Source organism: Astatotilapia calliptera, chromosome 18, assembly GCF_900246225.1.
Source record: "Astatotilapia calliptera chromosome 18, fAstCal1.2, whole genome shotgun sequence".
In the NCBI taxonomy this organism is placed as follows: Eukaryota; Metazoa; Chordata; class Actinopteri; order Cichliformes; family Cichlidae; genus Astatotilapia; species Astatotilapia calliptera.
Window position 1 is genome coordinate 23,699,247 of NC_039319.1, and position 70,740 is coordinate 23,769,986.

At 42.8% G+C, this 70,740-nt stretch overlaps 4 protein-coding genes across 7 annotated transcripts in view; all 4 read right to left on the reverse strand.

The window, feature by feature from the left end:
- The window catches only part of LOC113010418 (uncharacterized), an 8,284-nt gene extending 6,046 nt beyond the window's left edge, over positions 1-2,238 (reverse strand). Inside the window, exons 1-2 of one of the 2 annotated variants that reach the window (XM_026149438.1) lie at positions 912-2,238; positions 1-660 (exon numbers count right to left, since the gene is read on the reverse strand). The exon at positions 1-660 is cut by the window's left edge and continues 6,046 nt beyond it. In XM_026149438.1, the coding sequence (XP_026005223.1) occupies positions 1-167 (167 nt within the window). In that variant the 5' untranslated portion in view covers positions 168-660; positions 912-2,238. Of the gene's footprint in view, positions 704-911 lie in introns of those variants that run through there. The other variant, XR_003270346.1, reaches the window with a different exon arrangement.
- The window catches only part of wls (Wnt ligand secretion mediator), a 29,587-nt gene extending 12,057 nt beyond the window's left edge, over positions 1-17,530 (reverse strand). The window contains exons 1-7 of one of the 2 annotated variants that reach the window (XM_026149439.1): positions 17,137-17,530; positions 13,066-13,338; positions 9,785-9,909; positions 7,517-7,678; positions 6,792-6,928; positions 3,993-4,161; positions 3,116-3,235 (exon numbers count right to left, since the gene is read on the reverse strand). In XM_026149439.1, coding sequence (XP_026005224.1) covers positions 3,116-3,235; positions 3,993-4,161; positions 6,792-6,928; positions 7,517-7,678; positions 9,785-9,909; positions 13,066-13,338; positions 17,137-17,242 — 1,092 coding nt within the window. In that variant the 5' untranslated portion in view covers positions 17,243-17,530. The remainder of the gene's footprint in view (positions 1-3,115; positions 3,236-3,992; positions 4,162-6,791; positions 6,929-7,516; positions 7,679-9,784; positions 9,910-13,065; positions 13,339-17,136) is intronic. The other variant, XM_026149440.1, reaches the window with a different exon arrangement.
- A 19,104-nt stretch (positions 17,531-36,634) lies between these two features.
- scinlb (scinderin like b) lies at positions 36,635-49,507 on the reverse strand. The gene is made up of 17 exons (XM_026149636.1): positions 49,413-49,507; positions 47,183-47,369; positions 46,015-46,169; positions 43,691-43,852; positions 43,404-43,553; positions 42,916-43,005; positions 42,663-42,795; positions 42,243-42,331; positions 41,926-42,141; positions 41,702-41,835; positions 41,432-41,522; positions 40,238-40,408; positions 39,948-40,122; positions 39,371-39,486; positions 37,937-38,014; positions 37,778-37,838; positions 36,635-37,534 (listed from the first exon to the last, which is right to left on the reverse strand). The coding sequence occupies exons 2-17, from the start codon at positions 47,361-47,363 to the stop codon at positions 37,374-37,376; spliced, it is 2,163 nt and encodes a 720-aa protein (XP_026005421.1). The 5' UTR covers positions 47,364-47,369; positions 49,413-49,507; the 3' UTR covers positions 36,635-37,373.
- A 9,895-nt stretch (positions 49,508-59,402) lies between these two features.
- The window catches only part of ccdc18 (coiled-coil domain containing 18), a 13,848-nt gene continuing 2,510 nt past the window's right edge, over positions 59,403-70,740 (reverse strand). The window contains exons 4-24 of one of the 2 annotated variants that reach the window (XM_026150282.1): positions 70,314-70,442; positions 70,020-70,116; positions 69,802-69,923; positions 69,367-69,646; positions 69,114-69,201; positions 68,439-68,656; positions 68,056-68,166; positions 67,835-67,966; positions 67,545-67,679; positions 67,316-67,393; positions 67,086-67,202; positions 66,824-66,991; positions 66,296-66,438; positions 65,740-65,903; positions 65,418-65,631; positions 65,191-65,290; positions 64,941-65,078; positions 62,801-62,929; positions 62,128-62,265; positions 60,860-61,303; positions 59,403-60,765 (exon numbers count right to left, since the gene is read on the reverse strand). In XM_026150282.1, coding sequence (XP_026006067.1) covers positions 60,013-60,765; positions 60,860-61,303; positions 62,128-62,265; positions 62,801-62,929; positions 64,941-65,078; positions 65,191-65,290; positions 65,418-65,631; positions 65,740-65,903; positions 66,296-66,438; positions 66,824-66,991; positions 67,086-67,202; positions 67,316-67,393; positions 67,545-67,679; positions 67,835-67,966; positions 68,056-68,166; positions 68,439-68,656; positions 69,114-69,201; positions 69,367-69,646; positions 69,802-69,923; positions 70,020-70,116; positions 70,314-70,442 — 3,898 coding nt within the window. In that variant the 3' untranslated portion in view covers positions 59,403-60,012. The remainder of the gene's footprint in view (positions 60,766-60,859; positions 61,304-62,127; positions 62,266-62,800; positions 62,930-64,940; positions 65,079-65,190; positions 65,291-65,417; positions 65,632-65,739; positions 65,904-66,295; positions 66,439-66,823; positions 66,992-67,085; positions 67,203-67,315; positions 67,394-67,544; positions 67,680-67,834; positions 67,967-68,055; positions 68,167-68,438; positions 68,657-69,113; positions 69,202-69,366; positions 69,647-69,801; positions 69,924-70,019; positions 70,117-70,313; positions 70,443-70,740) is intronic. The other variant, XM_026150283.1, reaches the window with a different exon arrangement.

Consider the following 70,740-nt stretch of genomic DNA (forward strand, 5'->3'; position numbering starts at 1 on the left):
TGAACAGTTGACTCTCTATGCTCTTCCTCTGGTTTAGCACTCTCGGTTGGCTGTAGATGCTGCTCCACATACTGCCGTGTCCTTTCAGCAGTCTCTTCAAAGGCTGGTTTCCTTTCAGTTTTGACAGACTCCTCTGCTGCAACCTCAAGGATGCTGGCTTCAGCCATAGCTGCTGCTACCTCCTTTTCATACTGTAAAGTGTTCAATTTGGCTTCTATGCGAGCCTTTTAAATCATCATTTCTGACTCTATTTTGGCATAATCAGCTCGTGCGCGAGCTGCCTCCAGTTTAGCACGAGCTGCAGCAGCGGCTCGACTGGCTGATGATCCACTCGATGGTATAGAGGCCACTGACCTGGTCTCTAGAGCCGACAGCTGCGTTATTTCTTTTGTGACTTGTGTGTCCTCCATCCCACAATGCTGCTGTGTGGCAAGCGTAAGCAGTAGTAGAGATGAGACGTGCTGGCAGACGAAGTTGCTGTCTTTGATTATCTCTGCCTGCTGAGAAGCTGCTTTTTTACTGTTCTGTCCTTATTGTGCGTCCCTTTGCCCAACTTGACAGACAGCTAACGGTTCCAATGAACATTGGAGGCGGAAGTAAGTTTAAGGCTTTTTACTTCGTCAGTAGTTCAATGATTGACATCCTTTTCTTCCCGTAAAACTAAAAACAAACACAAAGTAAATGTCACAAGATGTCTTTTCCTCTTTACACACACACACTTCTAAGATATGAACTATACTGTTATATAGTATGTGTAATCAACAGCGACTCAGTATTGATCACAATACAACTTAGCGAGTTTAGCTTCCTCAAAGATAAACATAGCACATGAAATAACTGGTTTCTAAACAAATCTATGTAATAGAAATGCACCAAATAAACTTGTAAACATGTTGTACATTAATACTCACAAGCAATAACTCTCCAAGGCAGAAACGTTTTAAAGAGCAACAACATATTCTGCAGGCTAACAAGCGACCAGCTTCCTGTTTCCTCTACCCACAGGAACACAGAAAAACCCCACCAAAATAAAAGCTGGTGAGTATTTCCACTATGACCAGCAGAGGGTGCTGAAGAGAAAGAACCTATGCATGCCATAACAGTAAAACAATTTTAGACGTAACTACTGAAATAGCACTGTGATAAATTACTCAGATTAAAGATTAATTCTAGAGGATATTTGGACCTGTGCAGTTATCCAGCATAGTTTTGTGACTTGGCGACACAACTTGTGCCTCAGCACTCCATAACCTCACACTGTAACCACTCTAGCACCTTTATGGTTCCTAAACACTTAAAGTGCAATAATACCACTGACAGTTGATCACTGAATGTCAAGGAGGGAAAAATTAAAAACAGATTGGGCTACAACACTGGCATCCTATTACATAACCACACCCAAATTCAGTGAGCACTTTAGAATGACCCATTTTTGACAAATGTTTGTAAAGGCAGACTGACTGGCTAGGTGCTTAATTTTATACAACTGTGGCAACTGAGCTGAAAACACCTGAATTCAAAGATTAAGAGGTGTTCCTCAATACTTCTGTCCAGACACTGTACCCAGGATTAAGACGAAGATGAAAATATCAACAGGCACCATCATAATATTGAGACTTCTCTGCAGAAGGACCCAAAAGGCTCATCATGCTGCTTTACATGAAGAGATCCTGCTGTATCATGCCACAAGAAGAGCTTTAAGGAGACGACGTGAATGTCTTCAAGTAGTTACGGTAGTAAGCTACTTGAATCCAGAAAGAAAGCATTGGGAAAGGACTGAAGTTTAATATTCAGCACAAGTTGACCAAGCTGAAAGAGTTCAGAGTTAATACACACCAGAGGTTATAAATGATGCCAAAAGGTGTGTCTATTAGATGTTGACAGGGAGAGATCTAATAAACTTTTGTGCAGCAGATACTTGGATGAGTAATAGCACGAAAAGGACAAGTGTAATTAATAAAGTCTGTGATATCTGCAGAGACCAACACCAAGGATTTGGAAGTTGTTTGGCAACATAATAAGCACACCTGTCTAATGTATGGAATTTTTTAAGACAGCAGAGTCATCAATTATTTAGTAGTCACCTGACCATCTTTTTCTGTTTTGATTAGTCAAAATGCCTGGTGTGAAAAGTCTTCATGTACACAGTCTGAATCTGTCGTTCAAATTTGTAACAACATGATCAAACACTTTAGCATTGTATAGTGATTTGCTGGCGTCTCTACGTGTTACAGTGCAATTAACACACACACACACACACACACACACACACACACACACACACACACACACACACACACACACACACACACACACACACACACACACACACACACACACACACACTTTGTTTATGCAAAGTGGGCGGGTACTGGGATAAAACTTCTCTAGTAGTCTCACCAAAGTCCTGTCAATGGGAGGAACAATACTGTTGTATGACAAGGTGGGAAGTACATGAGCCCTACACAAACACAGCCTCAAATGTATGAAGTGCCATAAATGTCAGCTTTTGATCTCACAAGAGCAACTGAACATCTGCATCACACATGTAAAATGTACCAGTCTCTGATCCAACAGGGGACTTTTAAAATATGATGTTCCCTTCTATTAACATCTGATAAAACCCATTTGAAAAATACAGTGATTGTGCATACATTGTTAATCATATCAGCTCAAGCACAGATCACGGCTGTCATGCAAAACTGTCTTGAACTTTTACACATTAACATAAAGCAAAATTAGATAATGAACAGAATAAACAGGTTGTACAGAGCAAAACCTTGAGAACAAGCAACCAGGTTTAAGAACAGGCCATGGAACCACACCACGTACAAGCTCAGGTGTGTCAGGTAGAGATGTGACATTGCTGCAGAGGCTTTAGCATGCCAACGAAAACAAGTGGAGCAGAGCCAGCCAGCCAACAGGAGAAAAGCCTGCTGTGCTACAGTCCAGAGAGTTGAGGCGGGACAAAGAGACGATGAACCTGTCTGAGGCAGACATGGAGCTCATCAAGACAATGGTCACTGTGTTCAGGTGACCAAAAAAAAGCTGATGTCTGATCATCTCCGTGACTGCCTCAATCCAGGCCAGATTACAGACGTCAGATAAAAATGACCTGCGATTCTTTTGTGGGATGACAGCAAAATTCAGGGAAGATTTTGATGGCTGGTACACAGAGATCACACATCTTCAGTTCTTCTCTGCCCAGAACCAATGTTTCAAAGAACTGTGTTTCCTGGACAAAAATGACAACAAGATAAAATGGGCAAAACCACTTTTCCAAACTTTATAGTGTGACGTGTAGGTTTTTAACATGAACCCATGACAAGACTCAAGTTTTATTGTCCTTATTCAAAGAACAAAGCTTTAAGTCATGAGAACCATGTGGGTTTTTTTGACATTACTGAAAACAAACCCAAACAAATATGCATATAATGAAACACTGAATTGAACTCTTCACATCTGTCATATTTGCTTGTTCTCTAGCTTTCAGTTAACAGTTCTCTGTTTAGCTGTTAAGGGTCTTCTTTAAGATGAACACTCACTCAAAAAAATATATTATTATTTAATTAAACTGAGAAATAAGGAAATTATATAAATTAAGAGTCAAGTCTTGCAAGTGATGAATATGGAGATGCAAGATGTACTTCAAAATAAATACACCTTTACACTGAGAAAGCATAGAGTAGGATCAAGAAACAATAATCTGCACAAGTCCTCTGTGATTACACATGCAAGTGCATGGTGCTCTGCATTTTCCTATATCAATATGGGGGCTGGAGTGAGAAAGAGAAGACAGTGTGCAGTAGCTGAGGCATTCTCCTGAGCATGCATGCAGTCCTTGCTTTTATCCGAGCCTGATCATCCTTTCATTCAAACACCATAATTCAGGATACTTAAATAAAAGTGAGATTAAGAAACTGTAAGTAAGATCAATAGCGAGTCAGAAAAACCATGCACAAGACCAAAGTAAATGGAGCTTTGTACAGTACCATGAGGTGCTCCCCGCAGAAGATGATCCAGAAGGAGAGCAGCATCGAGTAGAAGATGCCCTGCCTGATGTCTCCAAAAAGCAGCATCCATGTCCAGTTGAAGCCAACAGAAAACCACTCCACTGGGATGTTGATGAATGTCATGGAGATTCCTAGAGCCAAGATTACCCTAGGAAAGCAAAAAAAACAACAACCATAAATTCAACATTACCTACTTTGATGACTTATGTAATAATATGTGACTCAGCGTAGGAAAAGCCACCAAAAGATGTAAACCGGTTATTTCAGCTAAGAACTGGACTTTCCGATATTTCCAGTGTTTATTATCTAAACTCCGCGGTCTATAGATTTCTCTCAAAACTATGTGTGTGTGTGTGTGTGTGTGTGTGTGGGGGGGGGGGGGGGGGGGGGGGGGGGCTGACCTTCCCAGTCAGCAATCAACCGCTGCACCTCCCACACCTCCCACCCCTCTCCACCGCAGTCATGCTGGAGTCGTTTCCATCTTTAGCCTGTTGTGTTGATTTTTTTGAATGGACACAGTTTGACATCTTCATGTTAAAATTAATATAATAGAAGATTGAATTAATCTATTTTTTGCATGTTTATTGAAAAATTTTGAATTTTTTAGGAAAGAAGGGGAAAAAAACAGTTTGAACTAGCCTGGTTTTCATTTGACGCATCGAATATGGTGGCATATAAATGAAGTTTCATTGAACATTTCATTGAATTTGAATTAAAGACTGGGGAAGTAGGACTCCCAGTGGGATTTACTGCCTTCTGAGGTTGGCTGTTCCAAGTGATCTGGATCATCTTTATCATAGTGAGACATTCTCATCCTGAAGTGTGTTTTTATTTTTATAAAGTTACATCCCAACAAGTATTATTTGTTACTTTTAAAAAAAAAACTTTAAAAAAAGAAAAAGTATAAACTTCTGTATCTGGACTAAAACTGTTACACACACATACATTTTTTGTTTTAGGCTGAGCATTTACTTAACCAGGCTTACTAGACTTCAGGACATTGATTAACTTACCCATTCAGCTACAACCACAGCATGTTCCCACAGAAGCTTGACTTATGCGTTTCTAAATCATGTATTTTACCTAAACAGCCTCATTACTGCTAGACCTTGAATATCTGTTTCATGAAATCTAGAGTCCAGTGAACTGAGAACAATCGCCACAGAGAAAAATTAGGCTCATCTTTTTAGCAAATTGCAACAGGTCCCTGCATGTGACCAGCTGATAAAACAAATACTGTAACTAGACAGATAAGAGGGCAAAACAGAGCTACAGAAGATAGATGGGTACAAACACTTTATGATAACACTGTGGGCAAGAGAAGTAATCTGATACACATTCTAAGCAATTTGACGCCAGAAAGTTCTGCAAAGTGAACAAAGTGAAACCACATTAGACCGGTATGTATGGAATGTGTCCAGGGCACCATCGACACAGGCAGGAGAACTGGGACCTGCATACGCCCGCATGTGTGAAAAAAGTCAAAGGGTTAGGGTCAAGTTTGTAAAACTGAAGTGGCAGACTTTTTTTCCCCTACTTAACATGGGACAGCATGAAAAGTACAGGTGTAACTAATAATATGAATTATTTCTTAAGTGCATTTGAGTATGTCAGGCAATAGATGTGAGCAACCATCAACATTATCATTTGTTTTCTGCCGTAGCAACTCAAAATGTCTGCTGCGTTCCTGAGGAGTTGACATTTTCAGCACGTTTCCAATGACAAAATAAAGATGTTTCATATTATCCTGTGTTCCCCCTCACATCCATCCTCCTCACAACTTTAGAGAAAGCCTGAGGTTTACCATTCTGACACCTATGTGGGCTAGTATGGCAGGAGACTCTAGTAAAGCTTTTAAAGCATGAAAAAATCATCCACTGTCCACAAATAGGGTACAATTCGCACTTCCTGAGAGCCTGCTGGTCATCTGGGAATAAGAGCCTTGAGCTGGAAAACACAGAGGGAAGGAGAGATACACTGTGTGTGTGTCCCGGTAGCGGGTGTGTTCCCATTCCTAAATGCGTGTGTGCAGCATGTGTCAGCTGAGTGCTAGCTTGCAGATTTTGTAACGTGTTTCACGCTTCGCCTGGTTTTTCCTGTGGCGCAGAACGCTGCCTCTTACTGATCTGTCTTCTCTCCATGGCAGGGGGTTAGACAAACACTGGGCTCGGAGCATGACTTCAACTTGTTCACAGGGCAGCACAACTGCCTCCATGTGTTGCTTGAACCTTCATCGACTTGGCTTGGTTATAGAATTAATACAAATATTTGAGGAGGTTTTTGGAATATACAAAAACAGCCATGAAGATTTCTCATGTTTCCCACATTGTTTTGCTTACACCACCTCATTGAATTTTCAGTAGTTAAAAAGCCAAGTGCGAAATGCCAACATTCCTAGATACCATTCCTCCTCAGACGCTTGATGAATAACACCCTCTGATCTCAGTGACCTATACTGTACACAGCTAGTATGACCTACTTGTTCTTTTCATCCATAGTTAATATGTACTTTCATCTAGTACATGCGCTGAAGCTGAGCTACTGTGTTATCATCTAACAATTACATGCAGGTCCTCAACATATCATTTATCTGTAATCACTGAGCCACAGTTAATTCAATTATTTGAATCTTCATCACTGGTCACCTGAGGGTAGATGGATGAAGTGAAGAGAAAGGTGGATGGCAGCAGCAAAATTTTGTGTTATTTGGAAACGTAAAAAGAAAAGTTGCACTTTTTACAGATCATCACTATGATACTGATAATGAGGGGGCCTTACTTCTCTAGCAGGACAGGAGGTCTGCTCATGAGGGTGATGCGTCTCCAGTACCAGATCATGATGATGAGGATGCTGGGTGTGAGGAAGGTCTTCATGGCAAACCAAACTTTGGTGAAGCCACCGTTCTGATGAATTCCCTGATGAGCAATAAGAAACGCTATCAGTGTCAGTGCACGGTAACACTAATAGAAGTTTTCCACTAAAACCTACTTGGCTCAATGTGATTCGACCTCACTCCATTTCAGTTTTTTTCCCATTACAATTAAGTACAACATAATGTGTGGGGGTCAAAACGTACAGCATAATAATGAAGGATGTCAAGGCGTTGGTATACCTGCTGCTCAATGTATTGTTTTTTTGTGCAGTCATTTCCTTTGTTGTTGGGTTTCAAAAATTGCATTTTTGATTTTGTGTAGGCGACGCTCTCATGACTCATCAAGTGATGCTGCTGATTAACCAGTCGTGGCATGCAGTCTGTTGACGTACATTTTTGGATAGCCTCAGCCCCTGCTGTGCAGGTGCTTAAAAAAGGCCTGATAATAGGTACTACTATCTAATGGAAAACCCTAAAAACTTAGGCGTGTTGAGCAGAGCAGAGTAGGTACTAGTGGAAAAGGGCTATAACAGTACATCCCTTAACCCTTTAAAGCCCAGCATACTGTATTTGATGCATGTGTTTTTGTGAGAGTTTAATGGGGTAATGACATGTCATTGTGAAATCTTACAACAAGTCGGATGTCTCTGATCTCTCCAATTCCCACATTGATCTTCTTCCTCTCGTTGACAGGCAGGCGAATGTTGAGGAGGTAGTACTTATGGGCCACGCTCCCCACTTCCATGAAAGGTAGCAAGTCGCACTCGTAGTAACGGCCCTCATTCTCGTGAGTCTGGAGTAAACAAGCATTTGAAAACACGTTTACCTAAAGAGACAAGCTACTTGAATTTATTTTAGGTAAGCATCAGCATCAACAGTTCTGAAACTGACTATATCCACAAGATTAGCTGAATGTAGCTTTGAGGCAGCAGTGTAAGTAAATACAGAGCATTTTCCATTCTTCTTTCCCACAAAAATGTAAGCACAAAAATAGCCTAGGCAGTGTTTTCATTGAAAATTTTGAGTATAAAATATCTCCTTAATACTTCAGTTTAACTAATTTACCCATGTAACTTGTCAGAAGCCTTTACAATATAAAATATATTAAAATAATATAAAATAATATAAACATTTCTACCTGGGATGCTGTACCTTGGGCCAATTTTTTTTTTTTTACCAAGGGTTCAATTGCCTGCTTTGTCACTAGATCATAAATTTGGGTATTCTCACTAAGGCTAATGATACAGACCTTTTTCATAATATGAAGAGACTTTGGAGTCAGAAACCATGCGATTCATAATATAAACTAATATATATATATATAATAACTTAACTTTACAGATCATTCTTGTATACGCTGATAAAAAGGTTACATTATTAGTACAGCAATTTATCCATCTAGTTTTGCAATTAATACCTAAACCGAGTATCTTTTCCATAAAAGCTTTGTACCATATTGTTTCATATTTCTATTTAACAGCAGTTGTGGAAAAATACTATAATACCTCTCCTTTTTCAAGAGTTATGCTCTCACCTTTTAACAAACCCCATTACCCCTTATTGCTAGACAATAACCGACTAAATATGATTCAGAGAGGAGAACCGAGTTCTTGGGTAAATTAAGGGTGTTGCATCTAGTTCAGACATGTCTGTAAAAACAGCAGGGCAGACAGAGCTGTACTTTAAACCTCTAAAATACTTTATACTTATACTTAGGGCTGGGCGATATGACCCAAAATTCATATCTCGATATTTTTTAGCTGGATGCCGATATAAGATATATATATCTCGATTTTTTTTTTTTTTAAGCCATAAGTTAAGAACAAAAAGAGAGTTCTAGTCACACTGTGTCCCAGATGTGGGCGCTTTTATTTACATACAGCGTAGATGTACATGAAGAAATTACTCAAAAATAAATTATCAGCATTTATTAAATAATCATGGTCCATAAATAAAAGAAAACAATGTTGTTTTTGTGCATAACAAAAAGCTCACAATTGTGCAGTCAAAATGTAAACTAATAGACGCTGAGCATAATAACAAAGAGACAGATTTCACAGCTGCACCACGTCTCTGAACAGGTGCCATTTGTGGTCCTTATACACACACAGTACGGTAATATTACGTTGAAGCACAGTACTATCACTCCGCGAGGCTCCTCCCCGGTAGCCGTAATCCTCCAAGACAATCCATCAAGCGGTGCAGCTCCGTAGCTTAGCAAAGTCATATTAAAACATTTTTTGACAGATTGCCGAGCGCTGTGTACCACATAAAATCGGTTCGCGGTCAGTAAGCACAACCAGAATTCATACATAAGGCGCACTGTCGAGTTTTGAGAAAATGAAAGGATTTTAGGCCGTGCAGCCCCTCCGGGCTGCATGTCGTTAGCGCGGTTAGCTCGTTAGCGCGGTTAGCTCGCTAACACGTTGACGCCGTCCAGCCCCACGCACGGTAACTCGCTAACGGAGATTTTCCGCTTTCATCTTGTCATTGCCTGCAGGTGAAGCTATGGGGGAGGCGGAGTTGTGTTCAGTGAAGGAGAGGCGAGGCCGAGTAACGTTGCGTAGAGACAAAAGTGGACGAAAGAGAGGCAAACCTGCGGCTCCACGAGTATAATTATAACGTAACATAGACTATATCGATATAAACGATATTGTCACATCTTATATCTCGTATGAAAATATATCGATATTTTTAAAAAACTCGATATATCGCCCAGCCCTACTTATACTACTAATTTTTTTTTTTTAAGTACAGCAAAGAAATTAAGTTTGCACTGAGTTATTGAAGCTACAGGACAGAGGCAAGCCCAGACATGACACAACTTTGGCTCTGTGTGCCAAGTCAATAAAATGAGCAAGCTTTTGTAATTTAAAAGTCGAGCTACAGTCTTAACTACCTTGGTAGCGGTGAAGTTGCAGCTGAGTTTCCTCTGCTCGAAGGAGTGAGCCATCTCTGTCCATTCACTGTCCATATCATCTCTGTAGGCCAGGCCAACGTCAATGTACACCAATGATCCATCCTCTGGGGAATAATAATAATCATCATCATCATCATCATCATCATCATCATCATCATCACCACCACAACAACAAGAAGTTGCTTTTGCATTAATATAACACTTGATATACATATTCTAAGGACAATCCTGACAATAATAAAGAAGACAGAGAGAAACATTTTTCCCGATGGAAAGAACAAAGAAGGCTCTGAATAATACATATACACACATGTCTGCATTTTGACGTGTGTTGTGCCTCGTCACTGCACAAACCTGCTGCCTCTTATCATCCTCGCAATGAGATCAAATTAAAATGTGGTGACAGACAGCCACAGCCTTTTCAGTATACACCCACCAAATGCTCTTAGCAGTGGACGCCTAGCTTTTTTCCTTGTATGTGTCAAAATCTGTAGAACGTTTAAGAAGCAATCAGTGAGTTTAATCACTGGCAATCGGCATTTGCATCAAAAACTCAAGGGTACAGTTCAAACTGGCATACATTCATGTAAAGTGCAGATCACTGGCGTGTTAAACAGTGGTCCTGCAAATCTGGAAAAGTTCTGAAACACTCGTATTAATAAGATTATTTCTCAATATCCACGTGTTCGATATGGTTCCTTCCAAAGTAACCATAGCAAGGTTACTTCCCAATACACCCAAACTTCAACAAGACCTTAAAAAACCCAGCCCAGTGAATCCAACAAAAAGATCCAAAGCCAAGCTATTAAAGCTCCATCTTTAGATCACATTACAAAGCCAAGTGTTTTCTCCTCCAGCCCTCCAGAGAGCCTCTTGTGCCGTTATGAAACAAGCTGGAATGAAGAGAAAGAAACCCGGTGGCCTCTGCTGTAAGACAGGGGGGAAAAAAGGAAAAGAAAAAAAAAAGGGGAGAGAGAAGAAGAGGGAGCCAGATGAAAACTGGCAGCCGACTGTCTCTGTAATGCCCTCCCCTCTGCCATTGGTTGAGCCGGCCGCCCTCAAATGTCAGCTCGCTTCATGCAAACATTCCAGTCCACTCCAGCAGCCATTGCCACGGAAACTAAGCCTCCTCAACAGCTGTGTTATTGCTGGACCTGGGCCAGAAAGGGGGTGCTTGGTGCTGGGTGGAGTGGGGCAGGTGGGTGGAGTGGTTAATAAGGGTGACGCTCTTCTCTGGGATGAACATTGTTACACAGATAAGGTAGTCAAGGAAGAGATGGCCTTGTGTTACTTCGTCATACACCAGCAGAACAGAATCCACCCACCTTTGTGAGCTTGCTCTACTCGGGATTTAACCCTCATGGTATTTTGTTACCGGCAGATTCACAAAGTGGCTCCAGCGTTTCAATTGGGAGCTCACTGGCATTTTATGAAATCAGAATCAATGAATTGTTTTATGCAGTAAGGTTTATTGAATAAAAATGTAGACATGGCCTAATATTAGAAGTTGCGTCAGACAACATAAAACGGTGATTTGACTACCTGATTGTTCCTCTTTTATAAGATTAAAGAGCTTTCTGTAATGTGAGACACAAAAATGCCTCACATTACGCAATGCTTATGCCAATTTAGGCAGTCTGTTCGTTACCCGCCTCTTATTTTTTTTCAGTTTCAAGCTTACCTCCTCAGGATAAAAACGGAACAGGCAATAATGTTGTACACTAGAAAAGGGATGTAAATTATAGGGTTTAAAATTGTCAACTATTTTACATTTCAAGGTGAGATTCCTGCTTTTTCCAGCACTACCCGATTTCTACTAAATGTGGCACTCTGCTTCTTCTGCATCCATTTGTTCTCACAGCACCTCGCATAGCTTAGAAAGATCAAAATGAGTCGATGACATCTGGCAAAAAGGCTTGTCTGTGGTCCAGGCTGAATCACTGACTCATCTGTCAGACAGCCAGGCAGTAAACAACCCACAGCCCCCTGACACAACCGAGGCCAAGAATGTGAGCAAGTAAGGGATGCTAATGAGTAGGACGCCACTGTACCATGACTGTTTAGACAAGCCAGACCAGAAAGGCAAAGATTCTGAGGTATTTTGCCCTCTTTGTTGCTACAAATACTTCTCATCACCTTTGAGTGTGCTGGCCTACAATGGATTGTATTAAGGCTGACAAGCATGTGTCAGTCTAGATAAGCCTCTTTACATCAAACGTTCCCATCGTACTCAACCTGACATTCAAATACTTTGCTATGCATTGCAATCCATTTGAAGAAAATTTTTCATTGAGATTCAAATCGACTTCCCCAGACTCTGCTGGTGATCCAGACTCTCATTAGACTTTCTCATCATCCTCTCTAATCCCTTCTTTGAGGATTCTAAGCACCCTGCCATGACACCAAACCCTGTCTTCTCTGAGGTGCTAGTTATTTCCCTTCTCCCCCTCCTCTGAAGTACTTCGACGCATTATTAGAATGCTGCAGATCGAGCTGTGAACTAGTACACTTCACAACAATGTTGTTTTAAATTAGGAGAAGATGCAAAAAATGTTTCCAGTGGGAGACTGAAGACATCAAAAGGCAGCCTGGATCAGCTGCATAAACAAAACCAATGACAAATTTCAACCATTTTTTCCTCCCTAACCCATTACAATTACATCTCAAACAGCTTACACATGGGCAATATCCCTATCAATCTAAGCTTATGTTTAAAAAAGAGAGTTTGAATTGGGATAATGAAATATCCAAGATGTATGGAAAACAAGGAAATGTAATTGGCCTAAAGCAACCAACACCAATACCTGCCTCAACAGTGACTGACAAAGACCCTGAGATCTGCGAGGCTTTTGAGACGAAACAGCAAGACATTCATCTTTGTTTGCTGCCTGTTTGCTGCCTTTCTGTGCCATACATTTAAGGTAGACGTTCTGAGGAATTCTGAGTGTTCAGGGAAGGTGAAAGAGGGAGGAAAACAAGAAGAATTGTACTGAAAAAGATTAGCTGTAGCTGACTTTTACAACGCTGGTGACTTGAGATTACAATAGTTGTGAATATTTCAGAGGTTAGCTTTGTCCAGAGCCTCTGTAAATAGTTTCTCTTCAGATTGTGAAAGCAAGAAATACCACAGAGACAAAATATTGACAAAGTTTGTGGCATGCAAAAAAAAAAAAAAAGCCATGTCCTTGAGACAAAACATGGGCTATGTTGCCCCATCCCTTATTTTCCTTTAAAACCCATAAGACACCTTTAGTTCTCACCTATCTGGTTGTACATCTTGAAAGCGATGTCAAACTGCAGAATGACCAGCATGAACTGGAACCACGGGCTCATCTCCTTGTTGGGAAGAGGAATGTGGACAGCAAACACAATGTTGTTAGCCTCGATCCTCTTGGCCATGGCTTCATCAAACGACCGGATCTTATCACACTCCTTTCGGCCCCAAGGCATGAACCATTTTGTTTGCTGCGGTTTGTTCGGTTTATCCACGCATTTTGTGGCCAAGTAGTGGACTGCTGTGGTGGGGCTGGGAGCTGGAAAGACAAAGTGGTAGAGGTTAGACTAAGTGTCAAACTGAAATACTGCAGGAGTTTTGTTTTTGCTTTTGTTTTTAAATGGTCCTACCATGCCAGATTTGCCCTCAAACTAACAAATCGCATGAAATTATTTTAGCCCAAATATAATACATCAGTCTTCAGTGCTGCAGATTAAACTGTTCAAGGACAATGTTAAGATCTTAGGAACAGTTGCCAGTTTGACTTTCAGCCAAATCAGTACAAACACTTTGGTAATTACTTTTTTACACTGTTTAGGAAATGCCTACAAGCAAGGCTCTGTCTGTGAAGTGAGAGGGAGGGAAAATTCCCGAAAGCTCTCAGGCACCAATTACAGTGTTTACGCATTGAGATTCATGAGCTCGACAAGACTGCTGTTTGCAGTCTCTACTCACAGGAACTATTGTAAGAGAACAAAAACGGCCATTATCATGACAGCAAAGAAACTCTGGCACCCTGTTGTAGAACCTAGAGGCCTGATGTGAACGACACCTGAAAGGTCTGAGTGAAGGTGTAGACACACAAAACAAAAAGCCCCCAAAAACCCCAACATTAATTCAGGAAATGATGCGGGACAATCAGCAAATAAGTGAATCTGTTAGATTTATAGTGGTTTAGCATTTACCTGCAAGCCCTTATACATTACCGGCTCAGACAAAGGTCACTTTTGTATTTATACTCCTCATAGCGCAGACATACACACAGAAGTAGCACAAAGAGCCAATGTAAATACACAGTACTTGCCACAGCAGTAGTGACATGTGAGGTCAAACTTTTCTGATGATTATAATTTGGCAGCATTTTAATAAATCATTCTATACAGTCTTTAGTAAATTGATTTAAAAAATGCATCCAAACAGCTGTAAATGACCACTTTGTAGGAAATCATTCACCTGCAGCGTATAAACCAACAGAAGAGTACTGAAAGTCGTTTGCTGTTGGAATCTAATCAGCCTATCTGTGAAGTCAAGTAGTTACAGAAGTTACCACTCTTGCGTTAAATGTTTACAAGTGTTAACTCTCTCCCTTTATATGGTGACGCTAATAGATGCATCTTGATGCTTGGTCACGGAGCACGCATTTCACATACTAGAATCAACTGAATGCATCAAACTACACAACTTCCTGTTAACGATTTGTTAGAAGCAGTCCCATTAAGACCAGCAGTCTCACAATAGGGTCACATACACACTTAATCTAGTGATATTAGTTTCTGGACAGAAATGCTCCAGTTTTGTTCATGCTCCCCCAACCTTGTTGTTGTTGTGTGTGTTTTGTTTTGTTTTTTTTAAACAATTTGGTCTCATGTGTACTGACTTAGGTTGATATGAAAAAGGGTATTAAAAGTAACGTGAATTAGTAAAAACTCAACATACATGACCTTTGTCTTTGGGGAATTCTCTAAAACTGTCTTTTTTCTGAGCAACTCACAGAGATGCATCAGAAAAGCGGACATAAAACAAGTATAAACACCCTTGTGCTGTTGTTTACTGTGATAAGTAAATGTTATGCGGTCTGACCCAGTAAGATTACCAGTATGCCTTTCACAAACCATATTAAGATGCCATCAGAACAGAAAGTAGTTCTGAAAGTGGATGTTGTTCTTCATTAATACAATATGGCCTCAACTTTTCAAATAATTTCATTCATACAATAAAAACTCTGAAAACCTAAGCCAGGAGGTCTGCACTACACTGCAGTGATGCAAACTTAAAATCAGAGCCATAAGTCAGACACTAAACTTGAACTGAAACAAGCAGTGAAGTAAGCAGATTTAATTTTTTTTTTTTTTTTATTCTTTATACACTTCCCACCGACAGACTGAATAAAAGAACAAATGGGTACCTGGGAGTTATGAAAGTCAAAACTAGGACAAAGGACATAAAAACACATTTATGCCTCAAAAATGTTTTGATTTGAATACTGGCTTATAACAAGCAGGATGTGGACTCAAATCATGCAGATAAAACTTTGAAATGGCTTCAATCAAAAGGTACGCAAACAAAATCTCACACTCTAAGATAAATATGCAAAATGCTGAGCAAATCTGAAAGAACTACTGGGAAGTTATTAAGCTCTTAGTAAAATTCCTAGTATCGTGACATAAGCTGTAATCACCGTCTAGGGTACTTGTAGGAAGTACTGACTCGTGAGGATGAGCATTCAGAGCTTTGAGTTTTCACATCCAGGTTGTAAAAGAGATTAGTGGTGTTTCAAAGACGATGCAAAGCTCTCTTCTCCATCTCTACTGTTAGAAAGCACCAACTCATAAGTGGTAACGCTGTTAGACCGATGTATTTTTCAACCTTTTATCGTGTCCAAAGGTGCAGTAGCCACAGAGGGAAGAAAACCGTGTGCACCTGTCCAGAAAGATCCTGTTACTTATCTGAACATCTAAACATATCTGCTCACTCCAAATCAAAAGCTAAAGGGCGGATGCCACGGTTTACACACCTATAGGCTCTCGCACAGTCATAAAACTCCACCACGAGGATCTTTATCTGTGCTAAAGGCTGTTTGAAATTAAACATTAAAATGCACACAGAGCAACAAGGACGACCCACTGGAGTGAATTAAACCCAGTTATCTGGATCCCCTCGGAGTTCAATTATCAAGTGACCCCGTGAGTCCAGAGGCACACCAGCTCCTCCAGTCTCTATCCCAGTGTGTCCAGAATAATGGCCATCCCCTCAGCCCGCTGACCCCATGCCGTGTTCCCGGGTTTGTCGGGAAACAAGGGGAGAAAACCCCCTTTCTACTCAATTACCCTCGCCGCACCCGGCCACCGAGCAAACACAAAGGAATCTGGCTTCATTAAAACCATCTCAGCCAGGAATGAACCAAACAGGCTAATTTATCAGCCATGTAGAGAGAGGGAGAGGGGGACTGGCTGGTGGGTGGTTTCCAGACTCTAAAAGCAACACAGGCATCTTTCACATGGACCCAACTTCTATCGACCGTGCTGTTGCACTGCTGGTGGGGCTTGTGCGCGCGTATTTGAGTGGGTGGATTTGAAGAAACTTGACAGCAACTCCAATACAGACCTGAAGGCAAAAAAATGCAACGTTGACAGCTGCGCGTGTATGTGTGTTTCTGTGCAGGTCTGTGCATGTCTGCCTCGATGCAAATGAAACTCGTGGAAGACGGGAGAAACATTAATGCTCTGCCTGCGAGGCCGTGGGGATTTGGGGAGGAAAAAAGGGGGAGACAAACGCAGGGCGAAGGAAGGAATGAAAGGAAGGTAGAGATGCTGCCTGGGGGCCCCCACACAGCGGATATTATATACGGGGAGGAGGGGGGAGAAGAGGGAGAGGAGAACATTCGAGTTGGGATCAAAGTAGTCGAGGGAAGGAAAAGGAAAAAAAAAGGTATCCCAGAGCTTTTATGTGTTGAAACAGCCCATTAAAAGTGTGATGTTCTGCGTTATTTTTAAGCACAGAAACGAAGCCAACTGGTTGTGGGCACGCAGGCAGCGAACACCTTGAAACAAAAGCAGTGATTTAGAGCGGAGGTGCCATTTCGTCTCGAAAGGTAAAAAATACGGCTAAAAGTTAGCGCCCTTCGTCTTTTGTTTCACCGGGAGCGTTTATTACCGCTCCTATCAAGGTAAATAGCGACGAACTCAACTTAAAAGTTTTCCGTTTTAGCCTTTTATACACGTTAACCTTTAAATACCCGCGAGCACGCGCGTACAAACACAGACGTTAGCTTGAAAAAGCACGTAATAAAAGTACAGATAAAATTGAGGCAAGGAAAACGGGAAAAAAAACAACTTACCAATTAAACCGCCGACCATGAAGGCAAACGCCTGGAACAAAAGCAGAATAACTCCCACTATCACCAACTTTTTGGTGCTCATATTCTCAATAATAGCCCCCGCCATGGCGAAGGAAATGTTGGATTGAAAATATCACCACCGAGCGAGAAACAGTAATGTTGGAAGGACAAGAGGGGGAGAAGAAAGCGATGCATCCACTGCAAGTAGGAAGGCAAGCTGGGCCCCCACCGCTCTGCTCCTGCCTTTCAACTTAGGAGGAGGAGGGAAAAAACAGGAATCACATGACCGAATAGCGCTCAGCTTTATCCCTCAACAGCCAGCTAAGATCAGGGGGAAGATCTGTGGAGCGCCACCGCATTGCATTAGAGGCTGGTAATGCAGGTTACTGTGTCATTGAATGCCTGTAATAGCGTCCCTGTTGTGTGGGACAGGGCTATTTAAAGGAAGGTTTGTGAGGTCCCATCTCATGTTTGGAGCCGTCGACACATTGTCCCCCTAACCTATTCTTAGTCCAAGGTAGGAAGAGATATAAATAGGCGGCTGCACAATACTTAACTGTGTTCTGTAAGTTCAGATTTTTCTGGGCACGTGACATACTCAAAGGTTTAAGCCAACTAATGTTCGACAGTTAAAAATAAAATAAAAAATGTCACTAAATCTTCCTGGTTCCTAGAGCCAGTAGATCAGACTTTCGCTGTCCCTCCAAAAAAAAGAGCCAATTTAATTGCTTATAATTTGTAATTAAGTCTTCACATTACATGTAGTAGAGCAGAGGTGTCATACGTAAGGGCCGCCAAAGATTCCCCACTGTATAGCTTGGAAAATGGGAAGACATTTATATATTTTAACCTCTTAAATGTATTTCAGTTTTACTGCTTTTCCTATTGATGAAGACTTCTCCAATGCCCATTTATATTACAACAAAGTAATTAACTATCCTTTAAACAATTAAATAGCAGGAAAAAAATATTTTTCCCAACATTTCTTTCTATAGAAATTCCTCCTGCAGTTGTAAGGAGGAAAATGCTTCAAGCTAAACAAGCTGCTTCTCTGCATACAGACTGCTTTCATTTTGGCTTCTTAATTCAGTAATGGTGTGAGTGTGAAACTAATTGAATGGGAGCTGCTGAAAGAGCCCTTTTGTTCACGTTTAACTTATTGTATAGAGGTATAGGGAAATAATTAAAAAAATACACTAAATTCTCTTTTCAGAAATTACAGAAAAGGACAATTTGCATAATACACAAACATGAGTATCTTCAAATCAAATCACTTTTATTGTCACATCACATGTGCAGGTACACTGGTACAGTACATTCAAATCAAATTCAAATTTTATTTGTCACGTACACAGTCATACACAGTACGATATGTAGTGAAATGCTTGGACAACTGCTCGTGACCTAAAGAAAACGAAAAAGGAAAAGGCTATGAATAAGATAGGAAATAAATATGAAAAATTAAAAAGGGTAAATTTAACTAGGAAGGAATAAAATATAAATTAAGGTTAAAAATGAAATAACTGTACAACACAAATTAGAATGAAGGGTAAATTTAACTGGGAAAGAATAAGATAAAATATATAAATTAAAGTTGAAAATAAAATAACTGTACAACAAAATACACAATACACAATATAGAACTATATAAGAATGTATGAAGAAATCTAAATATAAATAAATATATACACAATAACAGCAGCTGTACAAGTATTAACCGGAAATGAAGAATATAGTGACCAGTGTTGTGCAAAAACAATGTCCAGAATGTCCAGTGTGTGTGTAAGAACCATATGTGTGGGTCAGTACTGTGTGGTGGTGTGATTGAGAGACCGTATCGCCTGCGGGAAGAAGCTCCTCCTCAGTCTCTCTGTGTTGGTCTTCAGGGAGCGGAATCGCTTTCCTGACCTCAGCAGAGAGAACAGTCTGTTGTTGGGATGGCTGAGGTCCTTCACGATCTTCCTGGCCTTGGTCCAGCACCGCCTGCTGTAGATTGAGTGCAGGTCAGGGAGCTCGGAGCGGATGGTGCGCTCAGCTGACCGCACAACCCTCTGTAGAGCTCGTCTGTCCTGCATGGTGCTGTTCCCGAACCAGGTTAAGATGTTTCCCGCCAGGATGCTCTCTATGGTGCACGAGTAAAAGTTCCTGAGCACCTTGGAGGGCAGTTGGAAGTCTCTCAAGCGTCTGAGGTGGTAGAGACGCTGTCGGGCCTTTTTCACCACGGTGTTGATGTGACAGGACCATGACAGGTCCTGCGTGATGTGAACTCCGAGGTATTTGAAGCTGTCCACTCTCTCCACTGGGCACTCGTTGATGACGGGGGTCTGGTAGTTCCTCTCCTGCTTAGTGCTGAAGTCCACTATCAGCTCCTTTGTCTTACTGACGTTTAGAAGGAGGTTGTTCCTCTGGCACCAGTTCTCCAGATTCCTAATCTCCTTCAGGTAGGCCGTCTCGTTGTTATCAGAGATCAGGCCCACCACGACGGTGTCGTCAGCAAACTTGATGATGGTGGTGGAGCTGGTAGTGGCCACACAGTCATATGTGTACAAAGAGTACAGCAGGGGGCTCAGAACACACCCCTGGGGGGCTCCAGTGCTGAGAGTGGTGGAGGCTGAGACATGTCCGCCCATCCTTACTGCCTGTGGTCTGCCAGTTAGGAAGTTGGAGATCCACAGACACATAGATGAGCTGAGTCCCAGATGCTCCAGCTTGGTGGTGAGTGTGGAGGGAATTATGGTGTTAAATGCAGAGCTGTAGTCTATGAAGAGCATTTTAACATAATTCCCCCTTCTAGTGTCCAAGTGAGTGAGTGATGTGTGGAGGAGATGAGAGATGGCATCGTCTGTGGAACGATTTGGACGGTAAGCGAACTGTAGTGGGTCCAGTGTGTCTGGTAGTGAAGAAATGATGAAGTCTCTGACCAGGCATTCAAAGCACTTCATCACTACTGAGGTGAGGGCTACAGGGCGATAGTCATTGAGAGAAGCAGGGTGGGGTTTCTTCGGGACAGGAACAATGATGGACTCTTTGAAGCATGTGGGGATCACCGACTGAGATAAAGAGATGTTGAATATCTCAGTGAACACAGGAGCTAGCTGGTATGCGCAGTCTCTTAGGATACGACTGTCACGGTCCTGGGTCTCCTGACCCAGCGTTTTTAGTTCTTTGTGATTTTCGTATTATTGTACTTGTGTGATTTATTCTATGGCTTCTAGTTTTGATCCCTTGCCCTTCATGTCTCCCTGTGTGCCCCTCTATGTATTTATGAGCCCTCGTCCCCCTTCGTGTTTATTCCGTGTCTCCCCTGCCTGTTATGTTGGTGTTCTACTCGTGCTCTCTCTCCTCCTGTCTGAACCTCTGTGCTCCCTGTTTCACCTCTCCCGTCAGTGTTCAGTTCACCCCGCCCTGTCTCGTTATGGTTATCAGTGTCACCTGTGTTCCCCGTGTGTTCCCACTCCCCTCGTTAACCCTCTGTGTATTTCTGTCTACGTCTCCCTCTGTTCAGCGTGACGTCGTCCCTCATGTTGTGTGGATCTCCCTGTGTCTCTCTACGTATGTTAGTTTACTTTTCCCAGTTTAGTTTTGTATTTCCCATGTTCTGCCTTTCCAGCATTAAAGCTGTGATTTTGAGTTCATCCCCGTGTCTGCGAGTTTTGCGTTTGGGTCCTCCTCCTGCCTGCCACACAGCCGAGCCTTGACAGTACGACGTCACCAGATATGGACCCAGCAGCACTCAACCCACCAGAAGAACTGCGTCTGGACATAATCTACTCCGTGGAAAGACTCCTGCATCTGTGGCTCGAACATGAGGGGAAGGAATTTCGCCGTGCTGTGGAAACCAAGCTACAGCGCTTGTTCTCTGGTCTTCCCTGGCTACTCAGTGCGCTCCACCCACTCGAACAGGATTTAATCCGCAACGAGCTCCACCTTCATCCCCCAGCTGCTACTACCCACCTGCCTGAAGGGCCGGATGTGGAGCCGCTCGGCCCGTCAGAGCCATCATCAAAAAAGAAACGGCATTCACGCCGCCGACGCGCCACCCCACAGCCGGACATTCGGCCTTCTAATTCACCTTCTGTGCTGCCAGAAGCTCCGTTAGCTCCCTCGCCGCCACCCGCAGCTCAGTTAGCTCCCTCGCCGCCACCCGCAGCTCAGTTAGCTCCCTCGCCGCCACCCGCAGCTCAGTTAGCTCCCTCGCCGCCACCCGCAGCTCAGTTAGCTCCCTCGCCGCCACCCGCAGCTCAGTTAGCTCCCTCGCCGCCACCCGCAGCTCAGTCTCCTGTGTCCCCGCTAGCTCAGCCATTAACTCCACCACAAGCTCCATTTTCACCTCTACCATCGCTTCAGTCATCAGTTCGGTCTGCCACTCAGTCGCCCTTAGCTCCATCATCCACACTACCACCTGTTTCTCTTCCACCACAACCGTCACTACACCCAGCCACTCAGGCTGCTACTCAGTCAGTCATTCAACCCATAGCCCTGCCGTTAATATGCTCTGTAGCGGAGCCACTAGCCGCCCGACCCGCAGCCACTTCAGCCACTCCTCCACCCGTCACACCTCCACTACAACCATCACTGCAGTCTCTAGCGCAGTCACCTGCAGCTCTGCTTCCCCCAGTGCAGCCTCCAGTGTCCCCGGTGCAGCCTCCAGTGTCCCCAGTGCAGCCTCCAGTGTCCCCAGTGCAGCCTCCTGCAGCCCTGCTTTCCCCAGTACAGTCTCCAGTGTCCCCAGTGCAGCCTCCTTTAGCACAGTCACCCACTCAACCACCAGCACCACAACCGTCACTACCTCTAGTTCATTCCCCTGTGAAGTCATTAACTCCACCACCGACTCCACTCTCACCACCACCGTTACTACAGACATCAGTTCAGTCCCCTGTGCAGTCATTTACTTCTCCACCGTTAGCAGCTCAGGTCCCCGTGTGTCCAGCAGCTCAGGTCCCCGTGTGTCCAGCAGCTCAGGTCCCCGTGTGTCCAGCAGCTCAGGTCCCCGTGTGTCCAGCAGCTCAGGTCCCCGTGTGTCCAGCAGCTCAGCTCGCACCTGAACCTTTGGCCCAGTTCCCCGTAGCAGTGCGGTTTTCTAGCCAGCTTAACATTGAGCCCGGGGTCCCAATCCTCTCTGGCTCCACATCGGCTCCTGCTGGAAGCTCGGATGAGCTCATCCAGGACTCCGTGGCTCCCACGCCGCCATCTACCTCGTCCGCTGGGGGTTCCAGTGAGCCCGGCCAGCACCTCCTCGTCTCCGCTGGAGGGTCCGAGAGGCCCGTTCAGCCTCCTGTCTCCGCTGGAGGGTCCGAGGGGCCCGTTCAGCCTCCTGTCTCTGCTGGAGGGTCCGAGGGGCCCGTTCAGCCTCCTGTCTCCGCTGGAGGGTCCGAGGGGCCCGTTCAGCCTCCTGTCTCCGCTGGAGGGCCCGAGGGGCCCGTTCAGCCTCACGCCGCATCAGCTGGAGGGCCCGAGGAGCCTGTCCAGCCGCCATCTGCGACCGCCTCGTCATCACCTGGCCCGGCTACATCCGCCTGTGCTTCTGCTACGCCTGGCCCGGCCTCAGCCTCTGCAACCTCGCCTGGCCCGGCCTCAGCCTCTGCAACCTCGCCTGGCCCGGCCTCAGCCTCTGCAACCTCGCCTGGCCCGGCCTCAGCCTCTGCAACCTCGCCTGGCCCGGCCTCAGCCTCTGCAACCTCGCCTGGCCCGGCCTCCGAGTCTTCGTCTGCTGCAGCCTCTTCAGAGCCCTCGTCTGCCGCAGCCTCCTCATCAGAGCCTTCGTCTGCCGCAGCCTCCTCATCAGAGCCTTCGTCTGCCGCAGCCTCCTCATCAGAGCCTTCGTCTGCCGCAGCCTCCTCATCAGAGCCTTCGTCTGCCGCAGCCTCCTCATCAGAGCCTTCGTCTGCCGCAGCCTCCTCATCAGAGCCTTCGTCTGCCGCAGCCTCCTCATCAGCTGCTTCGTCTGCCCCAGCATCCTCATCAGCTGCTTCGTCTGCTCCAGCATCCTCATCAGCTGCTTCGTCTGCTCCAGCATCCTCATCAGCTGCCTCGTCTGGTCCAGCATCCTCATCAGCTGCCTCGTCTGGTCCAGCATCCTCATCAGCCGCCTCGTCTGGTCCAGCATCCTCATCAGCCGCCTCGTCTGGTCCAGCCTCCTCATCAGCCGCCTCGTCTGGTCCAGCCTCCTCATCAGCCGCCTCGTCTGGTCCAGCCTCCTCATCAGCCGCCTCGTCTGGTCCAGCCTCCGCTTCTGCCGCCTCGTCTGGTCCAGCCTCCGCTTCTGCCGCCTCGTCTGGTCCAGCCTCCGCTTCTGCCGCCTCGTCTGGTCCAGCCTCCGCTTCTGCCGCCTCGTCTGGCCCTGCGCCCACCGGGCCATGGCCGGCACGCCTGGGACTGGAGGGCCGTCGCTGCCTTCCGCGCGGTCGGCCTCCTGAACTGCTCCGTCGTCGCCGCCGCCGCTGCCTTCCGCGCGGTCGGCCTCCTGAACTGCTCCGTCGTCGCCGCCGCCGCTGCCTTCCGCGCGGTCGGCCTCCTGGACTGCTCCGTCGTCGCCGCCGCCGCTGCCTTCCGCGCGGTCGGCCTCCTGGACTGCTCCGTCGTCTCCTTCGCCGCCGCCGTTGCCTTCCGCGCGGTCGGCCTCCTGAACTGTTTCCGCGTCTCCGCCGTTGCCTTCCGCACGGTCGGCCCCCTGAACTGCTCTGTGTTTTGGGTTGTTTTCTTGGGCTCTGGTGTTTTCTGTGCTCTTTGTTTTCTGTTCCGAGCCCTCCGTCCTGGGCCCCCGCCGCCCGCCCTGGGTTGTTTTCTGTTTGGTTTTGTTTTTCTGTGTTTGGGCTGTCTGGAGCCAGCCCTTGAGGGGGGGGTACTGTCACGGTCCTGGGTCTCCTGACCCAGCGTTTTTAGTTCTTTGTGATTTTCGTATTATTGTACTTGTGTGATTTATTCTATGGCTTCTAGTTTTGATCCCTTGCCCTTCATGTCTCCCTGTGTGCCCCTCTATGTATTTATGAGCCCTCGTCCCCCTTCGTGTTTATTCCGTGTCTCCCCTGCCTGTTATGTTGGTGTTCTACTCGTGCTCTCTCTCCTCCTGTCTGAACCTCTGTGCTCCCTGTTTCACCTCTCCCGTCAGTGTTCAGTTCACCCCGCCCTGTCTCGTTATGGTTATCAGTGTCACCTGTGTTCCCCGTGTGTTCCCACTCCCCTCGTTAACCCTCTGTGTATTTCTGTCTACGTCTCCCTCTGTTCAGCGTGACGTCGTCCCTCATGTTGTGTGGATCTCCCTGTGTCTCTCTACGTATGTTAGTTTACTTTTCCAAGTTTAGTTTTGTATTTCCCATGTTCTGCCTTTCCAGCATTAAAGCTGTGATTTTGAGTTCATCCCCGTGTCTGCGAGTTTTGCGTTTGGGTCCTCCTCCTGCCTGCCACACAGCCGAGCCTTGACAACGACCTGGGATGCCGTCTGGTCCTGCTGCTTTCCTGGTGTTCACTCTTTTGAAGGCTCTCCTTACTTCATGCTCGGAGATGACGAGCACGTTTCCGGTGCTGGCAGTATCTTCCTGTCTGCAGCCGTTAGCGCCGCTAGCACTAGCATTGTTGGAGTCCTTAGCTGCAGCCTCGAAGCGAGCATAGAAAGTGTTCAGCTCGTCTGCCAGAGTCACGGCCGCGTTCGTCATACCGGTTGTTGGTGCTTTATAGTCCGTTATTGTCCTTAGTCCCCGCCACAGGCTCCTAGAGTCACTCTGTTGGAGTTGTGACTCTAGTTTCCTCCCGTAGCGCTGCTTCGCCTCTTTCACCGCCCTCCGCACGTTATATGACGCGGCTTTGTACGGGTCCATGTCCCCCGTTGTGAGTCCCGTGTTGTAGGCAGCGGTGCGGGATCTCAGAGCGTTGCGGATGGTTTTATCCACCCACGGCTTCTGGTTGGGAAACGTTGTGATAGTCTTTGTCTCCACGGTATCATCCGCTCGTTTCCCGATGAATCCCACAACCGCTTCCGTAAACACGTTGACGTCATCGTCGGAGCTGTTTCTGAACATGCCCCAGTCTGCGTCATCGAGTGCGTCCTGTAACGCGGCCACCGATTGATCCGTCCAGCGCGCGACCTTCCTCTGAACCGGAACTTCCTGTTTCAGCCTTTGTTTGTATTTTGGCATGAGGAAGATGGCGGCGTGATCAGATTTGCCAAACGGAGGGCGGGATTGTGCCTTGTAGCCGTCCTTGACCGTAGTGTAGCAGTGGTCCAGTGTCCTTTCACCCCTGGTGGGGCAGGTGATGTGTTGATAAAAGTTCGGCGCTGCGCGTTTGAGGTTGGCGCTATTAAAGTCCCCCGTCACAATAAGCGCAGCGTCCCGGTGTTGTGTCTGGTGCTGTGTGAGTGCCTCATGCAGCTCGCATAAGGCGGTGACCGTGTCCGCTTGTGGTGGAATATAAACGGCACTTACAATGGCCGATGTAAATTCCTGAGGTAGATAAAAAGGACGACACATGATGGACAGTAGTTCCAGATTTGGTGTGCAGGAGCGTGTGAGAGGAACAACGTTCGCACTGTTGCACCAGTTGTTGTTCACCATTAAACACACGCCGCCTCCCCTTGACTTCCCCGAGTCCCGTGTCCTGTCCATGCGGTGAACCGAGAAGAAGTCGGCCGGCTGGATGGCGTGGTCCGGCACCGCTGGGTTCAGCCATGTCTCGGTGAAGCAGAGGAGATTGCAGTCCCGAATGTCTCTCTGGAACTTTATCCTGGCCCTGAGGTCGTCAAGCTTGTTCTCCAGTGACTGGACGTTGGCGAGCAGGATGCTAGGCAGAGGTGTGCGGTGTGCACGAGCTCTCAGCCTGTTCCTGACGCCGGCTCGCTTCCCTCTAGGCCGCCGCGGCTTCCCTTTGTTCTCCCTCGAGATCTCACTCGGCCAGCTCGGATCCGGAGTTAAAAACTTCGAATTGTGAGTACATTGTATACCAATAGAAACAAGAGTGTCACTGTCATACCTAATGTACCCAATGGTGATGATTTTGCCGATTTAGAAACGCTGAAAACTAACTTAAAAAACAAAGACAAAGAAAAAGTGGTCGGAGCAGTCGTGACGGCAGCCGACCTCACCGGCGCCATCTTTTTTTCTTTTTTTTTTTTGTGAGTGAAATTCTTGTGTGCGAGCTTCACAAGCAACAGAGGTGTGCAAAGTACAATAACATAAGAACAAGCAAATATAAGAATGGCTAAATCTGAGAATTATATGAATAAATATATGTACAATATAAGAGTGTATGCATATTACTGAATGTGTATACTAAATATGTATGTCTACGTGTGTGTATATGTGTGTGTGTGTGTGTGTGTGTATACATATTTTACAAATTAAATAGCGTAAAAATAAAATTAATATATGAAATATACAGAGGTTGGTAGTTGGATATTGTGCAAAACAAGTGGCATTTATATACAGTATGGAGTGCATAGTGTTGAAATTCCAGTAGTGAAGGTGAGGTGTCTATGACGTGTTCAGCAGTCTGATGGCCTGGTGGAAAAAGCTGTCTCTCAGTCTGCTGGTACGGGACCGGATGCTGCAGAACCTCCTTCCTGATGGAAGTAGTCTGAACAGTTTATGGCTGGGGTGACTGGAGTCCTTGATGATCCTCCCCGCTTTCCTTCATCATACAAATTTCTAATTTTTACAGTCAAAATGACTAAAACTTCATGACTTGTTTAATTACAATACAGCACAGATAATGCTTTTCAACTAGAGAGATGCATGTGATGAGAACTACTAGGAAAAGTTTGTGTGCCTGTGTGCGGGGTTAAATTGTGGAGTGGATTAGCGGCTAAGGACGAACAATGTCCAAATATCCAGAAATTTAAATCAATGTGTAAACATATGATTTTCATGCAGTTCAAGGATGGGGCCAGCATTAAGCTACAGGAGGTGTTTTCAATATGTCCAATGTGATAAGTTAGCATTGTTATACAACATACAAGGAGTGCAGAATTATTAGGCAAATGAGTATTTTGTCCACATCATCCTCTTCATGCATGTTGTCTTACTCCAAGCTGTATGGGCTCGAAAGCCTACTACTAATTAAGCATATTAGGTGATGTGCATCTCTGTAATGAGAAGGGGTGTGGTCTAATGACATCAACACCCTATATCAGGTGTGCATAATTATTAGGCAACGTCCTTTCCTTTGGCAAAATGGGTCAAAAGAAGGACTTGACAGGCTCAGAAAAGTCAAAAATAGTGAGATATCTTGCAGAGGGATGCAGCAGTCTCAAAATTGCAAAGCTTCTGAGGCGTGAAAATTGTCTTTAAACTTTATAGAAAATTGTCTATAAAGTATGACTTAACTTTATAGACAATTCCATGTATATGATTGTGTATGATTCAGTTGCACTAGTTGTGAAGTTGCTCAATGTAACCAGTTAGATACTGGTTCCCATCACTTCAATAGGGCTTTGGAGCGTGATGTCACGGGGGGTGGGCGTGGAAAGGATTTTGGCCCGATCCGCCATTTTGGGGGTCTAGCGCAAGTGAAAAGGGAGCGAAGTCACACACAACAGCCATGGTTCGTATTTGCTGTGTGGTCGGCTGCAATGTTCGATCACACGACCGGCAAGAGAATAAGGTTGAAAATGGTTTATCTTTTCATTCTTTCCCAACCTGGAAGCAACATGAGGCAGCTCGTGTATTGATGTTACCAAACGAAGGCGTCTAGCCTGGATAGCAGCTGTGAGACGAGCTGACGTGCAGTTCTCTTCCATCTCCAAATATCTGTTGGTGCTCCAGACATTTTCATTCCGGTAAGTTCTAAATATGTTCACATCACACTTTATAGCTGAATAATATCATCGTTGGTGGTCTCGGAAGTTATAGAAATTGCGATCAAACATAGAATGGAGTGACTTGATTGGTTGATGTAAAGACAATAAATGAAATGAGACAGGAAGGACACAAATTGGCGTTAATAATTTACCCGATTATCAATGTGTTAACTTGCATGTACTTTACAATTATGGGCATATAATATGATAACGATATTTTAGCAGTTAAATGATAAATGTGTAACATTAATTATGGTGGGGGGTGAAAAATGGCTATTTCACTCGATGCACTCCAGCTGACTTACTTTGACGACGTACTCAGAGTTTGGTGGCTTGAAAATAGCCAAATCTTGCACCCAGCCATTTGTAAATTGGATGTGCGCCTCCAGTGACTTGTAATTACGAAACTGGTTCGCTGTGTAAGCGCTTACTCCACAAACAAGATACGTGAAGATATCGGGGTAGGACAGTGGCGGTAAGTCGTCTGGGTCTTTACTCCACTGCCGTATTTCAAATGGGTCCAGATTTGCGATGCACTCTATTTTTTTTCAAGTACAGCTGCTTCGCCTCTGGACGCAATCAGTCTCTATACCGTCTTTTCTTTTGAGCTGCTTTTAAGCATGTTTCTTGTCGTCGTCGTTCCAACAAAGTGTGTTTGTTTTGATTCGTAGACCCCGAAAATGGAGCTGCGCTCCCACAATGCATTGCGGCATGACGTCAACTCCAAAGCCCTATTCAAAAATACAAAAGCTTCTAAATTTGGATGTACAGATGATTACACACTGAGAACAATATTGTGAATACTTTATTGGATTTCTCCAAACAGCTCCCACTCCATCCTACACAGAGGTCCTTTCAGCATGTTTTAGATCTTAAACCTGTCTCACCTGTTGCTCCTGAACAATGGTTCTATCATGTTCGTACTGGATTATCTGTCCGTCTGGCATCTGAGGGCCAGTCACAGAGCCAGTTACAAATGAGACAGATATTCTCACTATTAAATACTGCATATATATGCACCGTTTAGGCAGTTAAACACTTACCTGTATGTGGTTGCCATCTTTTAGAAAGGATTATTAGATATTTGGGGAAACTAGCCATAAAGAGGGTCTCGTACATTTACGAGCATCAAATGTCCTGGATTTCATGGTTTCAAAGTTTAATAGGTCTTTGAACTTCATAATAAAATTGAGGCCATTATTAGCAAAAAGAATTTTAAAAAAGAGCAAAAAAATGCTTAATAAATAATAATTGTTTTAAACTTAAGCTTTGTAATTGTAGCAGATTTCATTATGTGTGTAATTTTTTATTTAGCCCCACAGTAGTAAAATCCATAAATGAGAGTTAGATTTATTACTAGTATTTTACACAGCATTCAGCTATAGTAACATGTTCTGCATTTTCCTGCTTCACTATCTGATCTGAACAGCTGCACTCTCTTAATAAATTAATAACCAAACATTTCTCAGTAACCAATAACTAGATGGAACAGCACAGTATCTAAGAGAGAGATCAGACAGTGTTTGAGCTAAAGAAGCTGTGTGTTTCTTTTGGGGGCTTTTTGCACACTGATCCACCACCGTTTTCCTATAGTACAATGCATAGGTTCACGTTCAGATGAGAAAACCGTTTCAGCTGCAGGCATCTACTGCTGTAATTTAAACAATCACCTCATTCGCCTCATGTTTTACACGCCTATAAGGTGAGCTTTTTACAGTGCACATGAATATTACGTGATATGGTATGACTAGCTCATGTTCAAACATTTAAGATACTGTTCAGCCATTTTGTTTACTGGGTAGTGCAAAATGGCTGAGTTACCTGAGCGGGAATCCACTAAAGCCAAAAAATAATATATATTTTTTTAATTAATTACAAATACCTTAAAGGAAAACCTAAGAAAAGGATGCAGAAGCACAGAAACAAACTGCCGTGTACGTTATAGTATGTAAATTCAAAAACTGTATAGAGAGAATGGCGCAATGAAAACAGAATAAGATAAGATAAACTTTATTTAGTAGAATATAGGCAGTGAGAGTTTTGTAATTAACTTTGAAATACGTTTGCCAAAGACAATGACAGTAAATTAACCCAGTTCTACCAGCTTCTCTTTTCTCTAATACAGTAGAGTGTGTCTGATCTACTAAAAATCCTCATACTTGACAACACAATAAAACACAAGAAAAATCAGAATATGTTTGAGATTAGGATTTTTATTTGATGGCAAATCTATTTTTTTATGTCAGGTTTTTTTTTTATTTGATTTTGTTTTACTTTGATGCTATAATGGATGATTTTAAAATTCAGTTAAATCTAAGATTATATAGCATCGCAGCAAAACAAGAGTCTCCTCAAGGTGCTTTATAATGTAAGGTGAAAACCCTACAGTATTAGCAGGAAAATATCCAACAATCAAAAGATGCCCTTTGAGCAAGCACTAGGCGACAGTGGGGAGAAAAAACTCCCTTTTATAAGGAGAAATCTCCAGCAGAACCAGGCTCAATAAGGGGCAGCCATCTGCTGCGACCGGTTGGGGGTGATGGAGAGACAATATAGGGAGGCAAGATGAAATATACTTCTGTTGGCCAATTACATTGTTTTTGAATAAATTATTAAACGCTTGCTTCGAGATCTTTAATGAAGCATTGTAGTGTGTGTGTGTGTGTGGGGGGGGGGGGGGGGGGGGGGGGGTCAGGCTGGTCTTTTAGTCATCGCTGCTGCCCTTAAAGCAGCTCCTAAACAGCTACGTTAAAGCTTATCCCACTGCTCGAAAGAACCTTGTAATTTTAGACTTCAGTGGGGGATTGAGTACAACCTCAATAGTCATGTCCAGGAGATCCAGAAAAAGTTCATCAAAAGTGTAATCATCTGGTGTAAGAGCCGAATGTACAAACTGATCTGCAGAGTCAAGCTCCTTTATAAGGGCCTTACTCATTTTCTTTAGCATCCGCCGTTTGTTATTTTTAAGAGCACTCAGATATCCTGGGATTCTGACCTTATCTAGAAGCAGATCTGTAAGACGCCTGGTGATCACTTCGTAGTTTTCTATATTCAGAGTTTTTGTGTCGAAACTACATTTCTCCAGGAGCTTATCTAACAGACAGTTACTGAAGTCTCTGACAATTTTCTCAGACTCCTCCTGTAAGTTTTTAGAGGTTGATGGCTGACTTTGAGCTTCTGTAAGACCAGCTTGAGTGATTGGTTCAGGCTCAGGGCTGTTTTCTGGGGGTGGGCCCTGCTCTAGTACACTCACGCAGGAGACTGTTTCATTTTTGGGAGGACAATCTGGACGTGACTCTGGTTTAGACAGTCTGTCATTTTCTTTTTGCTCTGTTGGAGTCAGTGCTCTTAAAATCACATCCTGGATGTCTCCCACGGCACCAGAAATCTTGTCACTTTGGACAGTTTGATCCAAAGCATCATTCTCCAACCACAGAAGAGTGTTTTGCAAAAACCTTTGCACTGAGTCTTCTACAGTCACATAGAGGAACTCGGGCGAAAAGGGTAACTCATCTGTTGGCTCTGCAGACCTGGAGATCACAGAGTCTGAAAGACATTTTCCTGATAGTATCACAGGGAGTACATATCTTTCAGTTGACTGGAGATGGTCATACACTTTATCTGTCAACTCCCTGGAAAACATCTCAGTTTCCTTTATCTTTTCCAGGGGGTTCCAGATAAGGTTAAAATGTTCTGGCCCGTTTAATTTATTAAACATTTGTTCAAGAATGGGTTTGATGGTGTTATAATCAACTGGGGAAGAACTTTTAAACCAGCTATCCATCACTGGTGTGTTTACATAGCTACAAAAAGAACTGTAGTTGTCCATGCAATCTGCTCTCTGATCATCAAGAGACTTGACCGGTTCGTGGAGACAGATGAAGAACCTTTTGTTTTTCTTCACCAGGTGTTTTATCTCTCTAATCATTTTGTAAAACTGCTTTTTGGCAAAAGCGCAGAAGTGCTCTTTGTGCAGCTTTTGGTCATTGCTTTTTCTGGATGGGATGCATGACGCGAAAAAGTTTTTCACCTTTTGGATAATTAACTGCACATTAAAAGCAGGTTGGCGTGAGTCACATTTCTCACTAGATGTGACATCTTCACCATCAAAAGACTGCAGATTATCAATTATTGTGTTTACAATGTCAGCTGCAGCTATTTCTGCTGGGACGTGCTGGGACGCTGGAGACTTTCAGCTGTCTCAGCATCTGTGCACTTCTCTATTTCTGTGTCATCTTCGGCATTCGAATACTTCAGAGTGTCAAGTATTGCATTGACAACATCAGCACCTGGGGTGCTGGAACGACTTTCCGCCATCTCTCCAGTTTCACTTTCTTTTTTCTCTACAGGCGTCATGTCATTTTCATCCTTATTGTCCTCTGTGATTCCTGTGTCTGTGCTCCATTTGGTGAGAGCGCTGCTCACCTCCTCAACAACCATTGCCTTCTTAGAGATCTTTGATTCAGTACTCTCTGCTCTTGAATCAGACGGGCTAAGGGAACTAGCTGCGCTGCCCTTTGACATGCACTGGCTGCTTAGCTTACCTGCACATTTTTCCAAACACGAGGCAGCGTGAGAGACTATGCGTCGAAGGTTTTTTGTGGTTGTCATTTTTCCACTGACATAAACGGCCGGATCTGACCGTAAATCCAGGTTGTCTAAGAGTAGAGTCACAGCTGAGTTGACCTTTTCTGAGATCTCCGATTCAATCAGTTTTGTCAGCTTCTTACTGGACAGTTTTCATGGGGGATGTTAAGAGCGATGCTAATGCTGGTTGAAAGAGCGTCTCCCAGCGACGGAGCTATTTTTGCCACAGGTATGCTGATATCTGTTTGGGACAATTCGTCTGTCATTAACTCCTGAAGTGTGGGAAGTGCAGATTTCAGGATGCCGGTAGAAACTATCTGAATGATTTCGATTATCATATCAGCCAGTAATGCTTGGAGATCAGAGTCCCAGATTCCCTGTTCAATCAGTCCCCATTGTACCTGGGAAAACTGATCGAAACACTTGGTTATAGCAGGTAAAATATGCTCGGGAATAATGGGGATAGAGCCTGTAGTCTGCAATTCAGCCATTGTGGACGTTTCTGTTTCAATAAAATTATTTGAAGGACTTTGAAAATCTAAGTTTGTAGAGTGCGAAGATCGCGGTCTGTACATCTCATTTACTTAACGCTTAGTAGTAGATTGTGAGTCCTGGGTCTATATAAGGGCTCAGTTGACTTTTACGTCACGGGCACGTCAAAGCGTTTGCTACGTCACAGTCAGGCGATCAAAGCGTTCGCTTCGTCACATCGCACGCATGCGCACTGTCTGTGTTTTGAACTCCCACGCACAGGCTTCCGGACTTAAACCGCTAATAAATTCTTACATACACATCATGTTGGTGTAAAATACAGTATCTGGAAGCGAAAGGACATTTAGCCTCGTTATTTACTCTCTTAAAATGCACAACACCAATATATAAAGTAAACGGACGGACACTGCAGCGAAACGGAGCTCTAATCTCCGAGTGTACAACCTCTGGACCCAGCGTGATCATCACCTGTTAATATGCTAACATGACTAACGCCAGAATCACTGCACGTAGCTCCGCTTATTTAAGCTCGTGTTAGCCTAAATACGTTCCAGCAGTACTAGCTAGCAGCCGTTTTTAATAAGTTAACGTGCTCTTGACAAATAAACCCTGCAGAAGCTCATACTGAACCAACACTGAGCGCAGTTACCTGCTTGTACTTACAAGCACTGAGTAAGGCTGAATAAAATGAAGGCTGTCCAGTCACTGTGCTATGCCAAAGTTGAACAAATGTCTGATATCGTCTGAATATTTCTTAATGAGGTATTGTTCACAAAGTTACCCGTGCAGTGCTCTATACAGCTTACATCCTTTGAAAGAAATAATTTCAAGTATTAATATTTGTTGTCCAATACTCAGGAGCTGCCCTCAGATTCTAGTGATGGTATTTCCGGCTCTTTTTAGAGATCCGGCTCTTTCGGTTCGCCTCACTAAAAAGATCCGGCTCTTTCGGCTCCGAACCGGCTCTTCAGGTTGTTTTGTTGCTTTAATTAATTTATTATTAACAATAATATAAAATTATGCACAAAAGGAATTACTAACGTAAAAAAAAGTGGTTTTATTTGTATATGTTTATATATAAATATATGTGGTGGCCCCTAGAGACAAAACACGTACAAACTCCAAAACACATTTCTAGCATGAACTGAACTTCCAAAGCAGAGCTACTAGATCACTTAAATTACACAATTGAAAGCATGTGTGTATTGTTTGTGTATTTATACACAGGCACTCATATATATTCAAATAATTTAAAAAAAAAAGTTCATTTACCTGTTACTACCACACACCAAATCCGGACGTTGGTACTTGCTGGCTTGTGTAGCCACTAGGTAACAAAAGCTCAAGCCCAGCATCCTGGAGCACTTCTGTTGTCTTTTGTACGTGTTTTGAGTTTTTATGTGCTTCTGAGTTTTTTGTACGTGTTTTGGAGTTTTTACGTGTTTTGGAGTTTTTTGTACGTGTTTTTACGTGTTTTGGAGTTTGTACGTGCTTCAGAGTTCGTACGTGATTTGAAGTTTGTATGTGCTTTGTCTGTAGGGGCCACTGTAAATATACTTTTATTTTTTCATTCCACATAAAATGTAATAAATAAATCATATAATACAAAAATCAACTATTCACATTTCAACTTTTAACTATTTAAATTTTCAGCTTTTTCCTTTTACAAATTTAAAGTGAAAACAACACAAAACACTGCAAACCACAACACAATTAAATATAAATTATAATATGAAAACAAAAAGAAGATGCATATTCTCTGTTATATGGACCTGCATGAATAAACTTTCTGAATCCTTTATCATCTGCAACCGAAAATAGTTGTGGATGATTACTATACCTTTCTAATGTGACGTTGTTGTCCCTGGCTCTCTTTCTCTCTCTCTCCCTCTGGCTCTGTTCCTGTGCTACTCAGTGTAACTACCGCCCCTCCCCCCTCTGCCCAGCATAAAGCACAAGGCTTTGGTGCGAAGTGAAGCGGGAAAAAAAGTGTGTGTGAGAGAGAGAGAGAGGGTGAGAGAAAGAGAAAAAAAAAAAACCCACGTGATGGCTCGCGATAAGAAGTCGGCTCGCGTCGTTCACGTCAAAGAGCCGGCTCTAAGAGCCATTTCGTTCGCGAACAACCCATCACTATCAGATTCAGACCTCAGCACCACTCAGTGACAACAGGAAACTCATCCTTTTTCTTCACTCTTTGTAGCAACTCCAAAATTAACCGATGAAAATAGTACATAGGTTAAACAGGTGGTTTGAAAGACTTTTATTGTGAAATTACTGACTTTTAGAAATAAAACCCTATCAGTGAAGGTTTGTCTCAACTAGTTTGTTGCACCGCTGAATCCGCTGGTGGAAACAGCAACTGGCCAGTCAAACTGCTCAGCATACATGCCCAGGGCCAATAAGCTGTTAGGTGTGTTGAATATAGTGGTAAGGAAAAGAATAAATACTTCATATTCTGACGGCTTAGTGTGAGAGCACTCTGCCTTGCTGCTTTCGCTAAGCCTGCTCTATGTTTTCCCCTTTTGTCCTCTATGTTGCCTTGTGTGTTCCTGGTAGGAGGTGTAAATTGGTGCAGCTTGGGCACCCGTGCAGTCCCCCTGGGGCACTCAAGAGCTGTCTATCGTTCCATCTATTTATTGGTCCATCCAGAACAATGCTATTTGTTTGGTTGGCCCTGTCCATAATTATTCAGGTTTTACACCAAACATTCAAGCACTCAACCAACTGCTGACACCATTGACTAACACACCTCATGAAAGTAATTATGTTTTTTGTTTATTTTTGTTTAATAACCTTGTACATTTTGGTTAAAGCAGTGACTCTCACATTTTTTGTCATGGAGCTAGAATCACTGACTTATACACATAGCTAATAAAGACCTTGGTACATTTCTATCAAATATATATAAAGTACTATAAAGTACTCAGGACCTTTGGTGGCCTGTGCCCTCAGTCTTATTAGGCACACGCACACAGTCTTTAATATGAAATTATTTAAATGTTTGTGTTTTTGTAACCAGTGCTCATAATCACAGTATTTTATCTTATTTTACCTTATCCTATCTTATCTTAAATTGGTTTTCCAGTAAACCAAAGATTTTAGGTTGTATTTTACTAAAGAAGGCCCTTTCACATGCTCCCTTATTTTCCAAGAATCCACCACAGTGGTTGGATCTGTTTGTTTGATTTGGTGCAGAGTTTATGCCATATGCACTTTCTGATACAACCCTCCCATTTATCCAAGCTTCAAAGGGCTGGCACTTGGAGTACACTAGCTTTGGATCCCCCTGAAGCGGGGTTTGTGTCCTCTCCTTGAGGAGATAACATTGACTGTACCCAAATGTGAGTATACACAGCAGTGCAAAAAATAAAAATTGTGCTAAGGCCACTTCCTCTATTAAAGTGTGTTGCCATCCTGAAGAACAGTGCAGCTGTGAGCAGTGTTTTCATTTCTTCTTCCTACTTCTACTGCTGTTGCAACAAGATCCCATTTTTCTTTATTCCCCATCCAACAGAGACATTTAGTGATATGTGGCTGTTAGACCTTGCGATTTCTGTAGGCAGAATAATAAATACGCTGGTGGTGCAGTGCACTGGCTTTCAAGGCTCAAGAATGCTCAATAACCACAAGTTTGAAACACTGTGAGCTTTATTTAAAAGTCATCTATGTGAAAATCCCATTTAATAGATTTTTAACATGTGACATACACATACCATTGTGTGAATGGGTGGGTGACTGATTGTGTAAAGCCCTTTGGGGTCCTTAGGGACTAGAATAGCACTATACAAATACAGGCCATTTACCATTGTGTGACTCTTAAATTCATGAGCACAGATCCCCCCCCAAAAAAAGCTCCGTGCAACTCATAGCAAGTATACAACTTTCCATTATCAATCATAAAACACCATGCATTTATGTGTACTAAAGAAGGAAGCTGTTTTGATATAGAAACTGTAAGGAAAGCATGAGAGAATGGCTCCTTCTGAACACACAAGTAGAACAGTAAAAAAAAACAGAAACAGAGGATTTGTCCAGCTGCCTAAATGGCTTTCGTATTTTCTTATTCCTATTAGAGCCCTCAGTGGGTATTTGCTAAACATGTAAAGGCTTTTGGATATGATCAATCAACCATTTTGATCAATTAAACATAACTGCTAGCAGAAGCCATCGTTTGCATGCAGATGTGATTCATTCCTGTTTATGAAGCCCAGTACACTGCACTGTTGCTGAGGCAGCTATTAAGGGTGATAACGACGATAGCATTGGTTTTTGGCACTTGGGGATTGAAATTAAAATGAATAAAAACAGCATTAGGGACTGCAGGATAGGTAAGGAGTCAGACATAGACGGAGAGCCTGGAGTTCTGTGTTCAGAAGCGGGCACGGATTCGGTCCAATGGATCTGTGTCCCACATCTTGGGATCCCAAGCCTGGAACCAGCCAGTGAAAGTTGGAGGCTCTGCTCCCTGTTTGATGGTGGTGATGGGAATTCCTTTGCGACCGGAGGGATCCGAGTCCACATATTCTTTTGCTGCACAACAAGAAGGAAGAGAGGGGAAGAGACAGGTGGAGAGATGGAGGATGAGAATGTGAAGAGAGGTGGTGTTTACCTCTGATCTTAAAGTTTTTGGTTTTTGATTTGAAACTTAAAATACTTAAGCACAATAAGTTTTCTGATTCTGTTTCACATGCAAGATGCTGTCAAACAGTATCTTGCGTGTGCTTTGGAAATCATCTTTTTCTTAAACTTTTTTTCAGTTGCAATGTAACAAACCTATCTTGGGAGCGCCTTCCTTTTCCACGTCATTGGCATCTTTGCCAATCCAAATGTAGACCTAGAGACAGGAGAGATTTAAAAAGTCATAATTTTAAAAGTATGTCCTACAAAAGTTGTGAAAGTGACATTTCACACATGCCAGAAAGATCACCTCACCTGATCCCAGGTGTCAAGGAGCATTACATCATCAGTGGCCAGATCTGATTGAGTGAAGTCTCCAGGAACTTCTTCCACCTGAGAGATGGGACAAAAGGAAGCTCAGACTGACTGCCTGCAGGGTTTAGGTGCGTTCAAATGTCACAGTCCTTCCCAAATTAGCACTATACGCTGATCAGGCATAACATTAAGAGTAATGACAGGTGAAGTGAGTAACACTGATTATCTCTTCATTGTGGCAGCTGTTAGTGGGTGGGATATATGGCACTCATCCAAGATGGCACCAGTGTTCATGGCGGGCCGTCTCTTCGACTTCTGTCTGCTGTTTGTTATTTGTTCTTTTTTGTGTTGTCCTGATGTCTACGTGCTTTTCACATATATTAGGGAGCAATTGAACATTTTGTCTGAAGAGTTAGAAGCTGGAAAAATCGGCAGGTGTGAGGATCTGAGTGACGAGGCCCTTGTGGGGTGTTCTTGGTCTGTAGTGGTCAGTATCTATCAAAAGTGATCCAAGGATGGACCAGTGGTGAACCATCGACAGGGTTACTGGTGGCCAAGGCTCACTGATGCACTAGTGGTCTAATCCAACAGATAAGCTAATGTAGCTCAAATTACCCAAAAAGTTCATGCTGGTTCTGATAGAAAGGTGTCAGAATACAAGGAGCATCACAGTTTGTTGTGCACAGGGCTGCATAACCACAGACTAATCAGGGTGTCCATGCTGAATACTGTCCACTGCCTAAAGCACCAACAATGGACTCGTGAGCATCAGAAATCGACCACAGAGCAATGCGAGAAGGTGATCTGGTCTGATGAATCATGTTTTCTTTTACCTCATGTGGATGGCCACGTGCGTGTGCATCACTTACCAGGAACACCTGGCACCATGATACACTATGGGAAGAAGGCGAGCTTGTGGAGGCAGTGTGACGTTTGGGCAATGCTCTACTGGGAAATCTTGGGTCCTGCCATCCATGTGGATGTTACTTTGACACGTATTACATCCTTAAGCATTGTTGCAGACCATGTGCATCCTTTCATGTGAACGGTACTCCCTGATGGCAGTGGCCTCTTTCAGCAGGATAATGCACCCTGCCACAAAGCAGGAATGGTTTGAGGAGCACAACAGCGAGTTTGAGATGCTGACTCCGAATTATCCAGATATTAATCCTGTAGGATATGCTGGACAAACAAGTCTGATTCATGGATGTGCCACTTCCCAACTTAGACAACTTAAAGTATCTGTTGCTAACATCTTGGTGCCAGATACCACAGGGGTCTACTGACATCCAAGCCTAGACCGATCAGGGCTTTTTTGGGAGCAAAAGGGAGACCAACACAATATTAGGACATGGTCACAATGCCTGATCTTTAGCCAGATGTGACTCTTAAAAAAAAAAAGAAGTTTGAGCTGCATTCTTCTCCCTGACTTACACTGAGTCTTCCTGTTTTGTTGGAGCAGCCAAAGAGACGTGGGGGTCTGATCCCGCGCTGCAGACTCTTTGACGTCTGGTAATCCGTTTTGCCTCCCAGAGCAGACCAGAAGTCAGCTGTGAGAGAAGAATACACAACCGACTTTAGCTACACGTAACATTTAATTGATGCTTAATTTGTTTGGACAGGAAGTGAATCACAGCCTCTTTGGGCCCCTGACTAATAAAATGCATCAGCTCTTTAAGTGTAATCATAATCAGACCTGAAATGTTAGTGTTCACTATCACTGACGCCATCAGGCATCAATGCGAATGGCAAATAAAGGTAGAATTTGATGGCTTTACATAAGTAATTTCTTAGCTTATATACACTTTTACATTTTGTAAGTAACTTAAAAACAGCCAAACAGTCTTTTATCACTCAATTGTGAATCAAAATCAAAAGAATTAGAATGAGATTAAATATTTCCCATAAAATACCTCCTTTTTTATCTTCAGATAAATAAAAGAAAAGGCGCAGAGTTAGTTTCTTTGAGCAATAAACAAGGAAAGTTCTGACTTTTATGTTGGGGACTCACCTGGCTCCTTGCCCTCTGACACATTGCTGGGACTACCACCCAGGAAAGCCACCACATGCTTGGCTGCTTCCATCTCTTTATCGCTGGCGCCCACGCCACGCCACACAAACAAGCCACTTGGCGTTTTCAACACAAAAACATCGTTGGTGTTCAGATTGGAGGCAGTAGCTTGGACCTGAGGAACCACACAAGTGAGAGGAGCAAATAAGAACTCTCTTGTACACACACACACACACACACACACACACACACACACACACACACATACAGTGTGTTGCAAACCAGCTTACCTCCACCGCACGGGTAGCATTGGAGGAGCTCTGCCGGATGTGGAAGAGGCGACTGCTGGCGGCTTGTGTCTGTCCACCTTTGCGTGACGTTCCTCCACTGTGGATGATCATTGGCTTGTCCTTGAAGATGCTCATCAGGTGGGGAGGCTCCTGACCCTGTGACACTCTCACCTGTGGGTATTAACAAAATTCACCAGCAAAGGCAATGACTAATCCAGTTATTCCAGTTTAGCTACAGATTGTGTTCTTAGGGTTACCAACACCAAAGTGAAGTGGTAATCTAAGGTTCCGTATCACTATGTGCAGGAATAACAAGACTGAAATAGATCAATGCTCACTTGATATTCACTGTAATTAAATTGAGTTTCAGCTAAGTGATTTTTATATAAATGCAACACAACTGGAAAATTTTGAAAATTATTAACTAAATAGCAATATAGCGTGATTATTATCTAATATTTTAAATACTTTAGTTTATTTTTAAAGAAAATACTCAATGATATCAGCTGTGTTGGCATGGTTGTGTGAGAAAATCAGCTGAAAACATCTCAGAAATGTCTTAATGTCTCCAGTATGGCTGAGAGTTTGATGTATAACCAGCACTAACTGAGGGTCAAGGTTTTGCCACGTTTTAATGCAATTCTTGTAGTTATGGCAACTTATCTATTAAAACGTGCTGCAGGTTGGATCGGATCAAAATAAAAATTATAGAAACACTGCCCTCTGCTGGTTATCCTGGGGGGTGTTTTTTTCTTTCTTATGGGATCGTTATGAGGCAATTAGTTTTCATCAGCTACACTAAATCCTCTGTAATAGTTAATAAATTTGAAGTATCGGAAGAGAGGCAGAAAATTTTTGTTTTAGTCGTTGTTACACAGCCCATAAGTTAAAAATGGTGCGTACTAGTTATGTGGGAAGTGTGATGAGTAGATTCAAAGAAAGGTAAACGTTATATGTATTAAGGTTAGTTTGAGAGCCATAAGCTCTTACTCAATGAAGGATCTCATATCACCTTTATCTGTTCATGTCAGTCATTTAGGGAGAAAAATTACGCTAATACAATAACTGCTCACATTATTTAGATTGTTTCTTTAACATTTCTAAGTCATACATTACATTACAGGGTCTTTCTGTGATTACACACACTTCTTTAGTGCATGTGATGTTGAGGTGTGTAGTGGGTCAGGTTCTAACCTGAACTGGGGCTCCTCCCATTGAGTCATCCAGCTTCACTGTGAGGAACGCCGAAGCGGCCAGTTCGTCTTGTGTGCACTTCAGCCCCTGCCTGACACAGTAGCACCAACACAGTCTGAAACACGTCATTAACTCGTGCGTTTGTGTGTGTGAGTGTGTGAGATAGAGAGAGAGATCTTAGACAGGGTGTGGCACACTCTGCCACAGCTTTTACTTCATACTAATTTAAAGAGATTATACGCTTTATACATGTTTTACTGTTTTACCCACCATGTGTATATGATGTGCTGCTCCCGTGATCCCTGTCTGTAGCTGTAGAGGATGAGGTAACAGTCGCCCCCATAGAAGTGACCATAAGAGGAGGGATCCACGGGCACATTTGCACCATTCTCGACACGCCAGATCTAGAACACCAGACCCAATCTTTAAAAAAACCCAAAACTTTACAGCTGTGTTTACCTGTGCTATTGTTTCACTTTTTAACACCCTCCTACCTGGACTTTGCCCTTGCCATCGTCCACCATGCCGTGCTGCGCTGCCATGGCTTTGTTTGTGTGTAGGGTGGAGGCATCAAAGGGAACCTGCTCCACTTTGGCTATGCGGCCAATAGTGTAGGCCTTACTGGGACCTGTGGTCTCATCCTTATCCCTCCAGTCGGAAAAGAACTGCTTAAAGAGAGACGTTTCGCCACCTGCAGGAAGTACTTGGATCTGCAAGTCAAACAGAGATTTGGCTTTACGGTTAGCTGCACTGTGGGATTTACAATTGTTGTTTTTTTTTGTCTAAGTTACTAAGTACATGTTGGCTTTACCGTTGTATTTTTGTTGTATCCCTTATCAGTGATGAACTTCTGACCTGCAGCCATGGCTGCTTTACGCTCCGACACAGTGGCCTTAGGGCCTGTTGGAATCAGATAAAACAAAGGCGGTGTAATTCACCTTTATGTTATTCAGAGTGAGAAATATCTGCGGATATTTACGTAAAGACGCTAATTGCAGTGCAGTCATAAAACACAAAATTACTGCTGTAGATTTCCTGTTATTGTTCAGCAGTGCCAAAAATAAAACCAGCAGCATTTAAATATACCTCTTTCACATGTGTAGCCTTAATCAGAGAGACCAAAAAGGTGTAAACACACGCTTTCCAATCATTTCTTTGTTAGAATTTGTGCAAAAAGAAGAAGAAAAAAGCACAATGTTAGAAGTGTTATCACAAAAATGTTTTGCTGCACCTTTCCACACAAAGATGGTCTTGTCCACCCCGTTGTCCAGGATGTAGCACTCCTCCGGAGACAGCATGGCCTGTTTGAAGGGACTGGATGCAGCCACAGACGACACCTTCATAGAGCCAGATGCATCTGAGATCTAAAAGAAAAGGAAAGAGGCCCCATCAGGTACTGATTTCTTTTTTGCTATGAAATCTTTCCACCCTTGTATCAAAGCCAGGGTGTTCACATTTATTTGACTGTCACTTGTGCTTCTCACCATGTAGAGGGCAGCCTTCTTCCTGTTGGAAGTCTCCACCTTGTCGTCATCCGGAGTACTGGGGGCGATGGAGGTTTTTGGTCCTAGAACCTAAACAACAATCAAGGGCATTAATCACTAAAGGTTTATCATCATTAGCACTGATTAAATGCTTTTTAGTGCAAATATAAACACAGCTTTATTCAGATAAAAAAAAAATCTCTATAAATTGAAAGTATGCTCGTTAAACCAGCCCTCCCCTAACTCTCTCTATCTCATTAGGCATCTTGTTGTAAAGGAAGTGTTTACTAAGCTGCCCTGGCACAGAGCTGGCGTATGAGCAGCACTTACAAAGGGCAGCATTGTGCCCCGTCGTTCCCACACTGACTAAGTCTGTCGAATGCATTAATTGCACTTAAAGCTCCTGCTCTCAAGTGATCACCTCTGAGGTTAAAGTGTGGTGACATTTGCTAGAAGAGGGAGACGAGTGAGGAATGTGCGTGTCTGACCTCTATGATGGGAGCCGGCTCGTCCCCCTCCTCCACCATATGCACTTTGGCTCTGCCGTTCCTCTCATTATCTCTGATGTCGATGGTGACCTCGGAGGCCTTCAGCCGCTCAAAACGGTTACACTCACTGCCGCACCACTGATAGATGTCCTGCAGGAGGGGAGAACCCGGGAAAGGAGGTTTAAAGATGTGAAAGCCTTAACTATTTCACAGAAACTGTAGAGGTTAAACTGCACTCTGTACATACAGTAGCAAACACACACACAAATAAAAAAAGAACAGCTCACCTTTCCCAGGTCAATGATGAAGCAGTCTCCTTTGTTGAAGCTGTCCCAGGACATATTCACCTCAGTTGCTCTGATGACCCTGCGACCCTTAACGTGCAGCAGGCGTTTTACATCCACGCCGTTGGTCACTACATGTTTGAAACCTGAGGCCACACCTCCTTTCTGTGAAATCCAATGATGATTCGCATTAAGTTTTATCCTGTGAATATTCTTTCAAATCTAAGCAATGCGGGGGATGAGCTGATTTAAGAGAAGATGAGCTATCTTTACACCTGAGCTGCAGTTTTAGTTACAACTACTACACACGGGCCAAATGACCAGGTAAGTCACAAATGTTCAAGGGGAGGACGTGTGGAGTCAGCTGACGGTGAAATGAGTTTAACACAGGACTGTAAAATCTTAAGGAACAACTGGTTCCTTAAGACATGCTGTCAGTTAATGGCATAACCACATCCCATCACTCAGAGTTAACAAAGACAATGGGCGGAAAAGAAACTAACATGATGACTGAGGATAAAATGAAGATTGTTGTGTGCAACACGCCGTTGTACCTGGCGGGTGGGATTATCACGTAATGTGCCGTCCTTGGTAGAGCCAATAAACAAAGCAAGTATTTAGAAAACATGCAAATGAACAGAAATACCCTCTGCTGGAGAAGAACAACATGATGATCCTTGTCAGTTTATAACCTCACAAAAAATGAACTGAAATAGAAGTTGAATTAAATGTTTGTGTTTTGTAGACTTTTAAAAATCTCATAATGTGATTTTCCTCAACATGATCCTTCTGCAAGCTACTTTACAACCTTCCTCACCCCAGTTTCTCATTTGTATGCTCTTTCTGACCTTACTCGGTGTAATGCCTGCCACCACTGATGCCTCCTCTGCTGTGTTTGTTGTGTATCCAGAGCTTTACCGCCAATGGAATTTGACTAAAGTGGTTTTTACTGAAATATGGGTGAAAACAACAACAAAGGAAACTTGCTTAAATTAGACTTTGAAAAAAAACCACCCAGAAGAGTCAGTGACTCATCCTCTGCTGCTGAGGTCAGATGACTAGAGTGTTGTTAGACTCTCGGGGGGCGTGGCTACTTTGACCACCAAATGAAAACCACATTCATCCTGTTATTGGTCAAATGGTAGCAATTTTTTCCGTGGCAACAACGCATGCTCTGTTTATTGTCAGAATAGTTTACTGAAAGTGAAGTTACCAAAGCTCTGTCGAGAATGTGAGGTTTGGTTCTGTTTCAGCTTCGCTGTGTCCCAAACACAGCCAGTGTGCTTGGACTCTGCAACATATGCAGAGCAGAACTCTCCAAAGAGTAGTAAGCAAGCATTCGGGCTAATTACATTTAACTAAAGCCACAAAGGGGGGTTGGGGTTATGAGAAACAGATGGCTGTTAAAAGTGGTTTAGCTTGTGTTTCTCAGTATCCTTATTTGCAGAGGCTGGTTGCCTAGGTTATAATCAATCAGTCCATCAGACACACCATCAGAGAGATATAGAAAAAAGGGGGAATGCTATGATTTCTTTGAACTTCAGAATCATCAGCTCATCTCAACAGCAAAGTTCACAGGATGCTGGTAATCATTAACACTGCAGACATGTTTCAGTCAAACAGAGTTCTGCAGCAGATCACTGTTCGATGTTTAAAACATTAGTCATCACACCTCTCACTGTTTACAGGATTTATATATTTTTATGGTTCTGTTATTTAATAGCGGACTGGGAGCAGAAAAAAAGAAATCCTTACAGAAATGTCCCTTATTTAGTTACTAATTTAAACCAGCGGTTCCTCTTCTCCTATCAATAGCCTTTTAATAGCTGACTGGAACCTGTCATTTACTTGCTCATTACCAGCTTCACTTTTTGGACTCTGCTAGTGTAGCTTTGCATGATTTTCAGGTCAAAATAATGCTTGTTTTTCTTATCAAAGTTTCTTCAGAGACATGTCAAAATGAAACCTGGTGTGACGTTAACTTGTCTGCCATTTTGCACGTGCGACATAATAATAAATAATACAGGGGAAGCCAAATAATGCTCCAGTCACAGCCCCTTAAAACCACCGGTCTTGGGGGAAAAATGTGTATTCCCCACCGAGCTGACGAGTGGTTGCTCAATTTTTCTGGCGGTGGCTGGCGGTGACCAGTCAGTGACCCCCCTTGGCAACCCACCTCACCCCAGTTTTCGTCATTTGTCAGTTGTTAGAGCAAAATGTGTATCTTATGACTGGTTGGCAAAAATCTTTTTTATTGCTTTGTTCAGTCACAGATTGTCAGAGTCGCCTGTAGTTTGCATGAAGATCCCAACTTCCATAAAGCTCACCTGGTACTTGATGCCTGACTTGAAGTAACCCAGGAAAGTGTTGGACTCGTAGTTCTGCACCTCCCTGTACTGCACCGGGCCACCACCCAGGAAGTCATCCAGCTGTGAGGCAAAGATCGCTGTCGCTCCACTCTCATCCTGTGAACACTCATCCCCTGCAGAAAATAGACGTTTGTAACCGGCTAGTTCTAGAAACAGTCCTGCAACTGCTTCGTATTCACGCTCAAAACTCAAGCTTCTTACAGAGAAATCTGCAGCGCTTTAGTGCAAGCAGTAACCTTATGCGCCCTCTGAGTCAGGACTGGAGTCATGGTTATAATTGCATAAACCACATGAGCAGCAGAGCCTCTCTGTATCCTGTTATTACTGTCAGATGGCACACAACATGGATAAAACTATTCCACAAGTTTTATCTGACTAACATTGATCCCAGACGGAAGGATTAATTGTGTCCCAGTGTTATAAAGACTGTAATGTGTTGCAGATGGTTGGATGGCATTGGATGCAGACTGGCAGGGAACTACGCAAACCTGCAAAAAACTAGTACTCGTCTCTAATGATCTGCAGGGGCATTCCAGATGTGAGTCATCCAGCAGTTTGTTTTATGTGTCTGTTTTTGTTATGCAACCAAAAGGAAAAAAGAAAACGTTTGGGGTGGAGTATAGGCTTTTCCTTCGCTGCATTGTTCAGGGTGGTTAAAGTTGCACATCACTGAGCGTTCTGTTCACTCATAATTTAATTCTAAGCCACAAAAAGGGAACTGTGCAGGCAAGAGGAATTTCACAAACTCCTGTTACTTTAAGCTCCTCACACAAGGGAGGATGTTTCAGGTCTAAGATCTAAAAACCCAAAGCAGTTTCCAAAACCAGGCTATTGTGGTGCAAGCTCACGATGAAGCAAGGGTATCTGCTCTCATTAAACCCAAAGCTACACCTGTCTGTTTGTGAGTTTAAGTACTACAAATTGCAGGGAAACGCAGCAGCTCTAGAGGAAGTGACTTTTTAAAACTCTGAATATATCACTTAAGTTTGTAGCCGAGGAAAATGCCAAACATCATACTTTATCATGAAACTGGAATGAAAACAGATTTGCTTTGGTGCAATCAAACAAAACTAAGCAGAAGCCTCAGTAAAGTGCAATACTGCAGTTTGCAGCATCCATGTCTTACCCAACCACATGTGAATGTTGTATGATGGGGCTGAGGTGGTGAAGAGCAGCAGGTAGGCATCTCCGGTGTAAAAGGAGCCGTGCAGGGCTTTGGGAACCGGCTTGAGGTCCATGCTCTCGATACGCCACACCTGCAGCCCTGGCTTCTTCCCTGCAGTTTCAAACTCCTTATGGCTAACCATGATGCTCTGAGACACGATGAAGATTAAAAAAGAAAAAAAGAAAAAGAGGAAGTAAATAGTCTTGAAGTTAAAGGAAGCCAGGTAGAGACACAGAAAATAATTTTAATGTTTTTGCCATGCAAAATGTGGCTGCAGTTGAACTCCTGGAAAGCCACAGAAAGCATTCTGAGAATGACAGAAACAGCAGACGCTGCTGAGAGCGCTCACGAACACAATGCAAAAGTTATTTTGTGCAACCAAATTTATGATGTGCTTCCTGAACAACAAACGCTAGATTGTGTCTTAACACCAATGGAGGAAGGGGGTGGTGGTAGGGAGGCTAACCACGGCAGTTTATAAATGTACATTCTATCTCTCCTCTAAGCCACTTCCATATTTGGACACTCACTGTAAACACTGAACTAGAAAGACAGGTTCTTTAACTATATCACGCACTGCTGCTCGACGTCTGTCAACCAACTTTCAATAATCATATTAGCCATGAACCGTACATCAATGACTCTCTGCTTAGTATCATATTTTATTTATTTATTTTGCACAAACTCATTGAAAAAAACCCTAAATGATCTGAGAAACCCTTTGTTGTTTCTAAAAAGTCATAATATATGCAGCATATTGTGACACCAGAGTCTGAGAAAAAGTTACGTTTTTTCAGAAATGACTGATGCAGGAACTTTGTACCATTATCAGCACACATTTAATCAGAAAATCATATCTCCACTAAAATAAACAATACCACATTCCAGGCTGACAGTGCTGCGTGACCTGTATTGCTTACTTCATAAACTCCTATCATATTTTTTATGGCTGATACTGGAGTGACTCTATAACATCACATAACGTCTGGACTGCTACAAAACACAGTGAGAAAGCTGAAGCACTGAGTCCAGGAACTCACAGGAGGTTCTTCTTAAATAAATGAATATTGTGATAAGGTTGAACGTTTGCTCCAAAGAAATTGAGAGATTATACGGTACAGATTGCTAGTTTGTCCAGATTACAGAAGAGCCTGATTACAAGTGTGGCTGCAGGATTATAGCTGTACTCTCAGACTAAGACTTCTCTAACTACGCAGCTCTGACCACGTCCACTTCCACTGCTGTAAAACCATAAACCTGCATTTAATTTACATCCCCTTCATCTGATAACCACAGTGCTCATCACGCAGGCTGAAATATTTAATGTTACTGAGAGTTTAAATCATACCAAACAAACACAATCCAAGGAATCAGCATCATGATCACCACTTATTGTTACTGCGATGTTTGCAGTGCTGTGTCTTAAACGAGCAGCCTGCAGCTCAGCTTTCAGTGAAGAAGGAAAGAAATTGAGTGGACTTCCTGTAAGAGGCTGATCAATAAGTGCTGCATCACGGACAAAACCTCCAGACCCCATAAAGTGCATGAATTGAAAACAGATGCACTGATATTAACGCTAATGTAACACAGTAATGAGCACAATGTTGCATCTCTGTGTGGTGGGGTGGGGGTCATATGCTGGGAAGAGCATCTTCCACCAGCTGTGCTTGTCTGCTGCAGACCTCTGATATATTTACATTTTTTAAAAAGTGCATTTGTGTTAAGAATGAAGTCTGTACTGCTTCTTCCTCTTTTTTGTCTATTGCATAACTTCTTAACAACCACTGTCTATGTTCCAATTAAAGCTTCCATTTCAATTATATTTCAATCGAACGATAACGATCAGCAGCAATATGAAAGAATATCGAATATCACGAACTCTAACGCGTTCTCTCCTTCCTTTTCGCCCCTTTCGCTGGCTGCTGTGACTCAGGAAGAGGAAGAAAAAGAAGAGGGGGAAAAAACAACAACAGCTGGAAACTTTCCACATCTGGAATTTCACTCGCTTTAAACGTCCCAATCCTGCCTGGCTACATGAGAGCGAAAAGTCAGCGATTATCAGCTAAGATCGCGAGCTGTTCACCTTTGATCTAAAGAAATTATGCAAGAATTAAAAGTGCAGAAATGCCACAGCGTGTGCACCCACGTAGACTGGGGTGGGGGGGGAGAGGAAAAAAAGGGGGAAACTCACAGTTTGTTTGAAGGATGAATCACACAGGAAAGAGAGAGAGATGCGCAGACGAGTCGATGGAGGTCGTAGATGCGGCAGTGAGGCGATTATGGACACTCTCTGGTTTTGATGTGCTGTAGGTGACGAGACGGAGGAGGAGAAAGGGGAGGAGGAGTGGTGCTGGGGGAGTGTCCAGCATGAATACTTCTCAGGCGGAGAGAAGCTTTCTGAGAAGAGAGGCTTGATTCAGGAAGAAAGTCTGCCTTTACAGTGCTGTGCCAACACGACCGTGGACTGCACAGCGCAGATTATAAAGCTTTCATGTAGGGAGGGACAAAGTTCAGCATGCAGTGGCTTCTTAGAAGTAGCACCAGAATGCGTGACTTTAGGTTTGGCTTGAGATCGGTGTGACTAGGAAAAACAAGAGCAGGGAAATGTGTCTGCCTTTAAAATCCTATAATGCAGAGGTATCATAGGAAATCAGATACTGTGAGTTGGGAAACAGCGTCAACGGCTATATTCAAAAGACAACTGTGTGTTGATTTGAAATACAGATGTTAGTGACACTTCAACTTCCCCCTTGCTTGAATAAACCAGCCAGCCCTTGCAGATACAGGACACCACACATACCTCTAAACGAGAGCATCCAGAACATTCATTCGGTCTCATTAGCTTCAAGATAAACACATTATGTAAAACAACTTTTGGCTTTGTTACCATGGTGCACAAAACCCACGGGGCATCTCACCATTTGCACACATGAAAATACCACTCACGTTTGAAGGCATGCTTGCACAAGTCACACCCAGCATCTACCTGCTGTACTTCTTCTTTTACAACAGGCGCAGCGAAACAGAAAGTACCCCTTTGAGTTCTAATGACACCAATTAAAAACTCACCTGGTCCACACCTTCTGAAATTCTTTAAAGATAATGTCAGATGAACAACAATGTGTTGCATATTTGTTGTTATTTGTTTAACAAAAAGGTCTTAAGGTCCCACCACAGTGTTTCAATCAGGTTGATGTCTGGACTTTGACTGGACCATTGCAACACTTTGATTCCTTTCTTTTTCTGCCATCCTGTTGTAGATTTGCTGCTGTGCTTGGGATCATTGCACTCTTTCATGACACAATTTGGGGCAAGCTTTAGCTATCAGACAGATGGCCTCACATTTGACTCTAGAATACTTTGGTATACAGAGTTCATCATCAACTCAATAACTGCTGGGTGCCCAGGTCATGTTGCTGGATAACAAGCCAAAATTATTACTCCCCCACCACCGTGCTTGACAGTTGGTATGAGGTGTTTGTGCTGATATGCTGTGATTGGTTTTCTCCAAACATGGTGCATGGTCTTCTCCATCAGTGGACGTTGGTGCAAAGCTTTGTGGTTTGTTCAGATGCAGCTTTGCAAACCTGAGCAGTGCTGGCATATTCTTTTAAAGAGAGCAGTCCTTCTCCTGCCAACCCTTCCAACCAAGCCATACTTGTTCAGTTTTATTCTAACTGAACTGTCATAAACATTTTAAATGCTAATTGAGGCCTGTAGAGTCTCGGGTTTGTCCCAGTTTCTCTGAACATTTTACAGTCTGACCTTTGGGTGAATTTGCTTTGAGATTCTTCAAGAATGTTATACACAGATAAAAAGCTTTTAAAAAGTGCATCTTGCAAATGTGTATACATTAGAAAGTTTCACATAATATCATGCAGAATATTTCAGTGTAATCACGTTTTGCTTTTTGTTCTTCTTTACACAAGGCTCACAAGTTGAGAATGCCGTGTGAAATTACAAAGGCTTCTTGAGAACTCTGGACAGATGAAAGATCGTGCTTCCTCTCTGTATCAAACTTACAGCAGCTGACTAATGCTTGATCAGATTGTTGCAGCAACTACATGAGAAAACAACCTGGTAACAGCTGATTAAAGCTTCGGTTTGTTTTACAAGCCAAAGACAGAAGGAAGCGGGTTGGAGTGGTAAACATGGCTAACTGGATATTTTATCAAGTATGCAAAACTGTCTAAAATTGTGTGCACAGTTCGTGGTGTAGCTGTTCCTCAGCTGACGTTTCTCTAAGTGTCTGTGCAAACCTACAATAACTCGATTTAACTGATGCAGCTGAATGAAGAGGTGAAAAGAGGAAACATCTGTGCCAGTGAATTTGTAACTTTCTTTCCTGTGGGTTTAGTTGTTTCCTTTTTTATTTTTTTAGATTAATTTGTTTATAAGTGAGAAATCTGCTTCACCACTTCACCACACGTTTATCTGATCAGACAGGGGGACCTCACTGGTGCCAGACTCGGTGGTCTTATCATTAAGCAGGGCGTGAAGTGTCAGCTGAAATGCTGCCTGTGGCTCATTGTGCCACACACCGAGAGCTGGCTGATGCACATCCTCGGTGACAATGCAACCACCGCAAAACGGATTATACTCTCATCATCGGAGGCTTGTTCGTCTGTTACAGTCTAGTGCCTGAAAAGACTACATGTACAAAAAAAAAACATTTAACCCAAAGAATGGTTCTGTTTTAAGAGATACACATTCATTTTTTGAGATTAGATAGGATGAAACAACACCCTAGCATTTACTGAGTCAACATGTGAAAAGAGTAGCCTACTTAAGCAATATGGATTGATTCTTACAGCACTGTCAGACTCTTAATGGGCACTTTAACAGAGTCAGAACTGATGCACAAGAACTAGTAACAACAGTAGGAAATAGCAGTTGCTGATTTGTGTCAGTCTTCAGACCCAACCAATGGTGACTCACATGAGATCATTATCAGACTGAGCACATCTTTCATGTGTGCAGCAATACTTGCAAACATTTGGCAGCCATCACTTTGCAGCTGCGGAGCTGCTAAGTAACCCAGGCTTAGTGTAAACACTGTAAGCAGATTGTAAGAACCAATCGGTTTAGTCTGTGCATCCAGTCAAGAAATACAGTGACATGGCTGTAAAATCATTTATGGGCTTTTATGTATGTATCTATTAATCAAATAAAAGATAACATGGTAGTAGGTGGATTTTATTCGACCCAAATGCAAGACACAGAGGCAGACCAAAAGACCAAGAACTGACTGATGCAAAAACTTCAAAATGCAAAAGGTGACACAAATCTGGAAATACAGTTGAAATACAGTTAGCTCCATAATTTGTTTGACAAAAGCACTGTTTGTTTGTTTGTTTGCTTGCTTGCTTGCTTGCTTGCTTGTTTTGCAATTTTGTCTCTGAACAGAGGCACATCAGACAATCAAGATGTGATTGAAATGTGGACTAAGAAAAACACCTTCACAACAGCTAACATCTAAGTTTAAAATCAATTTGAATTTAGACGAAACCAAGGTAAACGATGGGAATGATGGGAAGAGAAAGGTATGAAGAAGGACAAACATCTTATAATCTGAAGTCTGTCACATTATCTGTCAGACATGGTGGCAGCAGAGTCTTGGCACATGTATGTATGGCCACCGGTGAAATACGATCATCAGTGACTATTGATTATGCGACTGCTGGTACAAGTAGCAGGACGGTGTGTGAAATGTACGGGGCTATACTTTCTGCTCAGATTTAGACAAAATGCTGCAAAACTGATCAGATATCACATCATAGTGCAAATGGATAAGGACCCAAATCATGCTGCAAAGTAACCCAAGTCTCTCAGTGCAAAGAATCAGGCTGTTCTTGAACCCAGCAGAGCCTGCAGCAGCTAAAGATGCCTGAAGTAAAGGCCTAACAGAACATCTCAAGAGGAGGAAACACAGCATTTGGTGATGTCCATGGCTAGATTTCAGGCAGTCACTGACTATGAAGGATTTTTCATTAAGTACTTAAAAACAATCCTCACATTTAAGACTTTTTTACTTTGTCTAATGCATTTTGAGTCTCTAAAAATGGCGAGGTATTAATAAAGTTAATAAAATTTTTGTAAAAACTCTTGAACAAAATGTGAAAGACAGAGGGAAACTAGAAACACAACAAGTAATAAAAAAAAATGAAATCAAAAAGAACCAAAAGTAATGAAATCATAAAAAACCTAATACTCTACAAAAACCCAGAACCATGACAGATTGTTATCCTGACACTCGTTGGACACAGGAAGGTTCATGTGTAAACAGCCTCAGAGACTGTGCAAAACCTGGAAAATCATGCCTAATGTTTTTCAAAACCAGTTTCCACACTGTATTTATTTATAACTTTCAATGCCCCACCTTCTTCTTACTGGTTCTTAGTTTTCCCTCTGCCAACACATTTGAGTTGCTTCTGACATAGCAGGAACTAAATAGTCAACAGTGTGCGTCGGCCAAACCAAAGCTGCTACAGGCACAGAGCCAAATGTCTGAAAACCTGAATTGTCATAAATAAGTAACTAGGAAACCTCTCTAGTACCACTCCTTCTGTGTAAAGGTTTAGCTGAATGAGGGAGAAGCCAGTAAATTGCAGCTCGGTGACTGTGGAGGGCTGTCAAAGGAGATGACAATAACCTTTCAGCAGCGTCAACCACAAATAGTTGTTTTTCCTCCATATGTAGTCACATGACAATCCCCCACCTGGTGACAAAGCACTGCTACACGTGAGGTCCATGAGAACACAGCTGAAATGTGGTCTGAGCAGATAGAACAGAAACAGGAACTCAAACCTTATTTTCTTATTAATCTTGTTAGCCTGCAGCTCTGCTTCACCTTCAGTGCCCGATAAAAGCAGAACAACCCACAGAGCCAACATCCTGATGTGACAACGAGCAAACAAGGATCTAGTATTTCTAAACAACAGGATTATTACTTTATTGTAGTCTGCAGTGCACAGTTCAGTGTGTTCTACCTGATAAACGCTGTTAACCAGTGTCTTGCCTTCTGTGGTTAAACTCGTGTGCCAAACAGACAGCCTGTGTTCGTGCAAATCTCTGTGGTTAACCCTGGCATACAGGTCTCTAGCGTTGCAAAGGTTTTCTTATGACTGTTTGTGCAAACTCAGTCAGGCACTATACTGTGCAAAAGTATAGTTGTTGTTTTTATATTTTCCTAGAAAAATAGATGCATAAATCTATTAAAACATGTGCAAACATTCATGGAAACACAGTTTATAAAAGAAAAAAAGAGTTTGTACAATTCTAACAAGCTTGAAAGACCATCTTTATTCTTCAGCACAGCCTGAACTCTCTTAGTCAGCTTAATTTCTTTAAGAAGTCTTCAGGAAGAGTTCTCCAGGCTTCTTGAAGCTCTTCTTTGGATGTTGGCTGCCTTTTGTTCTGTTCTCTGTCAAGATGATCCCACACTGCTTCAATAATGTTGAGGTCCGGGCTCTAGGGAGGTCAATCCATGACTGATGCTGTTCCAATATGTGTTATTTATCCAGATTTGCTTTTACTTGATTGGAAGAGTGTTTGAGGTTTTCCAGATGGTGGGTCAAAATCTGCACATTTCTGTGTTCAGAATTGCATCAATTTTGACAAGATCTCCAACACCACAGTTTGAAATGCAGCGCCTATCCATTAAACAGCCTCCGCCATGTTTTACAGATGGCTGCAGACACTGATGTAGCTCTCCCCTACATGCAAACATATTGACAATGATTTAAACCAAAAATGTCCGATTTGGACTAAACCTGATGCCACAGGTTTAGTCCAGTTCTTGTGTTATTTGTCAAACCTCATCCTTTTCCCCATTTTTCTTCCTTAAGAATGGCTTCTTGATAGCCACCCTTCCACTGAGACTATTTCTGACGAGGCTTCAGTGAACAGTAGACGGATTAATTGAAGCGCCAGATGCCTTTCTCAGGTCCTGTGTCAGTTCTTTGGTAGACTTTTTTAATGCTCCATCTTCTTCTTGGCCTTCCACTTGTCAAGAAATGCACAATACTGTTAGTACACTAGTAAAAGTAATGTAAAAACATTCAATTGCTAACAAGAAACTACTCTATAACTTTGAAGATGGAGGCATCAGCAATCTCCCCATTTCTGCTCACGCTTACTGAGCACCATATCATGTAAATGCATTATACATGAAGCCAGGAGGTAAAACACTGAAAATATTATGGCTGTAAGTGTAGGGCAGCCTTCACTGATGGAACACAGTATAGTCAGGAGAGAAAATGGTAAGCCTGTGTACACCCGTGGGAAATCTGTTTGCATTGTCATCGGATGGTTGCCTTTGTGGAAATCTGCAGTAACAAGTTTGGTTTGCAGAGTTCGAGCTCTGATTCTTAGAAATTGGGCTGTCAGTTATTTTGTGGGAGTGTTTGTAGCTGTGGGCACTGGGTGTGTACCAACAGCAGCAAACTAATTTGGGTTCTGTATTCATGCTCATTAAATTCTCCATCTCCTCTCTCAACCCTTGGTATTTTCCCAGCTTCTTGTGTTCCTTAATATTAGAGATCAGGTCAGCAAGAATGTGCTTTAAGTAGTTGTCATTCATTTGAAATCTCACCAGCTATTTCCATACAAAAGTGTGATTTCTTTTCTTATTAATCATACATATTCATCTATGTAATGTGAGCAAGACATAATTGGCATGTACTTCTACTTAGCAGTTTTAGAAAGTTCCACAAGGGAACTAGTGCTCGACTTTATAGCACGCAACAGACCCCAGTCTGAACCACATCCTCTAGACTAACAGAGTTCTTAAGAAGAGCTCAACAAAAAAAAAGAGAACAGAAAGGCTGGAGCTTCTGAAATATATACAGCTGAGAAAGGCTGAGCTTCAAATTATCCACCAGCTTATATTCAGAATCTCTGAGTCCTGTTGTTACATGAGAACAGGCAACTTGGTTTGATCAGATGGTTGTAGTCTTTGTCTCTAGTAGAAACACACACACACACACACACACACCTCACACAATACCCTCACAAAGAGAAAGCCTCTGATAAACAGCTTGGCCAGTGGTGAGGAAGAGTAAACATACACAGCGTCCATCGACGCCTCATATGTAGGGCGGAAATCATCCGTGGTCATTAAACCAGACTGTCCTCCTGCCACATAGCAAACACTTTTTTATGACCTGAAACAAGTGAGCACACCTCATCGAGACTGGGCTGAAATATATGACTATTATTTTGCTTTCCTGGTATCTGTCTAAGAAATGTCGTGTTTAACACAAAGTGATTGTTTGACATGCTGGAAATATTTGCTTTCCCATCAACACAAACGCATTGAGTGAAGAAACCATTAGGGTTGCTCTGCTACCAGCATCTCTCAAATTTATAAATAAACATTAATTTATACAAAGAAAATATGGGACATGGTCTTAAGAGAGGCTGTATGTGGAACTAATTCTGTGTAGAGTGCAGTGACTTACTAGATAAGTGCAAAACAAAAGTGCACCTTCATTCAGTTTCAGTTTTTTATGTATTGGGACATAGCAGAATTATTTTTCTTAATACAAATTGAGCCGAAATGAGGAAACAGCGTCTGCAAAGTTAAGCAACTAAGTGCTTGTTTTCTGTATGACTTCATTTGTCTCTCACATCATTGTTCAGGAACTTCCGCACTTCTTTATAGCGTTGCTAAAGCTCATTGAGGTTTGTGGCCATCTATTTATGCAAAGGTTTTTTAAGGTACTCCCACAAACCTTCTGTTGCATGAAACACTTTTAGTCAAGCTTTAGCTGTCAGACTGTTAGTATACTTTGATATACAGAGGAGCTAATGGTCGACTCAATAACTGTAAGTTGCTCAGGTCCCGTGGCTGCAAAACAAAGCCTGAATCATCACCCCTCCACCGCCGTGCATCACAGTTGGTATGGGGTGTTTGTGCTGATATGCTGTGTTCGGTTTACTCCAAAAATGGAGCTGTGCATTATGGATGTCTCCGGTTTGGTCTACTCTCTAGAGGGCCTCGTTCCACAAGTCTTGTAGTTTGTTCAGATGCAACTCTGCAAACCTGAGCTGTGCTGAGAGGTTACTTTTAGAGAAAAGAGACTTTCTTCTGGCAAATCTTCCAAACAAGCCATTTTTGTTCAGTCTTTTTCTAACTGTACTTTAACATATAACGTTGCTGTATAACGTTAATCAAGTGCATTGGATTAGCAGCACCTAGCTGCTACTTGTCCTCTTAATTCCTGTAGAAGCAGTAAGCGCGTGCTTACTTTTTCCACACACTGTTTCTGCATTACGGTTTAATTTTCTGCCTGCACTGTCGCATTGTTTGACGGTTGCATTCATGGAAATCTGCATTCACAAGTGATTCTTAGAAACTGGGTTGTCAATTATTTTCTGGGAGTGTTTGTTGCTGTGTGTTATGTTTAATGAACACTAGGTGTGTGCTCCACTGATTTAGATTCTGAATTTCTCATGCTTATGGTTACTTATCATACTTATTATTCTTCATGCTTTCTGTAGCACCCATTTTGAGTTTATGCTTTTATTTATGTTTTCAATGCAAATCACATTCACATAAACGACAGTTCAGAGTGCCCAGCCTTCTTGGAGTCACAGCATGGGGTGCTGGAGGGTGCTCCACCTGGCAGTCTTAAACACTGGTCGTGGAGGGGCGTGGTTGGGAGGAACGGCATGCCTGATCTGAACGTTGTCTCCTACTACTTACTTTTCCAGTCTTTTGTTGAGCTGTATCAACTTGCTTTAAAGATGTGGTGCTGCAACCAAATTCAAAATGAGCGAGTATTTTTCATGAAACATTAACATGTCTCAGTGCTATTGATATAGTTTTGTTATGAATAAAATATGGGTTAACAAGATTTGTAAATCATTACATTCAGTTTTGTTTTGTTTTTTAAATACAATTTTCTTTGGAGTTGTATTGCGTTGATGCAAAATTGCACAAAATCTGCAGTTGGCCCCAAGAAAGTGTTCTTCATACAGCGTGGTGTTCTTTAAAGCTTTCAAACAAAACTGTTATTTTCTCACATCTATACACATTTTCTAACAAATGTTCAAAATATCATACACAAATTATTACCAAAAATATTCACTTGTCTGCTTTCACATGTGTATGAATTTGACATGCCATAATCCATAGGGTTTAACATGACGTCAGCTCAATCTTTGCAACTATAATAGTTTGAACTCCCCTGGGAAGCGTTGGGAACATGAAAATGTCCAAAATGTCTTGGTATGCTGAACCAGTTCCTTCAACTGGAACTAAGGGCCTGACCCCAACTCCTGAAAAACATCCCTACACTATAATCCCCCCTCCACCAAACTTTACACTTGGCACAATGCAGCCTGACAAGGACCGTTTCCCTGGTAACCGACAAACCCGGACTCATCCATCAGATGAGTTAATTCATCACTTCACAGAGCACGTCTCCACTGCTCTGGAGTCCAGTGACAGCGTGCTTTACACCTCTGCAACACTTTGCATTGTGCTCGGCGATGTAAGGCGTAGATGAAGCTTCTCGACCATCGAAACTCATTCCACGAAGCTCACGACACTCTGTTCTTGTGCTTTCGAGGTCTGTAGCGATTAATTAGTGAAAGATGGTGACCTCTGTGCTGGCCCTGTTCTGTGATTTCACTTGGACTACCAATTTGAGGCTGGGTAGCTGTCATTCCCAGTGACTTTCACTTTGTTATAATATCATTAACAGCTGACTGTGGAATATCTAGTATGGGGAAATTTCATGACTGCACTTGTTGCACAGGTGGCATCCTATCATGGTACCACGCTGTAATTAACTGAGCTCCTGAGAGTGTCCCACAAATGTTTGTAGGAGTCAGCATGCATGGGGGCTGAATTTTATATACCTGAATTCAGCGATTTTGATTGTAAATTGGTAAAAGCTGATCCCAAAACTCAATGAAGGCTGATCGTTGCTCCAGTTTGTGTTACGTAACCACAGAAGTGCAAAAGGCAGTTTAACCAGCTTGAGCCCCACCCCCGCTCAAATCAGTCTGAGCCAGAAATTGTTCTCTTCTGGACACAAAACAAGCAGTTGCTCTGGTAACATGACCCCACAGTCACCAACTACATGGGAATAAGCAAACAAAACCAGCTCTCAGAAGAATAACTGAGAATCACAAAGTGTTTTATATAAAACTCTTTAATTAAATTAGCTTATTTAAGAACACATAAATATTGGTTATAATAAAAAAGTACACGAAACAAGAATGCTACAATTTGGAATAAAACATCACAGTCTGCTATAGTAGTGGTCATCTTAATAATAATGTTGATGAATGCAGAAACCTATTTAAACAACAGAAATGCAAAACGACTCTCCTCCTCTCTGACGTCCCTCTAAAAACAAAAATTAACATCCATCATTAGCACCTTCTCTCTATAAAGCCTCCTTCAGTGTCTATGTTTCATGACCTTTGATGACCTGTTAGTAATAGTGATGTTGTCCTGAATAAAATTTAATTTCCTGTAACAGAGCAGATAATTCAGGGACACAGGTTTCATTTCATCACGGCTTTTCAGTGGTCTTTGGTCGCTTGGTAAAAAGTGTGATGTGAACCAATCAGGACTCAGTGACATTTAAATTTAAATGTGACGACAGCTGGGAGGCCGTTTGTTTTTGCTGCCCGCACCACCCCTCGAACCCATCGAGCAGAACAGAGCAAATGATGCAAAAAAAGAAGTGAAATTTTGCAGGAACTGTGCATGTTGGTGAGTGTAAATGACCAACTAACTCACCGTTAAATGAGTGTTTTAACCTGAGGCGGTGTCATGTATGTGGTAGATTTATGGATCTCCATAAAGAAGGATCTTCCTGCATGGCCAGTGTCTGATTGACAAACTTCAGCATGCCTGTCAGTGAACTCATATCAGCCTGTTCCTCCTGACCCACCAGAGTGCTCACAGACTCCCTCCTCGAATCACTGAGCAGCTTGCCTTCATCCCTCTCCATCACGATGCCTTCCACGTCTGGATTTCTGTCACTTTCTCTGTCCACCATGTAAGTAAGCGGGTTGAAGGAGTTATCAGAGATTACTGTGGCATCTGAGGCACTGAGGCCCTGCCAGCTGTGGTCCACTGTGTCTGGTAAAGAGGAAATTGAGTGTGACAAAGACTCCCATGGTTGCTTACTCAAAGCCTCTCTCAGTGTGGCTTTTACGCTCTCAGGGAGGTCCAAGGAGGAGTCAATACTGCTGCTCTGCAGCCAGTCACACGTTTGTCGGCTCTCCGAGAGATGAAGAGCCGAGGTGGGTTTAAGGTTTGAGCGAGCAGAGGGTGATAAACACATCTGCGCATGTGTTGGGGAGCTTAGGTGTGTGGAATGGGCATGAGGAGGAGAGCTGATAGTCGTCTGAAGCTTTTTGGGGGAGGATGCAGGGGAAGGAGCAGAGAGGCAGAGCTGGGGAGAGTCTGTGACTTTGTGCAGAGAAGAAAGAGAGGTGCTGTGATTGTACAGATGTTGTCGGTCTGCAGCTCGTCCCAAACTGGAGATCCTGGCCTGGAGACGAGCCACCTCAGACTCCTGCCAGAACAGGGGAACATTAGCTTAAAAAACAAACTATCATAAAGAACTTACAACATGCAACTTTCATTATGCTGACTAAAGAAAGCTCTACCTTGATGAGGAGGGAATCACTGGAGGTCTCCACGGACTTCTCGGAGGCATGGAGCTGACTCTGGAGCTGGGCAGCCTCGACTCGGGTTTGATTTAGCACAGCAGTGAGATGCTCCAGCTGTGCCTGCAGACGACTGTTCTGGGCTCTAGTTTGCTCGTAAAGAGTCCTGCTCTGTTCCAGCTGAGTCTGGCTCTGAAGGTGCTGTGTCTGGCTCTGGTCTAACTGTGATTGGAGGTGAGTAGCTCGCTTCCAGGCGTGCTCAAGCTCCGTCTTAGTTTGGTCCAGCTGGGCTTTGGTCTGATCAAAGCGGACGCTGACTTCTTCGAGCTGGGTCTGGCTCTGCTGAAGTTTAACAGTGAGCTGTTCCTGAGAGGAGCGCATTGTGGAGGAGATCTGCTCCGAGACTTTGAGGAGCTGGCCTCGAGTCTCCTGAAGAGACTCCAGCTGGGAACAGAGTGAAAACAGACGCGTGAGAAAAGTGCTGCTTTTTTCCCCCCAATGACAGAAAGTTTAAAATAAATTAGTTAAATGGAACCTGATATATGAAATATAAATATGAGCATTATTGTTTGACTGCTTCATGATGTGGTTTTGATGTGTTCTAATAAACTCACACTAAACGTTGCAAAAAGACAAAGAAGCAAAACCAACATGTTCTCAGCTATGCGTAACAGAGATGAAGTAACATGAGAAAAGATACTATAAAATAAGGAAATCATATGGCGTCACTGATGTGTAAAAGTCAAATATAAATAAAAAAGAGGAAAACAAATCAGACTGAAACAGGAACAATATTTAGGACTACAGAACATGAAAAACCACAAAGGCTTAAACACATACTGACTCACGGACAGGAAGCTGACAGAAATAGTGCTGACCAAGAAGTTTGGGCTCTATTAGGATAAATCCACAATAAGTGTCTGAAATTTACTTCTCAACTCTCTGGAAAACTGAAGAGGTAGATAAAATCCAAATGTCACACAGATTATTTTAGAGGCCAAAATAATAGATTGGGCTTTGTGTCACATAAATTAAATTAAGTACATTTCATGGAATTCAAGATTTATTATTTAAGTTATTAGTTTTTTATCTTTGGTGCAAACACATCAGGTGCACCATCAAGTGTTGTGGACCCTGAGTTAAATTAAAATCAGCAGATCTAAGGCAAACTCTACACGGCACACAACGTTGAGGTTTCCCATTAGAACAGTCTACAGTTAGTTTACTGTTAACAGAGCAGTCTGTCACCAGTCTTGAGACAACAGTACCTCTTTGCTATGCTGCTCCCTCTCCAGCTCCAGCTCCTGCTCTAAGCCGGTGACCATGCCCGGAAGCCTGGCCTCCGACTGCAGCCAGCGCGCCTCCTTCAGAGTCAGCTCCTCCTCTACGGCACACAGCTGGGCCTCCTGCACACACACCACAGCCAAATTAATGATAGAAACCGATGTACAACATGAAGAAGAGGGTTTTTCCTGCATAGATATAATTTGTTCTGCCACCAAAGGAAAATCAGTGGCCTTTAATTCAGTCACTCATGAACTCCAGCATACTTTATAAATAGCAAGAAAGAAGAGGAAAACAAGTAGACCTCTGTTAAGTATGGTATATTGATTTTAACAGAAGTTAAGGCAGGAGGCCTTAAGACCCCTGTTGTTTAATCCAAACCAATCATGCTTCATTCCCTAAAGGCCGATTCTGCACCAGGAGAAATCCTGTAATGTCATTAATTACTTAATGAATGTCACTGATGCTTCCTGCTGATAGCAGTGAACACACTGAGCATGAGCATCAAGATTGCTCAGTGGCAGACCAGCGAGCTGCTCTCAGGTCTCACTAAGTGACAGTTTGAACACCCCCACCAACTATTACCTTACACAGGGACATGCAGGCAAAGCTAATGGATCTAATATGATCAAGAAACAAACAGTGTTTTGACGATACCGTCTCTTTGGTCTGCAGCTTGGAGGCATCCAGCTCTCTGCTCAGACCCTCACAGTGACCCTGAGTTTCTTCAAGCTCTTTGAGAACTTTCTGAAGTTTCTGCTGACATGCAAACAGCTCCTGAGACTCCTGACAACACAAACACACACATATGCAAAAAGACAAAGTTGTGGTCAAAAGTTTACATGCACTCATCATTGGCATGAATGTCGAATGACTGTACAGGGCTCTGGACTAACTTTTTGCCACGGTTGCACTGGTGCGCCTTTTTTTCTTAGGCGCACCAGCACAAAACTTAAGTGCACCCAAATTTTTCAACCACATTGCTTAACAGCTGTACAGCAGACATTCTTTAATAACTTTAAAAATAAAAAGTGAGCACACAAGTTTGAATTTTATGTGGATTTTCTTTGATCCAAATTAGGTCAAAAGTATAAATACAGACTCAAATATATACTTTCATCCCCATTATTATTTGGTTAAATGCCCCCATGTTGCACTTTGACCAGACACTCTTGGCAGTAACCAGCAAGCTTCTGGCATAATACTGGGTGAATATTTAACAACGCTTTTGGGCAAAATTGGTAGAGTTCATTGAAATTGAGGTTGGTTTCTTGGCACTGATCCAGCCTTTAAATATTGTCCACAACTTTTTCTAACAGGTTTTAGTTTGGGGGATGGGGAAGGCAAGCTTAATGCTAGCCCACTTTATCCATTTCAAAACCAGTTTTGATCTCAGTTTGGTGTAATTGTCCTGTTGAGACATCCTGTTTTGTCCAAGTTTCATCTGTCTAGCTGCTGATTTGAGGTTAAGTTGAAGAACTTAGAGGTAGTCCTCCTTCTTCATTATTTCATTCACTTTGAGCAATGAACCAGTACCACAGGTGGAAAACAGCTCCACAGCATGATACTACCACCACCATGCTTGAGAGATGGTACAGTGTTCTTAGCTCCAAGTTTACTCCTCCAAACATACTTCTTATCATTGTGGTCTCAATCTCTGTTTCTTCTGACTAGAAGGTATTTGACTCGTCTATGTGGGCAGCTGCAAATTTCAGTCGGGCTTGAAGGTGTTATCCTGAAGTTCCAGCAGTTTCCAGTTCATAGTAGGCATCAGCCTTGGTGGTTCCTGGGTTGTTCCTGAACATCCAAACCAAATTCCTCTCATCTGAGAGTGATGGTTTCGGTCTTCTTCCAGACCTTGACAAGTTTGAATAACTTATATTTACCTCCAATTGTTTGAACTGAATTAGCAGTTGTGTAGACCTTCTTAACTTGTGCAAATCTACAATACTCCTTCTTAGATCTTCTCTGATTTACAATCCAATGAGTCCTGTCACACAAATCCATTTTATGCTGGACAAGAGAAACTAGCAGAGGTCAATCATGATCACTAATGAGAAGGTAAGCCTTTGTTAAGTTCAAAGACAGGAACCACTTATTAAATGTTTTAGTGAGTCTATGTATTTATTTGAGCCTGTGTGTATACTTTTGACCTTGTGTGGATTAGAGAAAATGAAAAATAAACTGAAACCTGTGCACCCGATTTTGTTCTTTGAAGTCATTAAAGATGTATGTTGTATGATCACTCCATCCTGGAACCAGAGCAGTTCAAGAAAATCATTAAAATCCCCAAATTACCATGACTAGTGTATGTAAACTGTACATCAGCACAGTGTGTTATCTAAATCATACCAATCATGAGTTCATTTTCTAACTCTATAACTGACTCTAAACTAGATCTGTACATCTCTTCAGAGCAGCTGCTTCTGTTTACCCAGACTACAGCATGGAAATTAGATTTATGAAGTAACAACACAAGATAAATGCAAACATAAGGTACGCAAACATTCGTGGAACTGACTGTGTTTGATTAACATCTCATATTAAAGCTGCTCCATATCCAAATATCCTACAGTTTAATCTAGCTGCAAACAACTTGATGAAATATGCAGCACAAAAAGACTGAAAGATGCAAAAAGGGACGTAAACATCGTTCTGTTTTTTGTTTTCTTAGTGAGAAGAAGCACACAAAACATTGTCAGTTCATTCATTCTATTTTCCCATTCTTCTAATGCCGGTCCAACTGAAAAATATCCCTCAAGGCAAACCCAGTGACACACTTGCTCTGAGCTCTGACCTTCATGTTTCTGTCAGTGAGCTCCCTCTGTGCGTCCCTCAGCTCTCTCTCTCTGGCTTCCAGGCTCTGCTGCAGAGACTCCACCTTCCTCTCCAGCTCCTGCTTGTGCTCTTTGATGGCTACGTCCAGTTGGCCAAGCTGAACACAACAGGATGTCGAGAAAGAGGAAAATGATGAGTCATGGCAGCAAACTATGGTACGGATTAAATGAACTGTACATCAGCTATGCTTGTGTGCGTCTGGGATGTACCAGCTTTGCTCTCTGTTGGAGCTCCCCCTGTCTTTCCCTCAGGGAGTTGTCCATGTCTAAAACCTCGTGAGTTCTCTCCTCCAGCTCCCTTTGGGTCTCCCTGTAAAGTCATACACACAAATACTTACAGCATAAAAAGACATTATTAAATGTTAAACAGCAAATTATTTTCTCTGGATAAATACACAAAACAGATCTCATCTGAGCACATGACGCCATGCTCTCACCTCAGCTGGACAGTCAGTTTTTCCACTGAGGCTTGCCGCTCATCTGAAACCTTTTGGGTTTTCTGTAAAACATCCTTGAGTTCCTGTAGTTGCTTCAGAGTGTCAGCCAACTCGTTCTGCACCATCTGCAGCTGCCCCTCTAAGATTTCGACTTTCTGAGAACAGCTGCGCCGATCTGCCTCACTACGATTAAGCGCCTTCTCCAGATCCATAACTAGGAGGGTGAGAGGTTTGTTAAGTTGTGTTTGTGTTAATGCTCCTAGTATTTAAACAAGATAAAAGAATTCCACAAAACCTATGGAGAAAAACAAACACATCTTACCAATGTCATTCTTGCTGATGAGTTGGCTCTTTATGTGCTGCAGGCTCTCCTCCATACAGCTGATCTGAGAAGTCTTAACACCGACATCCTTCCTCAGACGCTCCAGCTCTGACTCCTTGGACACTAGCTCCTCCCTGCACTTTTTCACCTCTAATGTGAGATGTCTGCAGACAAAAAAAACCCCACAAATAAAAAAAAACAAACCATTATCTTGCAAGAAATTAGGCACACTTGCAGTTTTATAAGATTTAATTCAGCACAGCTGGAAAGATGTCCATGTCTTGGGAGTAGGAGACCCTCCAGAATTTTTAGAAACTAAACTGGCTCAGCAAATATTTCTTTCGATTCAAACTCTTAAAGTGCTTTTATTTTCTTGCTCCTTTTAAAGTGAGAACTGTAATGAAACTTTAACAAACCTCCATACAAACTGCATTAAACAGCTACAAAAGCGAATGACTGTTACGCCCATAATACCAAGCTTTGCATTTTAAAAAGCAAACATGGTTCTTATAACTAAAACTAGAGCTATAGTTTCTCTTATTTTAGCTGTGCTCACCTCACAGACTCTGAGAGCCGTTCATTCTGCTGGTTTATCTCCCGCAGCTTCTTCTCCTTCACCTGATTATCTTCCTGTCTCTTGCTTAATTCTTCCTGCAGAGACACTCGGGCTCGTTCCAGCTGCTGCTCCAGACCCGACACCTGCAGGCAGAGAGTACCAACAACAACATACACTTTGATTTGAATTATTGTTATTCCCTATGAATAAAAATAAACAGCAAACTGTTACAGTTTTACAAGCCGTATAAATCAGGAGACGCATCAGAAAAGATACTTAAAAATAAAAGTTATCGATGAAACGTGTCTAAGAAAAGGTCTGAATATTCGGGTACAGTCACTTTTCTGTGTGTTCTGAAGCTGTGTAATCTTTAGCATTTTCCATACATTCAACTAAAAATATGACAACAACTCTAAACGTACCACCTATAAATACAAAGCATAAATTACAATAAAACATGTATGCAAAATGCATTTTTCCCCAAGTTTACCTTCTAAGTGAGAAGGTTTTTGCTCCGTCTTAGCTCACCTGCCTGTGCAGCTGGCTTTGGCTCTCCTCCAGCTCAGAAACTCGAGCGCTGCTCTCTGTGAGCATGGTCTGCTGCTGCTGGAGAGAAAGCTGCAGCTGCAGGTTCTCCTCACTGGAGCGCTGACAAACCAGAGTGGTGCTGTGAAGCTTCTCCTGCAGAGAGGACACCTAAAAAGTAGGGAAGGAGTGGAGAACATGTGCCTCAGAAGTGGGTTTTGGATGAATTTGCATGAGTTTTCCTGCATTGTTACCAACACTGTACCTTCTCCTTGTTCCTCTCCAGCTCGGTCTCGTAGTTCTTCTTCATCTCTTCTATCTGCTGCAGGTATGAGTTCATCTCTTTTCTGCATGCTGACAGAGACGACTGCAGCTCACACACCTGGTGTAGAAACAAATTGGTAACTGCAGTTGTTGATGTGGTTTGATTCCTGGCTTGTTCTAGAAGTTCATGTCCAGTAAACCAAATCTGTTAGCAGTGTTATTTGTACACACCTTGGCTGCAGAGCGAGCTGCCTGCTCTTTGAAACTCTGGAGAAACTCCTCGTTCTGTCTGACTTCCACCTGCTTCTCCTGAAAACAATATCATTTCAGGTTTTTCATTCATAAACAGCATATGTACTGTGATGCATGTCTATTAAATGGTTCTCCGACTTCTACCGTCTACATGTCTTCTTCTGAAACAGAGGATGCATTTGTGGTCTTATGCTACAAGTGTTCTGACCTGTGTGAGCTGATCTAGAGAGTTCTGCAGCAACAGAGCTGTTCTCTGAGCCTCGTCTCGCTCCCTCTGGAGGGAACTCAACTCCTGCTCCATCTCTGCCACCCGAGGCTGAACCTCTTCCAGAGACAACTGCAGCTGCAGGAGACAGAAAATAATCTTACTACAAGGAATATTACAGTGCAGATTATCTCCATCTTTCCTCTTCTTTACCCTTTGGTTGCAGCACATTTAATATTACGCAGTATGATTAAATTCATAATACAGAGGTAAAAGACAAAGCTGTAGATCACCATTTGTATTCTTTGTTGCTGCTCTGTGAATTGGTGAGAATGAGACTGCTGACACTTTTCCAGAGACTGCTGATACTCTCGTTGCTTTTTGGTCAGCAGTGACTGGTAATGCTGGACGCTGCTGGTCTTCTCCTTTAATCAAAATGAAAAAAGAACCAAAGTGTGATTTGCCGTTGACTTTCTAAAAGTAGAAAAACTACATTTGAATCATAACCGCGTACCTGTAATTGAGTCTCCAGCTCAGTGTTTTTCAGTGCAGCCAGACTGTAGGCTGAAGTCTTCTCCTGTAACTGCTTTTCCAGTGCGGCAACTCGTGCCTTCTTCTTCTTTAACTGAGTTCAACAGAGACAGTTAATCTGTAAGTAACAGTCATGACTTTTGAAACTTGGAACAAAAGCTTACTGAGCTATAAAACTCGCTGTACACTTTACAATCTAGTGATTTATTACCTAAAATACTATACTATAAAATACTATACTGTACCCTTTGGTACATTTGGCTTGAGTTGTTCCAATAAAAAAAATCTGTAAGTAGAAATAATACTGTATGTGCTACACTGCTGTTAGCACTGGTGTGTGTGGAAAAATAAGAAAAAGTGTGTTACCTCTTTCTCTGTGTCTGTGGCTTGTTTGAGTTTGTCCAGCAGCTCTGTGTGGAGGCTCTGGTAGTGGGAGGCTCTCTGGGCCATGGAGCTCTGCAGGGAGGAGATTTCCTCCTGGGCCCTGCTCAGACGATCCTGAAGCCGCTCGATCAGGTTGCTCTGTTTCAGCCGCTCAGCTTCCTTTGACTGCAGCACTCGCGTGAGCTGCTGGTAGCCCTCACCTGCCGGGATTAACAGAGAGGACTGCAGTTGATGCATTTTTCTTTTTTCTGTTTTTTTTTAGGCATTTTTATGGATAGATATTGGAATTTATTTTTAACTTTACATTCCTTTTAAAACATCAAATCATTAACTAGTTCATAATTTATTCATTATACTTTGTTTTTAGTCACTCCCTTTAAGGGTTCACCACAGTGAACTGGCTCCATCTCATCCTAAACCCTAGCATCCTCTCCTCTCTGCATGTCCTCCTTCACTACACCCACAAGCTTTACTCTTTTTATTTTTTAGATTAAATAATTTCAGAGGCTGGTTTTAAACTCTTGCATTTTAAACTACATACACAAAGTGCAAAGAAATAAACTGTTAGTAATCAACAAATAATTTCCCTTTCAGTTTGAAAAAAAGAAGATGAAGAGTATGTTGCAAGTATGAACTGATTAATCTGATTGAGCCTACCTGGCTTTAGCTTCATCAGGTGTGCAGCTCCCGTATAGTCCACTGGGGGCAACATGCAAGGACTGGCACAGATTTGACCCAAAGTACCCTTTAAGAAGAAAAAAAAAGTGTGACAACAGTAACCATGTCTTTGCTTTGCACGATCAGCCATAAAGGGCGGCTTGTTTTGAGGAAGCAAATAAAATAATCACGTAGCACAACCTTGATTCAAAAACTGGGTAAGAACACAAACGACACACAGACGTCTCCCCACCTCCCGCAGATGCAGCAGGGACAGTATGGCCTCCAAGCCGGCCAGCTCTGTCTGGCTCAGCTGAGCCTCTTTCTGGCTCTGGGCGACCTTCTGCTCCTGGCTGTGGGTCACAGCCCGCAGGTCTTCCAGTTCCCTCCGCAAAGAGGCCACATCCCTGCACTCTGCACCTCGCTCCATAAGCTGCCGCTCCAGGTGCGAAGCTTTATGTCCAGCCTCTTCAATTTGGTCTTGGAGGCGAGCGGCCGCAGCCTTAAACTGTTTCACCTCCTCCGTCAGCTGACTGCGAGATAGACGAGGAGAAACTATGCAGATTAAACATGCTATGCAAGCACACAGAAATTTCCTTATAAAAGACAAAATCATCCCTTTTATGATTATTAGAAATCCTGCGAGCAATCAAAGAACTACATAACGATGCAGTTAAATTAAAAGTACCTAATTGTCTGTCTGTGTTCTGCCTTCTGTCTCTCCAGCTCAGTGCACTTCATCTCCAGCTCCTCTTTCTCTCGGTCACACTCTATGAGACTTCCTTTTAGTTTGTTTTCACTCTCCATCACCTGAAAACCACAAACCAAAACATATATTTCTGATGTTAACATGCAAGTAAAACTGTGTTTTTTAGTTTAAATCAATCAATATTTCAATAAACACACCCTTTTAAGCTTAATGGAAATTGTAGCCTTATAATCTTTGAAGGCTTCTTTGAGCTTCTCTGCATTTTCAAGTGCTTGATTCCTCTGTTGCTCTGCCCTGCAAGCCATGGTGTTGCACATGCGTTAGTAAAATACAGTAAATAATTCAACTAAACATAAGAAAATGTGATGCCCAATACAGACAGTCATACAGACAAAACACACTGTACCAGATTGTTTTCTTTTATTTTCACTCATATTTTAAACTGTACTGATTGAAATCATGAGCAGAGCTGAGCCTGGATATAAGCCCACCGTTTTCCTAACGCCGTCTTCTTTTCCAGCTCCTCCCTGAGTGTGCTCAGCTCTTCAGTAAGAGTCGCTACCACAATGTCGCTGTGAGCTGCAGCTTCCTGACAACACTCTGCCCTCAGCTCTGCTGCCCTGGGAAACACAGACAATACAGGTTATGCTATTAATGCCAAAATTAAAGGCACAGTTTCAAGAAACAAAAGGCAAACGTAATAAGTACATCTTGAAAAGCTCGAATAAAGAGCCACATTTCCACCCAGAGTGAACTTGATCTTTTGGGGACCTTTTTAAAGAAACTGAAAGGTTCCAGCTTGACTTACTCAAAAGTAAATAGAAACAGAATGCAATGATTTGCATACTTATAAACCCATATTCTATTTTATTAACAATAAAAAACAAATTAAATCTTTAAACTGAGAAAATCTACATA

What these genes read in the sequence shown, in the direction of transcription:
- scinlb (XM_026149636.1), bottom strand. Translation starts at nt 47,363, where the DNA reads ATGGTTAGCCATAAGGAGTTTGAAACTGCAGGGAAGAAGCCAGGGCTG. An exon ending in CAACATTCACATGTGGTTGG is followed by an intron (nt 46,170 to 47,182) that starts GTAAGACATGGA and finishes TATTTTCTGCAG; the next exon opens with GGGATGAGTGTTCACAGGAT. An exon ending in GACCATCTTTGTGTGGAAAG is followed by an intron (nt 42,332 to 42,662) that starts GTGCAGCAAAAC and finishes TGATTCCAACAG; the next exon opens with GCCCTAAGGCCACTGTGTCG.